Source organism: Miscanthus floridulus, chromosome 17 (genome assembly GCF_019320115.1).
Source record: "Miscanthus floridulus cultivar M001 chromosome 17, ASM1932011v1, whole genome shotgun sequence".
NCBI lineage: Eukaryota > Viridiplantae > Streptophyta > Magnoliopsida > Poales > Poaceae > Miscanthus > Miscanthus floridulus.
In genome coordinates, this window is record NC_089596.1 from 10426079 (window position 1) to 10498167 (window position 72089).

At 43.8% G+C, this 72089-nt stretch overlaps 1 protein-coding gene and 1 pseudogene across 6 annotated transcripts; both read right to left on the reverse strand.

Annotated features, from left to right (window-relative positions):
- Nucleotides 1-17230: 17230 nt before the first annotated feature.
- LOC136518667 (uncharacterized) lies at nt 17231-20868 on the reverse strand. Of its 6 annotated transcripts, XM_066512339.1 has the most exons (4): nt 20809-20861; nt 18482-18586; nt 18203-18379; nt 17231-18046 (listed from the first exon to the last, which is right to left on the reverse strand). In XM_066512339.1, the coding sequence occupies exon 4, from the start codon at nt 17960-17962 to the stop codon at nt 17423-17425; it is 540 nt and encodes a 179-aa protein (XP_066368436.1). In that variant the 5' UTR covers nt 17963-18046; nt 18203-18379; nt 18482-18586; nt 20809-20861; the 3' UTR covers nt 17231-17422. The 6 variants fall into 6 exon arrangements, with proteins under 6 accessions (XP_066368436.1, XP_066368438.1, XP_066368439.1 ...); XM_066512341.1 differs by lacking the exon at nt 18482-18586 and having other exon boundaries at nt 20809-20865; XM_066512342.1 differs by lacking the exons at nt 18203-18379; nt 18482-18586 and adding an exon at nt 20475-20704 and having other exon boundaries at nt 20809-20854.
- A 1902-nt stretch (nt 20869-22770) lies between these two features.
- Nucleotides 22771-36875, reverse strand: LOC136518854 (phospholipase A1-II 7-like; annotated as a pseudogene).
- Nucleotides 36876-72089: the final 35214 nt, after the last annotated feature.

The following is a 72089-nucleotide window of genomic DNA, read 5'->3' on the forward strand; positions in this document are numbered from 1 at the left end:
GACAAGGCGACGGATGGGGAAGCACCCAGGACGTGGCAACGGCAGCTGGGATGCCCCTCCTCCTTCTTCCTCCTTCCTCCTTCTTCCTCCTCCTACTTCTCTTCCTCCTACTTCCTCCTTCTTCCCCCTCGCCTCCTCCTCTCTTTCTCCTCCTCCTCCGGCGGCGTGGCACAGGGGGCGGCGCAGGCGGCGGCGGTGCTGGCGCGGGCACGGGCGGGAGCGGTAGTGGTGTGGGCGTGGGGGGGGGGGCGGCGGCGGTGGCGTGGGCGGCGCTGACGCTGGCGTGCCTACGTGCGTGTGTGCGTGTGCACAGTGTGTGTGGGCAGGCTGGGTCGACGGGTTAAATCCCCCCCTTTACCGAGTGCCCCCGATCTGGCACTCGGCAAAGTATTTTTTTTGTTTTTTATAATTCTTTGCCGAGTGCCACCCGGACTGGCACTCGGCAAAGAGTTTTTTTTAAAAAAATTCTCTTTGCCGAGTGTCTTCTCCTGACACTCGGCAAAGCTCTGATTTGCCGAGTGTCATTTTTTTACACTCGGCAAACCAAATTTTTTTTTTCACTTTGCCGAGTATCAGGAGAAGACACTTGGCAAAGGGTTAACGGCGGCTGCCAGCCGTTAACGGTGGCGGCCCTTTGCCAAGTGTTCTAGTTAGTCGAGTGTCGGGCACTCGGCAAACCTGGTCTTTGCCGAGTGTTATTGTTTGACGAGTGCTCGGCACTCGACAAACTACCTCTTTGCCGAGTGCCAGTTGTTTGCCGAGTGCTTTATCTCTAGCACTCGGCAAATAGCCTCTTTGCTGAGCGCCCGATAAAAAGCACTCGGCAAAGAAGCCGTCTCCGGTAGTGTAATTGTCTAAAGTAGTATACCGAAAGAGATATATATACACTCACGTATTTCATTTTGATAAGCATGCTGTTATATTAATTAAAGTAGTGTACAAACTTATTTCTTTCCGAGTGTATCTCTACAGATAAGTATACATTTAAACATACAATAAATATTTACATGTGTGTATGGATGTCAGTGATAAAGGGATAATGACATATTTGTAAGTACTTAATTATTTATATATTTTGGTACATGACAATAAATATTTGCACTCATGGATGCCTACGCCTAGCCTCGTCGTTGCCTTGTTGTGCGCTGGCCTCGTTGCCAGCCTCGCCTCTATGGCCGCGCTGCCGACGTCGCTTCTCGGTGGGCTGTTCCATTGCCATTACCGCGTCCGTCTCCTCGCCGTGCCCGCCGAGCCGAGTGTCATCAATACGTGTGGCCACTGTGACATAGCGGATGGTGATCGTGGCACGTTCCTCACCTCTTGATCCATCTATCCATCGTGCATCCATGTCGCTTAGCTGTCGTCGCATAGTGGCCGTCTGTTCTGGCTCCTGGGGTGACAAGGCACCTCACTGTCATCCTAACCAATAGACGACATGGTGCGTCCCCCGCTCGAAGTCAGTCATCCAATTTAGTTGCGTCGTGCCGCGTTGTCGAGTCGTGTTTGCTCTTCCTTTTTCTCTGCTTGACTACCTCGGCTTGTCTCTTCTCTGCGTGGTACTACTGTCGTACTGGACGAGCACCGTAGGCCATGTGCGCATGCTCCCTCACGTCCTTGCTGCTACCGCATTGCCGTTGTCTTTTGCCTTAAAGGAAGATGGCCCTGCCTTGCCTTCTTTCCCTAGCCCCACTGCGTCCCTCAGAGCACCAAGCCGCCGTAGCATGGCACTGCCCCTCCCGAGCCCCGCGCCAAGTCCTTTTTTGATTCGTCGACCGGACCACGTGCTCGTGGTCGCTGTCAATCAGACTGTTCCGCCTTTACCTAGCGAGCTCGCTCAAGTCTCCTTGCCCTTTTTTATCTGCGCCGCTCTTCTCTGCCCTCTCTTCCTCTATTTCTGCTTGCTCTTCCAAGTCAAGCCTCGCGCTGCTTTTCCCCCTCTCTTTTCGCCCTAGCTCCTGTCCGCCCATCGCCTGGCCCCCTCGTGAACATGCGCGAGCGCTCGTAAGCCACAGCGTTGCCCTCCCTGCTCCCTACTGCCTCACAGTCCTTCCCCGACCCCATTGCACTCTGCAGCGCTGCCGTGGCCACGCCGTCCGCCTCCCGGCCCTCACGGCCACATGCGAACCGCCCTAGCCTTGCCTTGCCACACCGGCATGTGGAGGACACGCCGGGGGTCGACTCTAGGCCATGCCCTCCTCTCTAGACAAGCTTCTTCTACACAGCCGTCACCACGCCGCGCTTCCCCTACAGTCGCGTCATGGCCCGCTGCTTCGAGCATCGTCCAGCCGGACCACGGCCGCATCCAGCACACAGTCACCATGTGCGCGAGTGCGCCCGAGCCCCATATCGCCCCCACAGCACCACCTCACCATCGGTGCGCCCTCACCGTGGAGCCGCCCTGTCCTAAGCACCGACACACATGGCCAGAGCTCCATGCTCTAGCTCTAGCCGAGCCGTGTCCACCAGCGGGTGCGCTCGTCAGCGGTCAAGCCATGACGCCGCCCCCTCACCGCCATCGATGACCTCACGGCCGGATTTGGCCACCGGCCGGTTCCCCTGGCTGTGCTCTACTTTTGAAGAAGAGAAGGTGAGAATTAGAATAGAATTTTTTTAGGGTTCCAGGTGTAAGCACGACACTCATATAAATACTATTGCATAGTGTTGTTTACCTTGAATTAAATAAGAAAAAGCATAGGGTCCTTTTTGCAAAGTTGCGCGCCCTCTCTGGGTCCTGTCCGCATGGGCCGGCTTGTTGGGCCGTGCTCGTCCACGCATGGGCCGGCCTGCTCGTGCTGGGCTATGGTTCGCCTGCCGCCTAGGCCACGCGCGTGCCTGGGGCCGAGTCACGCCACCGCCCTGCCGCTCACACCCACGCCTGGCCCACGTGCGCGCGTTGTGCGCCCGGGCCGCGCGTCCACTAGGCCGATTTGGTGGCCGCTGGCCCTTTAGTTTTCTAAAGCAATTGATAATTTAGTTTTAGAAATAAACTTGTAAAATCAATATAAATTTGTGTAGTTATCCAAAAATTGTGAAACTAATTTTGTTAGGCTTCTAAAATCATGAGCTATCTAATATTGTATTTTGTTCGCATAGATTCGGTATGTTTGCAGGGTTGCTCTAATTATTTTAACATGCTTAATATTGTTAAAAGGTGAACTTGTAGGAATTTTCGTGAGAAATCGGTGGTAGTGTTGACTCTAGGCAAGTCACAGACTTATTATCTCGAGCACATATTTGGGTATAGACGCAGGGAAGACTTGTTACTCTCTTGTCATAGGTTACGGCTCTTTCCAGACCGACTACTAGGGTGGTTTTTGGGTAGGAGGTCCTTGCACCGCACTGAGTCCGGGACTCAGGGGCGGGGGCTTGGAGTCCTAGTTTGGACGGGGACCAAGACCCCATGATAGGAGGATAGTGGGTTGGTCCTGCTTGTGCCTGTGATACAAGTGGGGCTTGTGTTTTTGGGTACCCAGCTGGGGGCATTGATTCGTGAATTGCCGGGCAATCCAGTACGGCTTGTCTACGGTCTAGCACCGTAGTAAGAACTGGAAGAGAAAAGATGGTAAAAGAAAATCTGATTGCTTACCACCTGCTTGAAAGTAGCACAGGTGCTTACATAGAATGGTTAGTTAATGAACTAATGCACTGCTAATAAAAATCGAATATAAGGACGCACGCTTAGTAATGCTTCCTGCAGATGCAATAACCCACAAGCTAGATAGCCTTGCATATCCTTGGAGTCTTTTCGTTTCTCCTGTTGGGTAAGTCTTGCTGAGTACGATTGAATACTCAGGGTTTTATTTCCCTCTGTTGCAGGTGATAGGTGGATGCTAGAGCTGACTCTTGTATGTGGATTCCTCCTGGTGAGCTCAGAGAGGATTTCCTTTACGCTGCGATCATAGTCTCTATTTATAACTTTTACTAAATGTTTTTATAAATGAAAGTTTTATAATCTGTTGTCATAGTTTATTTATCAATGCTTCATCATGCCATGAATAGCTATTTATTTCCATTGTAATTCTGATCACATGTTTATATTCCACTGTTAATTTAAATTGTTCATAACTCTAATCACATGATCATATTCTGCTATTATAAATAATAAATATTATACTCTGATGTTGCAAAAAAGTGATGTAAGAAATGGTTAAGAATGATGTAAGTTTTATTCTCTCATTTGTGATCCTGATAGAAAAATATGGATTTTCGGGTTCTCCCTTAGGGTGTGCTCGACGGAACCATGTGATTTGGTGTCCTCCCTTGAGTACTTAGTGTCTAATGGAAGACGAGTACTTCTAGGAGGTATTAGATTAGGCGGTTCTGCCACATCATCCCCCGTGCAAGCTTACCGAAGCCACCCACATCAAGTCGGAGGATCCTCGATGTTGTCGGTGAGCCACATAAGACCATAAAGTTCTTGTAGCCAAGATTCCAAAGTGTGCATGTTAGCCAAACATTACAACTAGACATTGGAGCACTATTGAATACTCTAGTCAATGCTCTGGTGACACCATTGGATCATATCTTATGTGTGTATTTCCTGAAGTCAATCTTGAACATCATATCCGCCTGATCCTCCACTTAATACTCTGATCTTCGCATATTTTAAACCAATGGACCATCTGATGCTCGTGTTCCTTCTTCTCCTCTAACCGGCACTATATTCAATCTTTAACTCAACTTTCTACTGTAGCTAGACTCTCTTTCTTCTTCACTATTGCACTCAATAATTTGGTGCACACAATTCTTGACCACTTGATCATTTGGTTATGTAAAAATCCTTTATCCTTCACTATTTCACCAACACTATAGTCTATAGAATAGTTCAGTGCAACCAACCTCAAGATCACCACATCATCCAATGTTGGTATTTTTTCTTTTTATTTTGGTTGGGTTCTGCCTCATTTCTTGCCAGATCTTCATGCTATGTTCTATTCTTGCATGCATAGAACAAGGAGCAGATAGGCAACCAAAGGAGGGTGAATGAGAGCAAAAAAAGTCTCAAATGAATGAAGGAACTTTGGCCTATATCCCAATTTTCACCAAAAGTAGCTCCCTTCTAGCAATTATAAGGCCATAGCGTGACTAATTAACCTTAATTAGAACAATGTATTAATCGAGGCGGTTGTCTAAAGCCGTCCACCTCAGTTAAACGATTAACCGAGGTGGTTGGCCAACCGCCTCGGTTAAGGCCATGATTAACTGTGATTTTTGGACCGAGGTGGTTGGCTTGCCCGCCTCGGTTAAGCCATTTGGTCGCCTGGGTTAAGTTTCCTGTAGTAGTGGAAAGTTCAAAGACAAAGCGGAAGCAAGAACGAGTAAAAACAACACTTAAGGGTCAAAGTTCAAAAGTTCTGGACAAAGGCTCGAAAGTTTGGTTCAAATCCAAAAGTTATGGACAAACGTTAAGGAAGTTTCTCAAGTCTAGAAGTTTGGCTCAAGTCCAGAAGTTAGGTCTTAGTTCCGGACTGCCTAGAAAACATGCTCTGAAACAAGAAGGAAAACCCAAAACTCGATAAAATGAACTCCCAAAAATCATGAAATTTTGCACACAAATTCCCTAACCTCTAAAGAAGTTGTTCTCAATAAGATTGATATTTCTTCATCAATTTCATGGAATTTGGGAAAACCTAATAAAAGGAGGAATTTGAAAGAAACTTAAAAAAAAAATTTGAGCTCAAGTCATGATTTGGTGGGAAAACTCCCTAGGATTCTTCACCCATGTAATAGCACCGATTTACCCCAAAAATCTGACCCAAATCATAGCCAGGCATGAAGAACGAAAGATCATTGTAAAATACCTTCAAAAATCCAGAAAAAGAAAAACACTCAAGACTCAAGAGGGAGAGAGATATTGGAGTACGAAATTGAATCTTAAATTTGATCAGATCTAAATGTTGGGATACAATGACTCCTACCAAACCAAAACTTTAGATGGCAAAAAGCTTAAATGAAATAGCCTCTCCTTTCTCCCTTTCTCAAACCCTAACAAAACTCTCAACTACACAAATGAAAAGCCTAATACCCAAGTTGTGTCCTCCATAACCAACAACCATCTCCCATACATATAGACATTTGGTTATTTGCGATATATATAAGCACTTAATTCCGAGCGGCTCCACCTTTGGTTATCTGTCCAAAAGACGGCAAGAGTAGCGTACCTTCGCAGAAAAACCCAAGGATCCCGGAGATTCGCAAGGGGGAATGGCTTCCTCAAGGTATATATGGACCCCATCACATATGTAATGGCTCGGTTCGGCTTGCTGAATCTTGGCTGAAACTGGCTGAAAAACAAACAAGCCGAATATGAGGTAAGCCGAACGGGGCCAATGTGATTAACCCCACAAGAGCAGGTGTCAGTAGGCATCACAATCACCCTGCAATATGCATGTGAAGAAAATGACTATTTTCTCTTATATGAAATAATGCCGGGGAACTATTTTGTCCGATGACAGTCCAAACTAACAGAGCTTAAAATGGCAATTTGCTATGTAACCCAATTACCCAAAGTAGCACATGCATGGTGCTATCCTGAGAAGGCGCACAAAAACAGTTGTTCTGGTTGCAGGCACAGACAGGCGTGCAAATAGGATCCATCGTCATGTTCATGTGTGTGGACATTCATGCTACTGATGGATCCACCACCATCATATATATATATATATGTCCTGCTTTAAATCATTGTGTTGAACACCGTACCTGCAGTTTGATATGTTGTGCATCATTGAAAAGCGAGATGGAGATGATTGCTTCAAAGGTAAAGAAAAAGGTGTGTAGTGAAGATTGCTTCAAAGGTAAAGAAAGGTGTGCAGTGAATTGCATTGGCGCGAGGCATAGTAGCGATCACCAGTGAATCATCCATCTATATCGTCTATCTATCCATGTATCGATTGGACTGCTGCTGCTGCTGGTTGCGTTTGCGTTGCTTCCCTGGTCCCCTAGCTATACTAGAGGAAAGGAGAAGAGAGCCGCACACTTACTGCTAGCTGCTTTGCTCGGGGTGTTTGGATGCAGGACTAAAGTTTAAGAGGTGTCATATCGGATATTATACGGGGTGTTGCATGGAGTGTTCGGATACTAATAAAAAAACAAATTACAGAATCTGTCAGTAATCCGCGAGACGAATTTATTAAGCCTAATTAATCCATCATTAGCATATGTTTACTGTAGCATCACATTGTTAAATCATTGATTAATTAGACTTAATAAATTCGTCTCGCAAAGTAGTCTCAATCTGTGTATTTAGTTTCGTAATTAGTCTATATTTAATACTCCATGCATATGTCTCAACATCCGATGGGACAACGACTAAAGTTTAGGAGGTGGAACCAAACACCCCATCCCATTACAAATTGAAATTGTAAGTTGTATTTGTTTTGTTCTAATCAAAACTTCTATAGTTTTAAAACCAAGTTTGTTGCTAGGAGAATGCACAAACTTTTATAACATTATAAAACAAGATTCGTTAGATGCCCATAAAATATATTTTGGTAGTGTATTTATTCTGTAGTGTAGATGTTAATAACTTTTAATATAAATTTGATCAAACTAAAATAGTTTGCAATTACTCAATTAGGAATCGAGAATGTAGGTTTTTTTAGAAAAGAGAATATTCTTTATTCCAATCTCTGTACAAGTGTGTGCACTCAACCAAACAGAATTAAAAGTTTCTGAAAACAAAAAATAACAAAAAGCCAAACATTTTTTTGAGCACAAAGCTCAAATTCAAACAGCCGAAGCAAAACACTAAGCCTTTTAGAGGACGACAACCACTCATGATTGCGAAAATTTCCATATATAACCGCTGTTTCCATGATCGAGAGAGTAGCCGGTTGTTAGAGCATTTTTTCAATAGTTTTTCTAAAACTCACTCTATAAATCACTATTTGGAGAGCCATTTGTATAAAAGACATTTTCTATACCTTTTCATTCTCAAAAAAAAATGTATATCTTGTGCATACTCTAGAGAACCATTGCTGCTCTTTATCTTTGGCTAACGAGAAATCTGGAGTAGAGAATGGTTATATTTAGATAACCAATTAAAGAAACTTTTGGAGGGTATTTTAATTTTCTATCAAAATTTATATCCCTTTTCCTATATTTGAAGTGCCTGAATTTTAAGATGATTTCAGGCAACACTCTTATGCTCCCAATTAGTACAAGTAAATTATTACTTTTGTGATTTTTTATTTATCTTTGTGTCATAACTTATCAAATTTTTGTCCTTGTTTGACTATAGAAAATAATTATAAATTGTTAAATTGTCTTTGTGCCAACACATATCGGATTTTGTTAGGTTTGTGGTTTTGTCGAATGGGTTTTTTATTCTCGGATCCAAAAATTACAGACTGTGTCTACAAAAATTACAATGAACTAAAACTGCGATTTTAGTGTAAAATATATGTAATAACCATCGTCTGAAAGAAAATTAAAATTCAGACTCCTAAAATTTAGCAAACCCCAATTTATATTTTGCTCACAATTAGGAAAGAATATAGAAAGTCTCCTGGAGTTGCTCTTACATCGTTAGTGACAGCCACACCTCCTGATGCTGCTGCTTCTAGGTAAGGTGCGAAGCAAAGTACACACGTTGTGCAGAAAAACTAAAGGAGGCCCGGCTCTATATATAATTAGCAGGTGTAGCTAGTGGCCATTAGCCCATTAGTTGGTATAGAGTAGATTGTTAATCGCCAGGAGAATAACAAGGTGCTAGAATAATAACAAGCAAGCTTCGACGAGATGATGCTTTCAAGTTCATGGATCACGTGTTTTTACTTTAGATGGAAGCTTTAGTTTGACATGACACACACACACACACATGGGTCGGGCCGGTCCATGAATCATGAATGAATGGTCTCTGTCGCGAGATGAACTTCCTTCTGTCACCAGTCACTCACCGCACGGTTGTTGTCAGAATCTTGACTTAATTCTACTGTCACTGCTATATACAGTACTTAGAATCGTCGTATATATATAAAATCAGGCCAAAGCATTGCATATATTTAAGAAACAATAGTAAGAATACATAAGTCGAATTTGTAACTTTTGAATCAGTGGACGTACGTTCATGATATGTATAGTCATGCATGCATAATGTGATTTTGAGATCCTTAATGAAAGACTTGTAATCCGAGATTCAGGATTTGCATTGCATTTACATATATACGACTAACCTTTGCATTGTCTATAGGATGCAGCGTACAAAGCATGCTCCCTACCAGCCCATTAGTGTACGTACCACTGGGCTGCCACCGGCCCGGGTCATTTGGGCTCATAACCTAGTGGGCCCCATGGCCCATGACATTATGGTAGTGAAACATTCAGCAAATAAAGTGTTGCTCAAAAAAAAATTAAGCAAATAAAGTATGCACCAAACCGGAGGATCACAAGTTCACATCCATCGTCTCGCTCGTCCCCGGCACCGCACCAGCCGACAGTGCTGACAACACATCTAGTCTAGAACTACATCACACCTCGATCGACCGCTCGTCAAGTTACAACACTGGTAAATTCACAGTGATTGATATTTTGACAAATTTGAGAAGACAAACTCCCCATCAGGCTTTTACGAAACAAAGAGATAGGCTACTTTCTCAGGAGGTGTGACATCCCAGGTGTACGGATGTCTAGTGGAATCTACGTATATATGTCAATGTTTGATGCACCAACCAGCTCACTAAACGATGGATGGAGACGAGTTCCATCGCTCGTGTAAATGTGGCCGGCCAAAATATCATTAGTTGACTGTGTTTGTATTTATTGTGATTCTTTCTCCGCTGTTTTTTGAATTGAAGTATATGTATTTATTGTGATTCTTTCTCCGCTGTTTTTTGAATTGAAGTATTAGTCTTATTATTTCAATGATTTTTTTTATTTCTTTGAAAGAGAATAAAAGACTGTTTTGATTCTTATATAACTCTTATGTATCAGATAGTAAATGAGATCAATTATTAACTATTAAGTAAAGAACACCATGGAGAGTCATGGATTATAATCATCTAGAGTAAGGAATCAATATTTGCCCCCGTCATAATTAGTGGTACTAAAAATATTTCATGGCTAAGTTAAATAGCGGTGTTTAGCGAAGCTAAAGAGTCATTAAAGGCAATAACAGAACAACTGACAATATCGTAGTGGGCAGGGGTGGAGCCAAAATTTAGACATAGGAGGAATATTTAGGCCAACGACAATCATGTATGATGAAATCTATACACGACAAGAGTATATATACTCACTTCGTCCCAAAAAAAATTCTCGCTTTTAGAGGAGCCAATCCATCTGAACTTAGACCAAATCATATAAAAAAATATGAGTTATGATACGTAATAAGTATCAGTAGATAGATAATAAAATATATTTTCATAATAGACCTGTTTGGAGATATAAATATTGATAGTATTTTCTATAAATATAGTCAGCCATAAGAAAGTTTGACTTAGTCTAAACCTATGATGATATTTTTTTTAGAACGGAGGGAGTAAATAACAATCAAATAAATATTTATGTTACAAAACAAAAGAAAGCTAAAAATACTAAATGTTATAGAGAAAAGGGGAACAAAAAATAAGCAGACCTAGGTCTCTAACTTTCACTCGGTCATTCTAATTTTTAGGATAGAAAAAATAGCAGTAAATAACAAGAACAAAGTAGATAAGAAATGTAACATGAAGATTAATCCTAAATGTGCCGCACCAGCCGACAGTGCCAACAACACATCTAGTCTAGTCTAGAACCACATCACACCTCGACCGCTCGTCAAGTTACAACACTGGTAAATTCACAGTGATTGATATTTTGACAAATTTGAGAAGACCAACTCCATCAGGCTTTACGAAACAAAGAGATAGGCTACTTTCTCAGGAGTTGTGACATCCCAGGTGTACAGGTGTACGGGTGTCTATGTGGAATCTTATCTGATGGCCGGGAAAAACAGGCGACGTGGCCATGCTGCCTGGCCTCTTTTGGTAGCAAGATTCATATGGTAAGATGTCAATGTTTGATGCACCAACCAGCTCACCAAACGATGGATTGAGACGAGTTTCATCGCTCGTGTAAATGTGGCCGGCCAAAATATCATTAGTTGACTGTGTTTGCATTTATTGTGATTATTTCTCCGTTGTTTTTTGAATCGAAGTATTAGTCTTATTATTTCAATGATTTTTTTATTTCTTTGAAAGAGAATAAAAGGCTGTTTTGATTCTTATATAACTCTTATGTATCAGATTATGGATTTTTCTTGTTGTGTCTTCGTAAACAATCTTCTTGCTTACGATTAGCATCTTCTTAATTAAACCTTTCAAGAACAAGTCATGTTTTCGGGAAAGATGGACGTTTGGGCGTAATATACCTAGAGGTCTTTTTCAGATAACCATATGGTTCTTTAATCTTTATGTATCCTCTTACACATTAGGGGAACACGATTCTTGCATTGAAAGGCACGCCAACCGTGATTGACACACCATAGGATGATCAGTTTACACACCACAGGATCGCCGATGCCATTCGTTGCTGGGGAGCTGCCCATGCACCAGCATGGTGTTGGAGTTGTTCCAAATTCACTCCAGGATATAGGCCAGGCTTCTGACGGTACGGTATATACACCCTCGCTAGGGTTTCGTGGAGACTTGATTCTCTTGTAAGCCGCCATAGGCGTGTAACCCAAAACTCTTGAGATAGTGAGATTGTTGCTGGCTGGTGCCCGTGGTTTTTCCCCTTCACATCAGAGGGGTTTTCCACGTTAAATCGTGTGTCTCCTCTGTGGCTTGATTCTTTACTTCATATTCCTATACGTCGTTCATAACAAGTGGTATCAGAGCTTTGGTTGCTGTTAGGGTTCATGACGACGTCGATGAAGTTCGATCTTCCGCTGCTGAACTACGACACGCGGTTCTCGCTATGGCAAGTCAAGATGCGGGGGATTCTGGCGCAGACTCATGACTATGATGAGGCGCTGGATAGTTTCGGAAAGAGGAAGGCCGAGTGGACTCTAGAAGAGATCCGCAAGGATCAGAAGGCGCTCGCCCTAATTCAGTTGCATCTTCATAATGATATTTTGCAGGAGTGTCTGAAAGAGAAAACTGCTGCAGAACTATGGCTGAAACTGGAATCGATCTGTATGTCCAAGGATCTAACCAGTAAGATGCAGATGAAGATGAAGCTGTTCACCCTGAAGATGAAGGAGGAGGATTCAGTGATGAGCCACATCGCTGAATTCAAGAAGATCGTCGCCGACCTAGTGTCGATGGAGGTGAAGTATGATGATGAGGACTTAGGTCTTTTACTGCTATATTCTTTGCCAAATTCGTATGCAAATTTTCGTGACACCATACTTTTGAGCCGTGATGAACTAACCCTAAAGGAAGTTTATGAGGCTCTCCAGTCTAGGGAAAAGATGAGAGGCATGGTGTAGAATGACGGGACGTCGTCCTCCAAGGGCGATGCTTTGCATGTGAGAGGCAGAACTGAAAACAGATCCTCCAATGATGGCAATGATGGTAGAAAGAACTACGAAAGGAGAGGCCGTTCAAAGTCCAAGCCGCATGGTAATAAAAAGTTCTGTGTTTATTGCAAGCTGACAAATCATAATGTTGAGGATTGCAGAAAAGTACAGAATAAGGAGAAGGGGAAACAAAAGTCGGCTGGTAAGGTCTCTGTTGCTGCTGCTGCGTCTGATGATGATTCTGGAGATTGTCTGGTAGTATTTGCTGGTTGTGTTGCTGGTCATGATGAATGGATTCTCGATTCCGCATGTTTATTTCATATTTGCACTAACAGAAATTGGTTTAGCTCGTATAAGCCTGTGCAGAAAGGGGATGTTGTGCGGATGGGAGATGATAACCCGTGTGACATTGTGGGGATTGGATCAGTTCAGATCAAGACTGATGATGGCATGACACGCACGCTGAAAAATGTCAGGTATATACCAGGGATGTCCAGAAATCTTATCTCATTGAGCACGCTTGATGCAGAAGGTTACAAATATTCCGGTTCAGATGGCGTTCTGAAGGTATCAAAAGGTTCTCTTGTTTGCTTGAAAGGTGATCTTAATTCTGCAAAGTTATATGTCCTTAGAGGGTGTACTTTACCTGATTCTGATTCCGCTGTTGCTGCTGTTACTAATGATGAACCTAGTAAAACTAACCTTTGGCATATGCGTTTGGGACATATGAGTCACCATGGTATGGCAGAATTGATGAGGAGAAACCTGCTGGATGGCTGCACTTCGAGTAAAATAAAGTTTTGTGAGCATTGTATTTTCGGGAAGCATAAAAGGGTACATTTCAACACTTCTGTTCACACCACTAAAGGTACTCTTGATTATGTTCATGCTGATTTATGGGGTCCTTCCCGTAAGTCCTCACTTGGTGGTGCTCGTTACATGCTTACAATTATTGATGATTACTCTAGAAGGGTTTGGCCTTATTTTCTGAAACAGAAAGATGATACTTTTGCTGCTTTTAAGGACTGAAAAGTAATGATAGAAAGGCAAACTGAAAGGAAGGTAAAATTGCTTCGTACTGATAATGGTGGAGAATTTTGTTCGCGTGAATTTAATGATTATTGCAGATCAGAAGGCATTGTTAGGCATCACACCATACCCCATACTCCACAACAGAATGGTGTGGCCGAACGCATGAACAGAACCATCATATCTAAGGCCCGTTGCTTGCTGTCTAATGCCAGGATGAGCAAGCATTTTTGGGCTGAAGCTGCTAATACTGCCTGTTACTTGATAAACAGGTCGCCTTCTATTCCACTAAATAAAAGAACTCCTATTGAGGTATGGTCTGGTACGCCTGCTGATTATTCACAGTTGAAAGTTTTTGAATGCACTGCTTATGCTCATGTTGATAATGGAAAATTAGAGCCTAGAGCTGTTAAGTGTCTTTTCCTTGGTTATAGTTCGGGAGTCAAAGGCTATAAATTGTGGAATCCTGAAACAGGAAAGACTTTTATGAGCAGGAGTGTTGTATTCAATGAATCTGTGATGTTTACTGACAGTTTGCCCTCAGATCATGTTCCAGAAAAAGAGCTGCAGCGTATGCGCATGCAGGTGGAGCATGTTGATGATGATACAGGTGTGCAGGTGGAGCCTATTGATGAGCATGGTGACCATGATAATGATGTTGCTGAGGATGATGCTCATGATGATGTTCAGCAAACTCCTCCTATTTTGCAGTTAGAGGAGGATTTACCTATTGCTCAACGCAAGTCAAAAAGGACAATTGCACCTCCTAAGCGTCTTATTGAAGAGTGTAATTTGTCTTACTATGCTTTGAGTTGTGCTGAACAGGTGGAGAATGTTCATGAGCCAGCAACCTATAAAGAAGCTATTCGTTGTGGTGATACTGAGAATTGGATTTCTGCTATGCATGAGGAGATGCAGTCTCTTGAGAAGAACAGTACATGGGAGATTGTACCTTTGCCTAAGAATAAGAAGACCATCAGCTGCAAATGGATCTTTAAGAGAAAGGAGGGTTTATCTCCAAGCGAGCCTCCAAAGTATAAGGCAAGGTTAGTTGCTAAAGGCTACAGTCAAATTCCGGGTGTTGACTACAATGATGTGTTCTCTCCAGTGATAAAACACAGTTCAATTTGTACTTTCCTTAGTATTGTTGCTTCACATGATCTTGAGCTTGAGCAGTTAGATGTGAAGACTGCGTTTTTGCATGGAGAGCTTGAGGAGGACATATACATGGACCAACCAGAAGGGTTCATAGTGCCTGGCAAGGAAAAATATGTGTGCAAGTTGAAGAGATCCTTGTATGGTTTGAAACAGTCCCCTCGTCAGTGGAACAAGAGGTTTGATTCATTTATGTTAGCACACAGTTTTAAAAGATCTAAGTATGATAGCTGTGTTTACATCAAGCATGTTAATGGATCACCTATATATTTGCTGTTATATGTTGATGATATGCTGATTGCTGCCAAGAGTAAGATTGAAATCACTAAGTTAAAGAAGCTATTGAGTAGTGGTTTTGATATGAAAGATCTTGGTAGTGCTAAGAAAATTCTTGGTATGGAAATTAGTAGAGACAGAAAATCTGGTTTGCTATTTCTTAGTCAACAAAATTATATCAAGAAAGTTCTTCAGCGTTTCAACATGCAAAATGCTAAGGCTGTTAGTACCCCTATTGCACCTCACTTTAAGTTGTCAGCTGCTCAGTGTCCTAGTACAGATGCAGAGATTGAATACATGTCAAGGGTTCCTTATTCTAGTGCTGTGGGGTCTTTGATGTATGCCATGGTTTGCTCTCGTCCAGATTTGTCATATGCTATGAGTCTTGTTAGTAGATATATGTCTAATCCTGGCAAAGAATATTGGAGGGCAGTTCAGTGGATTTTTAGGTACCTCAGAGGCACAGCAGATTCCTGTTTAAAGTTTGGAAGAACTGATAAGGGTCTTATTGGCTATGTGGATTCTGATTATGCTGCTGATCTGGACAGGCGAAGATCACTTACAGGTTATGTGTTTACTGTTGGCAGTTGTGCTGTGAGTTGGAGGGCTACTTTACAGTCAGTTGTTGCTTTGTCTACTACTGAAGCAGAATATATGGCTATTTGTGAAGCGTGCAAAGAATTAATTTGGCTGAAAGGTTTGTACGCTGAGCTTTGTGGAGTTGAATCTTGCATAAGTTTGCACTGTGACGGTCAAAGTGTAATTTACCTCACTAAAGATCAGATGTTCCATGAGAGAACTAAGCACATAGATATCAAGTATCATTTTGTGCGTGATGTGATTGAAGAAGGTAAGCTGAAGGTATGCAAGATTAGTACTCATGATAATCCTGCTGATATGATGACAAAGCCTGTTCCTGTTGCTAAGTTTGAGCTGTGCTCAAGCTTAGTTGGTTTAATTGGATAGTCCAAGAGACTATTGTTGGCACCAGTGGTTTTCTATCTTTGTTATGTTCAGGATGAAGGGTTGATTTATGATACAAGATGAATTTGTCTCAAGGTGGAGTTTGTTGGAGTTGTTCCAAATTCACTCCAGGATATAGGCCAGGCTTCTGACGGTACGGTATATACACCCTTGCTAGGGTTTCGTGGAGACTTGATTCTCTTGTAAGCCGCCATAGGCGTGTAACCCAAAACTCTTGAGATAGTGAGATTGTTGCTGGCTGGTGCCCGTGGTTTTTCCCCTTCACATCGGAGGGGTTTTCCACGTTAAATCGTGTCTCCTCTGTGGCTTGATTCTTTACTTCATATTCCTATACGTCGTTCATAACACATGGCCTATTGCAGTGACTTAAGATTTTTTTTTCGATGGGTAATACCATAATTGCTAATGTTCCGGAAGCGTGCATAATTTTCAAACAAGACCTTTAAGCCTTCTTTTAACAAACCTAAGCTCAAGCTTTGCTCGTTTGTAATTCGAGCCGATACCCACTGAATCTAAGACTAACCTGAAAGGGAACTGTGACGCCTAAGAGGAGGGTTGAATTAGGCAATTTAAAACTCTAACTGCTAGTAATCGTACCAACCAGAATACCATGTAATGTCCTGTTGAGAGGGAGAGGGAGGCAGATATCCACTCATCTAAGCTTACCTACTAGAGTCTACAGTAATGGGAGACGATTCCTTGTCTTATTTGTAAGCCTTGAGGTATTTTGTATTTTGGATAATGTAGTTGGAACGGAAAATGAGGATGCTTCCTCCAGCACCATAAATCTTGTCGTTATTTACAAGGTTGAGGCCAAACTTTTAGAAGCTTGACTATCAATAACTTATAAAATACTTAGTATGAACACACCAAGATATCATGCATGAATAAATTAATTTTTTTTAAAAGTACTTTAATAAAATTATTTATTTGTATGTATATATTATAATAGAAATTCATACTCGAAACTAGATTTTGGAACCGTAGAGAATACGTACTGAAATATACACATGAAGCCATGAGTTTATTCACGCCTTGTTTAATCCCTTATTATGACGTCCTTTTCTTCTTAATACCTCTGGCCAGTGTACAAGGCAGACGCCAAAGATAAGCAAAACAAGAGAAGCACAAGCAAAAACACGTTCCAATCAGCAAATAGGAACAGGCTGGAGAGCAACGAGGATCACACATCATCAGGCCTTGTTTCGCTTCTCTTATAATCTGTACTTTTCAGCTTCTTTTTTTAGCCAGAACAGTGTTTTTCTCTGACAACAAATCAGTCAGAACAGTGTTTTTGCTTGTTTTTTCATCGAAGCGAACAGGTAAAATAGTTCGGCAGGACCCAGATTGAGAATTGAGATTGGTAGAAATAAATCAGGCAAAACTGGAGATCCTTCTCAAGTACTCCTGCAGTGCCACACCCAACACCAACAGGGTCCGCACTCTACAGTGCTAGCCAAACCATCTTGTTCTACTTTGGGTGGATGAACTGAAATAAGTACTTGATGCCGTCACTTGCAGAACAACACTACCATGATGTCATGGTGCCGGTGGCTTTGATGCCTCATCGCCCAGCTGCTGCTGACGACCACCACCACCTTCTCCACCATCAGCCTTCTCCTGCAGCTGGTCCTTGAGCCCCTCCTGGTACGTCTCTACGAAATTCTTCATCGCGTCGGTGTACGTGGATGCGCGGGTCATGTAGATCCGCCGCAGAGCAGGCTTCAGCGTCTCCGCGCCGCCCCTAGCGGCAACAGCGAGGTCCTCCAGCAAACTTGGCTCGCTGCTCGCTTTCCCCTTCTTGTCGGTGCCAGAGCTGGGGCTGCCATTGGACGACTGCTCCTCGTCCTCGGCTGCCTTCTTGTAGTCGTTGGGCCTGAGGTCGGGGCCGATGTCCCGGACCCATGACGCAGCGTACAGCCTGGTGGCCTCCTTGAGGATGCACCAGTGTTCATGCCATGTGAGCTTGGGCCGCTTCTTGATGTGAGGAGGGTCCGGCAGCGACGACGGGAAGGTGATCTCCTTGAGGTCGTACCGCACGTAGTCATACAGCTTCCTGCACACGACTCTGAACTTCATCTCCCTTTGCTTGCTCCCTTCTGCAGCAACTTGGACTTGAATACTTGATAGCGGCTTCAAGTTGGGACACAGTGCTGAATTAATCTGTCGACAACAAATGAGCAATGGAAATGTGATCAGCAAGTATGCTAGCTACTAAACCTTTTGCACTCAAGATGAAGCTGCTGATAAAAGAGAGAAGATGATGCCAACCGAAAACTGTAAAATGACAGTAAAAATGGGCTGCTAGATAGAACTAACAAGTTTGCAGGCTTCAGACAGCCCACACACTGCTGCTCTGACTGCTAAGTAACATTGCAGGCTTTTGCGGTTGCTGCCTTGCTGGCTGCTGGCTGCTGGCTGCTGGCTGCTTCAGTGCCATGGGCCATGTGTCAATGAGCTAGCAGGCGCCACAGGAGCCCACATGCAAGATAAAAACTGTTGTACATAGGTTAGAACTAGGTCTGGGAAAATTTCCAAAATACTATGAAAGAATAACAGAAAATATGATCTAGCACGTAACATAGTATCTATCCATACATAATGGGCAGACCCATTGGGACGTCTCTTATTACACAAATGGGACGTCCGGACGGCACCAATACGAAATCTGAAACCAAAAGCCTGATCCAGAGGCTACGTGACCTGTTTGCCAGTGGCATGGAATACTTGTCATCATACATGCCATAAAAACAGAGACTTGTAGTACAGTGAAACCTGACAATTGATAACAGCATGGAGTACTGTCTCTGTCTGTGATGGCAACAGGATGTTTCTCTGTTGTTGTAGCAATAGGTTTCAGAAACAAGATTAAAAAACACCAGGAGGTTAAGCATTTCCAGTCAGAAACCACGAATGGAGAGGACTGACATTGTCCAGGAGACCTTTGCTCAGCAGCTAAAGATATAACAGGAAAGATGCAACCTTTGCCTGATGATATTGTTGGGCCCGGGATCTCCCACACGGGTGAGCCGATCGCTCACCGGTGTTCTCACACACACTACGGCTGGAGGTAGAAGAGGGAGGGAGAACAGAGCACGCGCGCGCACACAGCACAAGCACCAGCGTTGGCCGGAGCTCTACAGAGGAGATGGCAAACTAAACTCTCTCCCTTTCACTGAGTTGCAGTGGAAAGCTACATATACAACTCTACCCATATAATCCTAGTACACAGACATGCAAGGATGCTACAGTGACTAGATGTGACAACAGGGCTGACTTTGGCGTCTGCCCCTGCTGTGGGTATAGTGCGGCAGGGGAGCCTTTCGGCGTCTGCCCTGCCGCAACTACAGTGCAGCAGCGGGGGAGCCCTTTCGGTGCCTGCCCCTGCCGCACGTACAGAGGGAGAGCAACATATTACTTTACAGATATCTGATTATATGAACCATTGGGAAGAAATCACATTTTCTTGTCAAAGGTTACTTTGGCTGCCATATGAATACCTCAGATAAAGAAAGCAAGTTGAGAATTGCTCCAACATCCAGAAATGTATAGTGCTAGTATTTGTTTATGAAACAAGAGGTTTGATATCTCTTAGAAATTCCATCCAAGCATTAGACGTGGTCCTAGTTTTATGTAACTTGAGCTGTGCTTTGAAGCATCTACAGAAACCACGTCCTATGTGGAACAGTATTTTCCAGTTTGGGGGAGAATTAGCAATCTTAAAAAAAAATTGGAGGATACAATCACACACAGATCAGATTGCTAGTCACATGTAGTTTGGACAGAACACAAATGACATAATTCTATACTTTCCTGTGGGACGGGGTACCGTTTATAGTCACTAACTATATTCTTGAGCTACAGTTTAAAAGGAAACACACAGCAAAGGTATTGGCAGCAAGTTGCAAAACAAAGTTAGGAAATAAAATACAGAAAAGTGAGGTTTGAAGGTACAATCATCTCTATGCGCTGAACATAAAACGATGGTGTAAGCAACAATATGCATTTTCTATGTTATTAGCAGTTCTTTTTAAAACCCAAGCCTGGTGCTTTTGAGTTTCAGTTGTCATTCTTGACAAGTCCACTACAATACTCCCTCTGTTCCAAATTGTAAATCGTTTTGGCTTTTATAGTTGCTATGTACCTAGATATACACTATGTCTAGATACATAGTAAAAACTATGAATCTAGAAAAACCAAAATAACTTACAATTTGGAACGGATGGAGTATTTTTTTAAGGAATGTTTTGGAACAAGAACTAAAAATAATTGGATTGGGGAAAACATGGCTTCTGCCTATGTGACCTACCACAGGTCTAAATTGCATACTTGAAACCGATGATAGCTATTGGATGAAATGAAGGTGTACCGAGTGACATTGTCTCAAACCTAAAACATTGATCAGAAATTTCTAGCAGGATTCGCGACCTGGAAGAGTATGGCTGCAAATTGATACGAATATAGCAAGCATTTTCAAGTATGGCTGCAAATCAGAAATAGAGCTCAGAGTAGGAGGCATTTTTATGTCAGATGGTGTGATATGTGAAGGGATTAGCATCATTTTTTTAACCAAAACAACGCACTCATTCACCTCAGCGGCATTCCATCGAGCACCTTGACTGCAATAAGATAGGAAGACAACTCCGTCACCTATAACGCGACGCCCCTAGGCTCTAGCATCCAGGAACCTTGAGTTGCGTGGAGATTACGGCGGAAGCGCACAAGCAGTCCCTCGGGACGAAGACAGAGGGAAAGCGGAGCGGACCCAGCCCGACGCGGGGCGGGCGACGTCGACCGGCGGGCTACTCGTATTCCCGCTGCCTGAGCGGCTAGCAGGAGAGTGGAGAGGGATGATGAGTTGGGCCAGAGGACGGGCTGCAGATAGAAAGTCGTACATGTGCGGGGAAGGAGCTGGGGGATCTGACCTTTTCGTCGGTGGTTATCGCCGGCGGCGAGAGGCACGGCTGCCCGCGCAAAGCTGCCTGCTGTCGTTGGAATGGATGCTAACATCAGTATACGAAGGGCTGTTAGATTTTTTGTTGCTGTACGACGGCCCAACAATTTTACTGGGCTTATTTCGGCCCTCGCTAATAATTACAGAACCTTGCTCCTAAAAGAAATGCAATTCTAGATCTTGCTAAAATCCCCTAAAAAATAGATCTTACTAAAAAAATGCAATTCTAGCTCCATCTTCAGCTCAACTATCTGAAGTATTGACTGATTTTTATATAAGTATTGCTATTTATTTATGGCACTGAACAGGTATATTATGAATATATATTCATGATGAATCTAACTATACTTATTTAGTATAAATATCAAAACTTTATATAAATCTGATCAAATTCAAGATAGTTTGATTTTGGTACTATGACAGACTGCAGAGAGTATTACAGAGGCCACTCGTGGAATATAATTCTTTTTGGTAGCATTCCATTTTATTCCTACAAATCGGAGAAAGGGGGTATTACTAGAACTATTTCCCCCTTCTTGTCACTGCTAGAGCTGGGGCTGACATTGGACCAGTGCTCCTTCTTGTCCTCGGCAGGGTCGTCTCAATAATTTAAGGGGCCTTTGAGCAAGCAAAATGATAAGGATGTGACAATCTATTTTTTTTAATATAACAGTTAAAATATATAATACTACTAATAAGAGATAACTTGCAACATATGTTTAGTTCATAAAAGATAATGATAAAACAATAGATAGAAAAACTAAAAGATCAATAAAATAACTTGCAGCATATGGCCCCACTTGCTCGGCTTTACCAGTAAATGCTAAGAATGTATTCAAGTGTTGTCCGTTTTAGATGAAAACTACTATTTCATAGATAATCTGGTTCTTCATTCATGGATTCACATGTTGTATTGCTTCTTGAAAAAACATATGCAACTACTAGCATATCTCCCTATTATTAATTAGTCGGACAAAATAAACCCCCCTACACTAATTGCGTGTTCCAAGTCCTCTTTACTTAAAATTTTAGAACATTTGGACAAAATTCGGAGGAAATACGTGTATGCCAACAAAAGACGGTTACACTTACACACTACTACACATACAATTTTAAAGACGGTCAAAATTGATTTTCTAGGGCGGTTTTTGAAATGCTACTACATCACTGCTTGTCTCCTGAAAAATCGTTTTTAGGGACGTTTTTATCAAGTCAAACCACCCTAAAAATTGTTTGCACTTGAAGTCAACCGCTCATTTTCAAGAGTATGTATATGTCTTATGAAGTTTTTTTATTTGAGAAGTGCAAAGTTTGGATCACAACGTGACCATGTGGCCGGTGTGCACCCCTCCCTGTGACTACTAGTACTAGTTTATAGAAAAAGAAAAAGAGGCTTAATAACAGTTGGAATTCGATCGGCTTGAAAATTATTCAAGCATATACGTGTACTTTGACGTATAATAATGGGACATGCTAAAATTCATGTGCCTGAATTTTAGTGTCCTTTCAGACAACGGTTATTACATATATTTTATACTAAAATTGTATATTTTGTTCATTGCAATTTCATTTTGTAGGCGCAATCTGCAATTTTCGATACCGAGAATAAAAAATCCGTTAGAAAAAATCACAAACCCGACAAAATCTGATTTGTATTGGCACAAAGAAAATTTACAATTTACAATTATTTCTATAGAAAGACAAGGACAAAAATTTAAAATGTTATGACACAAGATAAATAACAAATCATAAAAGTAACAAATTACTTGTACTAGTGGATGGTACAATACTATTATCTGAAATTATCTTAAAATTCAGAGACCTGAAATATAGAAGAAGTGTATAATAATAACACATGACGGCCTGCTACCGGCGTTATTATTTATATATATAGTATGCGTGGATGGTAATAAGCATGCAGCATCAGGGCCCATTAGATTTGCTGGAAGTCGTTGACCTTCAACTGGCCGTCGGCATCATCCTTCACCCTGCCCGGCCTCTTCGTTTGGTTGTGGCTTATCGTAAATTTTCAGTCGAAACAGTATTTTTCTTTCACATAAATCAGCCAACGGTACTTTTTTCACGAACCAGCAACGATACGAACCAGCCAACCGAACAGGTTGTGTTGATCTTTGGCACCCACCAGCTCGCCGGCATCGGGTACTCGTCCTTGAGCGCGTCGGCGCCCTTGTTCACCAGCGCCACGTCGCGCTCCACCTCCAGCTTAAACCCTTCGGCGCTGCCCTACTCGCCGGCGATGCCATGCAGGTAGCACTTGAGGTTGTGGAGCGTCTGCACCGTGCCGGGCCACTTGAGGTACGGCGACCAACCGGTGTTGATGTTCAACGTCACAGCCACGTCCACGTACGCCAGCGGCGGGTACATTGGCACGACGTCGCCGGCGTTCTTCACGTGGAGAGCCTTGAGGTCCTTGAAGGATTGGAAGGCCGCCCTAAAGAAGCGGTCGTCGACGTGTGGGCACGCGAACACGATGGCCGTCACCGGGCACGGCGGCTTATTGGTGGATGATGAGCCGCCGGGCACGTTCACGCCATTGCTGACGATTTCGATGGCATTGAGGATGGAGATGGTCGCGCCGAGGCTGTGTCCGGTGATGGTGATCTGGCCCAGCTCTAGGGGGAGGGCAGCCAGTGCGACCGCCGAGGGCCCAAAGAGCTAGGGGGCCCAAGAGGATATAGGTAATTAGTAGATATCATTTCTTATTTGGCATTAGCTTTCAAAGGCCGAACAAACAACAGCCCATGTCGTACTGAAAGCATCAAGGCTCCTAGTTGGGTTTCGGTGATTAAAGACAATACGTGATTACTATGACTAACGTGTGTTTTGTAGAGGCAATTAAGTTAGGTCATGGTAATGGAGATCGATTGGGCTATCATGGTGGTCATACCCCTACGATGGAAATTGTTTTGGTTTTCAAAGGATGGATGACAAGGTTAAGGATGGACTAGTTCTAAATGTCGTTTGGTGTTGAAGAGACACTTAGAGTAGTTTAGGAATTTGTTTTTCCTTTGGCCGTACTATTAAGGGGGGTATGGACGGGTAGCTTGATCTAGGTGAGTCTAGTGGGTTAGGTGTGGTGCACACTTACTAAACCTAGCACTAGGTAGCTCCTAAAAAGCCCTTAGATCCATTGGAGCAAACTTCATTCACGTACGTTCGAAAATTGAAAGTGAATGGAGGGTCAAATACTGACCGGACGCTGGCTTCGGTGTGACCGAACGCTAGCGCAGAGTCCGATCAGTTCATTTGATCAAGGTGAAGTCATCTGAAAGTGACCGGACGCTGAGAGGTGAAGTGACCGGACGCTGAGGGCCAGCGTCCGATCGACTCCAGTAAGGTTCCAGAGAGGGAAAATCACTACCGGACGCGTCCGGTCAGTGCTGACCGGATGCTGGCCAGCATCCGATCACACTTTAAACACTGGAGTTCGGGGTAAATTGACCGGCGCGTCCGGTCAACATGACCAGAGCGTCCGGTCACCCCACAGAGGCACATAACGGTTCGTTTTTTAGCCCATGTTATAAATACTTTCTCCATTCGTGTGTGGGGGTACTTTTGCTCATTTCAATAGCTAAGAAACACCTTTAAAGGTGCCAAGAAGAGCAAGGTCCTAGTGAGGTGATTGAGATTTGAGAATCCCAAAGAGAGCCCTCATTAGTAAGATTAAGAGTAGCAAAGTATGTATCCACCCTTCTCATTAGGCTTGTTGTGGTCAAGTGAGAGTTCGTGCTTGTTACTCTTGGTGATCGCCATCACCTAGACGGCTTGGTGGTGATTGGGAGCTTGGTGATCATCCGGCGGAGCTTGTGGATGACCCAACTCAAGTTGTGAGTGGTTGTGGGTGATTCACCGCGACGAAGTGTCGAAGAATCAACCTGTAGAGAGTACTTGATCCTTGCGTGGATCAAGGGGGAGCTACACCCTTGCGCGGGTGCTCCAACGAGGACTAGTGGGGAGTAACGACTCTCCGATACCTCGGCAAAACATCATCGCGTTCCTCCTTCTCTATTTACTTTGAGCAATTCAATATTTATCTTTACATTCATAGAATTGCCATGCTAGAGTAGGATTGGAACTTAGGTTGCAAGATTTTTTGTGTGATGGAACATTAGAAACATTTTCTAGGCACAAGGGGTTAATTGGGCTAACAATAGGATTTAATTATTGCAAAAAAATTTAGAATTAGCTTAATTCACCCTCTCTTGGGCATCTTGATCCTTTCACGTACCATACCTACCTATTTCTATTCTGCTGCGTAGGCCGCGGATCAAGCGAGGAGCTAGCGTTCGTTTTCCACCGGTGCCGGCACTTCTTGTTCTTGCTCATTGACGTGGACGCACTATTCTTGTGTGGAGACGCCGACTCACCCGACGTGGCCGCCGACTCGCCGACGCACCGCACATTGGCACACCACCGTGGTGCTGCGACGACGCGAGCTGCATCTGCATGCAAGAACGGCGAATAGCAGATGCGATCACAGCAAGCAACCTCAACATGCCAATACCCATGACCGATTAGTATTTTCCAATTTCCAATTTTTTTACTTGGACCTCTGGAAGCTAGCGTCAGGGACATTACCGTATTGAAGCCTATTTTTTCTTATTTGTTTAATTGTTTTGTGTATGTGCTTTACTTGTCCAGAGGTAGGGTTATAAAGTTCCAATTCAATGTATTTATTTAGATACTTATTAGATGCTACCTAAGAAGCATTTTTTGGGCGCTCAGAAAAGTAAAATATTAGGAAGAATGTTTTGGACCACATTGATCTTTATATTGTTCTTAAAGATTTTGCATTAATAAATGCCTAAAGACGTTTTTTACAAGGCACTGAAGCATTATATTTTTATTTGAGGTAATTATAACAATTATTGTTCTTTTAATTTTCTTGTTGTACTATCGTTATCTTTTATACAAACTAAGTATATGCTGCAAATTATTTTTTATTATTTGGTCTTTACATAGTTCAACGGGTCCTTATCGTCTTGCTTGCCTAAGGGCCTTTAAAATTGTAGAGCCGGCCCTGATGGTGATGCTCATCTCCTCATCCTTGTAGAGCTCCACCAGCCTCCTCACCTCCTCGAAGACCTGGTCCCTGGCGCTAGTCTTGTTGAACTTGGAGCCGGCATGGTTGGACGTGTACATGGAGAGGAAGCCCATGTGCACCATCGCCAAGGGGTTGGCGACAGCCTTGGAGCCGAGGACCGGCACTACCGGAGACGACTTCTTTGCCGAGTGTCCCAAACTTTGCCGAGTGTTTTTTATCGGGCACTCGGTAAAGAGGTTGTTTGCCGAGTGCCAGAGAGAAAGCACTTGGCAAACAAATGGCACTCGACAAAAAGGTGGTTTGCCGAGTGCCGAACACTCGGCAAAGAATAACACTTGGCAAAGACCAGGTTTGTCGAGTGTCAAACAATAACACTCGGTAAAGGGTTGTCACCGTTAACGGCAGGCAGCCGCCGTTAATCCTTTGTCGAGTGTCTTCTCCTAGCACTCGGCAAGGAGACTCCTTTGCCGAGTGTCATTTTTTGACACTCGGCAAACCATATTTTTTTCACTTTTGACCTCTAAACTTTTTCTACAGTCCTCAGACAATACCTGGTACTCCATGTTCTAATGTGGCACATTTCTCGGACTTTTTCTATATTTCTTTAATCTATTTCATTTAATTAAATTTTCTTGGATAATTCAAATTATAACTGCTAGTCATTCGAATAATGAAAAAATGAATGAAAAATGATATTCATGTTATTTAGTATAATGTGAGGCCGTATCTAGGAACATACCACTAATTTCGAACATCTTTTTCACGAAACATGACCACGAACTTGCAGTCGAGTTATTTTTAAATTCTATAAAAAGCAAATGAAGTCCAAAAATTATGAAACTTGTCATGATGTCAAGATATAATATGTGGAGGCTGTGATAAAAAATTAAGGAGGTTTCGCGCAAGTTGTCATGTACGATGCTTGTAAACTCAACCGTAAGTTCATGGTCATGTTTCGTGAACAAGATGTTCGAAATTGGTGATCTGTTCCTGGATACGGTCTCACATTATACTAAACAACATGAATATCATTTTTCCATTCATTTTTTCATTATTCGAATGACTAGCAATTATAATTTGAATTATCCAAGAAAATTCAATTAAATGAAATAAATTAAAGAAATATAGAAAAAGTCCGAGAAATGTGCCACATTGGAATATGGAGTACCAGGTATTGTCTGAGGACTGCAGAAAAAGTTGGAGATCAAAAGTGAAAAAAATATGGTTTGCCGAGTGTCAAAAAATGACACTCGGGAAATGAGCCTCTTTGCCCAGTGTCAGGAGAAGACACTCGACAAAGGAGTCTCTTTGCCGAATGTCAGGACCTATGGCACTCGGTAAAGAATTTTTAAAAAAAATTTAAAAACCCCTCTTTGCCGAGTGCCTGGCCAGGTGGCACTCGGCAAAGAATTAAAAAAAAAACTTTGCCGAGTGCCATATCGGGGCACTCGGCAAAGAGGGGATTTAACCTCTCGGCCCAGCCAGCCCACACACCGCATGCATGCACACATGCACGCCCACCGCCGCCGCCCCTGCCTGCATCGCCCCCGCGCTACGCCGCCGGAGGAGGAGAAAGAGAGGGGGAGGAGGAGAGGAGGAGAGGAGGAAGAAGGAGGAAGGGAAGAAGGAGGAGGAAGAAGGAGGAAGGAGAAGAAGAAGGAGGTGCCCGCCCCATCGCCGCCCCCGCCTGTGCCCACACCGCCGCCGCCCGCGCCGTCCCCGGTGCTTCCCCAGCCGTCGCCTTATCCACCGGTGCCCTGGCCCCTCACCACCGCCGCCCTACGACACCCACTAGGTATGCCCTACCGTCGTCATCGTCATAGTATTACTAGTAGTTGTGGTAGTAGTAGTGGTAGAGTAGCAGTGGTGGTAGTCGTAGGAGTGGTTGTGACATTGTTATATATATGTGGTTGGATATAATCTTGTGCATGTCGGCCATCGTGCCGTTCATATATATGTGTATGTCGGCCATCGTGCCGCTGGTTTTCTTGCAGGTTTTGGAAACCTCACCGTGCAGGGGAGGTGCTGCCGAAATTTTGTATTGACATTTTTATGTTTCTTTTTTTATAGAGAAGAGCCCATCGGAGCAGAGCCGGAGTACCTCGGCGACCCTGATCACCTTCCTCGCCGCTGCGGGTCTGCCTGTACCGCATCGCCTCGCCACTACAGCGACCCGCCACGGCCCCGCTAGCCTGACTCCACCGCCACCCTAGGTATAACCCCTCTTTCCGTGTCATGGTCGTAGATCACGTAACCCAGTTAGGCGTCTCCCGTTTGAAAGAGATACGGTTGGAAATATGTAGATATTTCCATATCTAAAACGGTATATGTTTCGAATTGTCCATGTTTTTTGGATAGCCCGCGGATACGTAGGTGGGGTTAGTTTCCATGGTCTGCTCCGATCCGAGACAGAGTTTCGGCATCATCTCCCTGTTGTTCTCCAGATACACACTCTCCCTGACAGGATGTGTATTTGGAGAACAGCGGGAAGGTGCTGCCAAAATTCTATCTCAGATAGGAGTAGAGCATGGAAACTAACCTCATCTATGGATCTGCGGGTGGAATTAGGACATATCCTCACCTATTAGATAGTAGGAACGTCGTGTAGATGCAATTGATGTTTATATTACTCGCCGCTATATATGTTAGAGGATGGAGGACCGTGAGTGGATGTATACGGGCCGTGCAAGTCAGAGTCAGGTCACCAATGAATGGATCGACAAGACCAATGCTTTCTTAGAATGGGCATTTGGCGTGGCTACTAAAGGAGCGAGCAAAATTTGTTGTCCCTGAAACAAATGTGAAAACAGGAAAAGACAAACAAAGAAGGTCATGGGGGAACATCTTTGGAAGAATGGATTTATGACAGACTATACCCGGTGGGTCTACCATGGTGAAGCCGATTGTATGAGAGAGGAGGTGGTGAGACCACATGTCGAGGATTATGATGCTGATGCTGGGGTAGCAGACATGTTAAATGACTATCATGAGGCACAGTTCGCTGAAGGACGTATGGAGGAGGAGCTGGAGGCAACTACAAAGGGGAAGTTTCCATGTCCAGTATGCAAGGAAGGTCTGAGGTTCATTTGGTTGTAGAAGGGTGGTAAGTATTCATCGTTCGACAAACATCGGCAATTCCTCCCTCTTGACCATGCATTCAGACGAGACATCAAGAACTTTATGAAAGGTGTCATAGTGACAGACCCTGCACCACCGATAATGACTGGTGCCATGGTTCATGAACAGATAGATGGTCTCGTGGTCAATCCAGAAGGTGATTTTGTGGGATATGGTGAGCAACATTTGTGGACTCATAAGTCGGGCTTGACTCAACTCCCCTATTTTGATGACCTTCTCCTTCCACACAACATTGATGTAATACACATTGAAAAGAATGTCGCCGAGGCACTTTGGGCAACAATCATGGACATTCCTGACAAGTCAAAGGACAACATTAAGGCTAGAGTGGATCTAGCAACGTTATGCGATAGACCAAACCAACATATGAAGCCTCCTAGTCGTGGCAAGACATGGAGAAGGCCTAAGGCCGATTTTGTCTTGAGCAAGCCCCAAAGGATCCAGACGTCAATGTTCCCTGATGGGTATGCAGCTAATCTGAGGAGGGGAGTGAACTTATCTACTATGCGAGTCTTAGGGATGAAGAGCCATGACTACCACATATGGATTGAGCGACTTCTTCCGACAATGGTTCGAGGCTATGTCCCTGAGCATGTCTGGCTAGTGCTGGCAGAGTTGAGCTATTTCTTTCACCAGTTTTGTGCCAAGAAGTTATCTCGGACCTTGATTGCTGACTTGGAAAGAATGACACCTGTGTTGCTCTGTAAGTTGGAGAAGATCTTTCCACCCGGCTTCTTCAATCTGATGCAGTATTTGATTTTGCACCTCCCGTTTGAGGCACGAATGGGGGGCCATGTAGGGTCGTTGGTGCTATCCAATCGAGAGATGTCTAAAGGTTCTTCGAAAGAAATATAGAAATAAATGCAAAATCGAGGCTTCCATTGCAGAGGCATACATTCTGGAGGAGGTGGCGAGCTTCACAACAACATACTATGGTGACAACTTCCCTAGCGTGCATAATCCACCCCTCGTTTCAATGCTGGCAAAAATGAATCGAGCCTCAGCCTTTTCCGAGGGCAACTCAGAAGCGCAAGTGCATCAACCCCCAAGACCTTGAATCATGAAGAGTGGTGCCATATCATGCTATACTTGTTGACCAACCTTGACGAAGTGGCGCCGTACATGCAGTAAGTTCTCAATGGACTTGTTAAATATGCCGTCACTATTCGACATCCAACCTCCTTGTTTCTCGTTGGAACAGGGAATTTCTTCATGAATTCTGGCGTCAATCAAGGGATCCTACCCCGCAGCAGGTAGATACCCTTCTTAGACAGGGTGTGGGAAATGGAATGCCTGAATTCATTTCTTGGTTCAAACGGAAGGTACCATCCAATTTAGCTCGTACTTAGTTTGACATTCCAAGTTAATCGTATGTGTGAATAATATAACGAAGTATCCTGCTTGAGCTTGTAGGGCTATAGGGATGCGTTTATGCATGCCGAGTTGAGACAGGTTGCCGATGGCTTTGCCTATAGGGTTAGGTCATTTTTTGGTTATGACATGAATGGATATCGCTTTCGCACAACAAGCTACGAGTAGAGTCGGCCCAATCGAAGAACCACAAGTTCTAGAGTTTTTACGCCCGGTGTTGATGAGGTCGAGTATTATGGAAGAATTGAAGAAATATACAAACTCAAGTTTCATGGTTCCAAACCTTTTAATCCCATCATATTCAAATGCCATTAGTTTGATCCTGAAGTAACGAGACGGGCATATTCTAATCTTGGGCTAGTCAAAATTCGACATGATTCCATCTTACCAGGAGACGATGTCAATATTGTGGCCCAACAGGCCACGCAAGTTTATTATCTCCCATATGCATGTCAAACCATAAAGCATCTTAAGGGTTGGGATATTGTGCACAGGGTATCGCCACACGATAAAGTGCATGTCCCAAACGATGAAGATTACAACTTAGACCCAAACACATATGACAGAGAGTTCTTTGAAGAAGAGAGACTAGAAGGGAGGTTTGAGATAGACTTAACTAAAACGATCAGAATGGAAGTAGACAATGAAACGGTTATTGAAGAGGACGCTGGAGATGAGGTGCAAAATGTGCAGGACTTACAAATGCTTGAGCGATTACATTTAGACAATGACAATGCCAACATTGCTCATTCAGATAGTGTTGATTATTTCAACATGATTGATAGTGATGATGAGACTTATGATCCAGCTAATCCTGATCATGAAGATTATTTCTAATACATGTAATACTATGTTATTTTGTAATTACATTTTGTTTATTTTGCATCTATTTCTAAGTACTTCTTGTTTATCTGTGCTTATTGGTTTACTCTTTTTAATTGCAGGTGATTGAACAAAGATGGTGGGCGGTGGGATGAGGAAGCTAACGTCCTTATACCAAAGGACAAGGACCGTTGCACCGGGGGAGAGTAGGAGGAGGAGCAGCCGTAGAAGGGAGTCATCGCCTACCGCCCCGTCGTGTGAGGAGGAGGATGAGGAGCAGGTGCCCCAGGAGGACGCCAAGGAGGCGTAGGAGGACACGTAGGAGGACAACGAGGACAAGGCGACAACGGGGGGTGCCACTTCCTCTAGTTCATCGAGCGTCTACTTGTGAGGTCCTGCGAGCCTCCCTCAGCGACCGATACCTCATGAGAGACGCCCGCTGATTCGACCCGAGGGGGAAAAGTAAGTAACTTTAGATGTTATCACTACTTTATATGATATGTTGAAAATCAAAATAGAAAATAATAATTTTTCTTAATCACTTGGGTAGGAACTGGACGATTGTGGCGAGTGGAGGTGGTCACACATGCCAAGTCAATGGCATCCTCGGTCTTCTATGCAAGGAGCACTTCCCTGGCCTGGTTGAGTACGCCGGAGTGACGGGGCTGGCCTACTCGTTTGACCACTACGCCGCCGCCCCCGGTGCTGTAGATCGGGCCCGTAGGGTATTCAACAACAAGGCGGAGCGGGTGAAGCAAGAGCTATGGGTAAGTCTTCCTCGCACTACATTGCTCAATACATTCTTGAAATAATGAATGAATACATCGTGTTTGTATGTAGGATTTCTTTAGATGCTAGGACAGACATGAGGCCAGGGCGGATGCGGTGGCTACCAAATGCTGCAAAAAAACTCATCATGGACATGCATTACGAGGCGTGTATCCAGACCGTTGTAACTTACCATGGGACCATCCTTGGAACAAAGGTCACCAAAAGGGACGCAAGATCCATGACGCTGACCCGGGACCAGTACCAGTAGATATATACAGAACATTAATACTAATTCGTCTTGAGATTAAGTAGGCTTAATTTCATCTTCTGATATGTCATGTACTTGATGGCCTATAGATGATTCCTTATTGGTGCGCGCGCGCATCCCCAGTGCTGGGAACAGATGGTGGACAGGTGGTGCTCACGCGAGTGGGAGGAGACGCACAACTTGTGCCGGGAGCGGCATTTGATAATGCCAAGTGTAGCACACCATCAAGGCAGCCGCAACCTTAGCGGATACGCAGAAACATGGGTACGCAAATTCATTTATTTTTTCTAACGCTCAATTTTGCATGATTTCTAATCATCTTGCATTTTTTCTCGCAGTTGGCGTCACATGGTGGCTAGCCTTGCTCCATCTTTAAGGCATTTGCTATGGCCCACAAGGGCAAGGCAACGTTCGACGTCGACTACAACCCAGAGGACGGGCCCAAGGCATACAACAATGCGACCATCCACGGCCGCCTCAGTGAGTACACATCGATGGCAAGGGAGGTCCATGGGTCAGAGTATGATCTAAGCACCGAGGACCTTAATGGAGAAGTCGTCATGAGGGTGGGAGGAGGCAAGAAGCATGGGCGGTACTGGATTGGCGACGACACAATCGACTCAGCTGCTACTCCCAGTCTCTCCTAGATTCGAGCAAGCAGCACGAGCAGGAGCCTGGTCATACGATGTCGGTAGGACACTTCACACCACCGGGTCGAGGCACTCGAGGTTATTCCTGATTTATTCGTCGTTCATTGGTTTTTTCATACCTTTCCTTTGCATTATTGTAACATTGGGGTGAATATATTGTAGGCCCAGCTGGAACAAGAGAGGAGGATACGGGAGTAGATGTAGGCGAAGATGGAGAGGGTGGAGGCTGAGCGGGAGGCCGAGCAGCGGAGGATGGCGGAGATTCTTTAGTACATGCAAAGTCTTAGCACCACTACGGGTGTAGCTCTGCCACCTTCGCCATTCACTCCACCTCCACCTCAACCTCCTCACTATTCTACTCCTGTGAGTATAAATATTTTAGTTTGTATGTTCATGCTTACGGTCAAACCTAGTGGAGTATGAAAGTTTTATTCATGTATGGTATATATTTATCTTGTCTCACACATGCAATCTCTTCTTCTTTGTGCAGAATCAATCGGTGGCATCGAACGATCATCATGCTTCAGCGAAGCCTTCACCAAATCAGTGATGATACTTTGGTTGTTAATGATACTTCTATTTACAATTGTGGTTGACGATGATGGAGCACTTGGATTCCTTGTGAACTTATTTGTGATATATTGTGAGACATGTGACGTTTGTGATATATATGTGATGTTTGTGATATATATGTGGTGTTGGTGATATATATGTGATGTTGACGATATATATGTGATGTTTGTTATATATATCTTCTGTTTGTTTGGATGTGATCTAAAAAACAAATAAAAAGGTTGTTTTCAGTCACTTTGCCAAGTGCAATGGCCATGACACTCGGCAAAGTGACCATCTGGGAACTACCTGGGAACATGCTTTGCCGAATGCAATGGCCATTGCACTCGGCAAACATCACAGATTTGCCGAGTGCCACGGACCAGGCACTCGGCAAAGGTCGCCACTTTGCCGAGTGTCTTGTCGGCGACACTCGGCAAAGTGGCCACCTTTGCCGAGTGTCTAAGTCAATGGCGCTCAGCAAAGCGGGTACCTTTACCGAGTGTTTGACCTTGACACTCGGCAAAGCCGCCGTCACGGTCACTTTTCTTTGCCGAGTGTCGGATTGGCACTTAGCAAAGCCTTTGCCAAGTGCCTGATAAAGTGTACTCGGCAAAGCGATTTTTGCCGATAAACTATTTACCGAGCGCCCTTTGCTTAACACTCGGCAAAGGCTTTGCCGAGTATATAACGGCCTTTGCCGAGTGCCTCAGGCACTCGACAAAAAAGCCGCCTCCGGTAGTGCGGCGTGGCGGGCACGGGCGTGAATCCGAGGTCGTTGACCCACTCCAGGCTCTGCATGGTGCCGCGCCACGCGACGATGATGTCGCGCCTCCCCAGCACGGCGGCGCCCTCGTCGGTGGCCACGGCGACGTAGCCCATGAAGTTGGACTCCCTGGACCACACGTCCTTGAGCGCCCCCAGCGGGCGCAGGAGGAAGGCGTCGGGGAGGGGCTGCCCCAACGTGGTGTAGATGAACCTGGTGACCTCGTAGTGGCCGGTCGCCGGCACGCTCGAGCTGGCCAGCAGGTCGGAGTAGCCGTACATGCAGGCGCCGGCGTGCGACGACCGCCGCTCCGTGTTGAACCCGTCGTAGGTGGCCTCGGCACTACATAAAAAATGTTTTTAGCAACGGGATGAATTTTTTGTAGGGGCGGCTGGTGATAGAGCCGCCCCTACAAATGGTTGCCAAATGAGCTGCCCTTACAAATAAATTTGTAGGGGCAGTCGGTGTTATCAGCCGCCCCTATAAATGGCCCGATTTGTAGGGGCGGCTGGATATCCAGCCACCCCTACAAATTGATTTGTAGGGGCGGCTCAATATCCAGCCGCCCCTATAAATTGATTTATAGGGGCGGCTCAACAATGAAGTGCCTCTACAAATGGACGCCGAATATTAAAAAGTAAGCACTAAAATTCAAATTTTGTAAACGACCTCGGATGAAGAAACAATCAAAATGAAAGTTGTAGATCTCGAAAAGTTATGAAACTTTGTAGTTGATGACTTTTTCAGTTGAGATCATTTATATGGTTGAAAATACTGTTTGAAATTATTGTTCCCATTTTGTCCTCTAATTCGGAGCCAATTCTAAAAACTGGTCTAGTTTTCGCATACGAACTCCGTTTTCGACGTTCCATATATGCAAATCGATCAGAAAAAAATTTCGGATCCGTCCATCCCCCACCTTATCGAGGTTTGAAAATTTTAGATTGGTCAAAAAGTGGTCACAAGATCATGTTTTCGTGGTCACAAGGTTTTTGTTGATTTTGAGCAAGTTTTCTGAAAATTCCACAGGCCACGTCTTTCACTTGTTTCAGCTCATATTTTCTGTGGTTACTTCGTTTGTGCTCCTAAGTAAAGGAAAAAATATAAAAAATAGAAAAGTCAAAATTTCCCAAAAAAACAACGACGGCCAAAAAATAGAAAAAAAGATGGGCAAAAGAGGAACAATATTTAGAGGAGCACATAGAGAAGGCCAAACGTTATTTTGGAACACTAATTGATTTCAGATGAAAAAATCATGAACATAGAAGTTGCAGAACTTATCAAGATCTATAAGTTTTATTTTGGTCATTTCTTCATCCGATAAAGTGGTAATAACATTGTTCACAAAATTTACATATATCTCTTATAGTTTCATAAACAATAAGAGAGATATGTAACATTTATGAACAATGTTACTACCACTATGTCGGATGAATAAATGATCAAAATAGAAGTTGTAGATCTCGGAAAGTTATGAAACTCTATAGTTGACAATGCAACTTTTTAATTTGAAATCATCTTGTCAAGGAAAATTACGTTTGAATTTCTAAAATTTAAAATTTAAATTTTGTAAACGACCTTGGATGGAGAAACAACCAAAATAAAAGTTGTAGATCTCGATAAGTTATGAAACTTTGTAGTTGACAACTTTTTGATTTGAAATCATCTTGTTATGGAAAACTACGTTCGAATTTCTGTTATTTGAAATTCAAATTTCATAAGTGATATCGGATGGAGAAACTACCAAAATGAAAGTTGTAGATCTCGAAAAGTTATAAAACTTTGTAGTTGACAACTTTTTCATTTGAATTAGTTTAGGGCCTCAAACAATCAATTTATGCTCAGTTTTTTATAATACATGGGGAATCAAAATGGATTGTGGACATAAGTGAATGTGAGGTGTAGTGGTAGAGGAGATGGAGCGTGAGAGAGAGGTCGTCGGTTCGAATCCCGGCCGACGCGAAGTGTGCAAAAATCGTGAAAAAAATGCTACAACCATAGAGTGAGGGTGTGGGGACCTCCTCGGTTAAAAAATATTTGCTATTTTTTTGCCCTTTTTTCGTTTCTGGAAATTGATTTATAGATGCGGCTCAATATCCAGCCGCCCCTACAAATCGCCTCCTCGGTTAAAAAAAATTTGCTATTTTTTTGCCCCTTTTTTCGTTTCTGGAAATTGATTTGTAGGGGCGGCTCAATATCCAGCCGCCTCTACAAATCGGATTTGTTGGGACAGCTGATAACATCAGCCGTCCCTACAAATCGATTTATAGGGACGGCCTAGAAACCGCTCCTATAAATCAGTTATTTTTAGCCACCTTTTTATAGAGGCGGTTAGCAAAACCACCTCTACAAAGAGTTACCAGCCATCCCTAAAAAAAAATCTTTTTCTACCCAGTGCGGCGAGCTCGCCGTAGGAAATGATGGACTTGCGGAGGTCCATATCTAGCGGGTCCAGGAGGCCCTTCCAGGAGTTGTCGCCTTGGAGCTCGCGCCACCTCTTGGCGATGCTTCCATTTGCAGAGGATGCCATGGCTACTAGGAGTTGAGTTACCTCCCTCGGCTGCGTTGCGCTGCGCAGGCACCTACACTAGCGAGTCGTCCAACTTGAGTAGCTGATGACGAGCGTGCTAGCTATCGCTTGGCGTGTTGTTTGCGTTGCTTGGTTTGGTGCTTCAGCTTGGAGTGTATTTGTAGCCGCCGAACCGACCCTGGCCATCCTGCACCAATCACCCTCCTCCTCACGTACCGACCCCGGCCAGTACGTGATTCACATGCAACCGACAATCATCTTTTCTTTTTTTTTAAAAAAAAAATAACATGCAACCGACAATCATCCCTGTAGCGAGCAGTACTACTGCTACGTGAGCCCTACCACCACCTGTATAATCCAGTGCATCACCATCAGTCATAGCTATCGCTTGGCGTTGCTTGCTTTGGTGGTGCTTCAGCTTGGAGTGTATTTGTAGCTGCCGAAGCCACGACCATAGTCATCCTGCCACGTGTGAATCTATATCTCTTATAAAGCTAATCTTATCTCAACATACAAGACATACACATCATTTTCCACTAATAGCCATGTCATGCCACTAACTACGAACATGTTAATGCAAGCTATCCACGTCATCTCAAGTACTATCTGAACAAGCTAGACATCCACATAATCTTTCATTAATAGCGTGTCATGCCATTATCTTCCAACCTCTTAGTGCAAGCTATTCACGTCAACTCAAATTCTATCTCAACATACAAGACATCAACGTAATCTTCCACAAATAGTCATGTCAGGGCAGTCCAAATAGAGTATTAATGGTGGTTTCTATTTTTATTAAATGATGAGACGTCAATTAAGCAAAATGCTAATATGGTAGCTCAATTAATGAGGAAGGAAAGAAAAAAACTGAGAAATCGTTTTCTCTGAGAGAAACCACGTCTTCACTTGACCCAATCCACGGAGAAACGACGAAATCTCCGTCGGAAAGAAACCACCGGTTTCTATCATGAACCCGCGCCGGCCGCGCTCTCGCGCGCAGCCCTGGTCCGCGCCGCCACGGAGCTCGCCTGTGCCGCCACGAGAGCTCGCACGCGCAGCTGCGCTCGCCGGAGCCGCCACGGGAGCTCGCCTACGCTGGCTCGCGCCGGGCTAGAGCTCTGCTCGCGCGCCTCCGCGCTAGCCCACGCCCCCGCGATCGCGTGCCGCAGCGAGAGCTCGCACGCACATCCGCGCTCGCCCGAGCCGCAGCGGGATCTCGCGCGCTGCCTTGGCCCGCGCCGCCACGGAGCTCGCCTGCGCTGCCACGCTCGGCCGAGCCGTGCTGGCCCGCGCCGCCACGAGAGCTCGCATGCGCAGCTGCGCTCGCCCGAGCCGCCGTGGGAACTCGCCTGCGCTGCTCGCGCCGGGCTGGAGCTCTGCTTGCGCGCCTCCGCTCTCGCGTGCCGCAGCGAGAGCTCGCACGCGCCCACGCCGCCGCGCTCGCATGCCGACGGGAGAGCTCGCCTGCTGCCGCGCTCTCGTGCCGTGCAGACCGCCGCTGCCGCCGGTGGAGGCCAGCTGAGGCTCCTCCGCTCCGCGTTGGTCGTCCCTGCAGGCTTTGTGAGCACGAGCTCTCACGCCCGATGGCCAGAGCAAGACGATGGACTTAGGAGAGAGGAATGAAAAATAAGTTACGTGAGATGGTTTCTGCATATGATTTCTTGCCGATATGGTTGCTACGCGAACCGTGCGTAGTTTCACCATTGGGACTGCCTCGTTACATTAGCTTTCAACATCTTAATGTAAGCTATCCACATCATTTTAAGTTCTATGTCAACACACAAGACATCCACATCATATTCCACTAACTACCCACGTCATCTTTCACTAATAGACACTAGTATATTACCCGTGCTAACGCTACGGTGGCGTTAGAAAAAATAAATCATAACTAAAAAAATCAAAGGATGAAAGAAACATAGAGTATCATAAAAAAGAATAGCAAAATCCCATTAATATCTTGTTTCATTGCTTCGAAGGCTAATTTTATTATATAAAAAACATGAAACTACATATACATATCAAAAGAAAAGTGTCCCATGAAACTACATTCCTAAAGCTCGTCAAGGGCAAAGCTGTTTCTACATAAGTGCACACACAGTTCAGCACTCAGTACAATTAACCTTGTCCTGAATTCAGTTCCGACTCTAGTAGATTGCCATAAGAACACGCTACAGAAAGAAACAGGCGTATCCGCCATCAGAGCGAGTCTGAAGGTGAAGATGGACAGGGGAGCTGGTCCATCTGTAGGTCACGCTGGACACTTCCACCTCTTGCTCCTTAGCATTCAGCTCTCAACAATACAGATAGGTTGCCAAGTACAAGCCAAAGAAGCTAAAGAAATGAACAGCGGCAGTAACAATTCTCTGGAGTAATACAAGAAATGTTCTGCATGCAGTTAAGATTTCTGGATTGGAATTGGAGTTAACAACCTTTGCACTTAAAGTTTCATGAAAGAAATTTGGCACAGGTTTATCACTTATTTCACACAAAGGAGATCATCAGCTTCAGAAAATTTAGCACAGGATAAAAGAAACAGCGGCGAGGAGAGAAATCAAGAAATGCGGGGTGCATTGTTGGAGGAGTTATTGTCTTCCTTCACCTGCATCGATGAATTTTCTGAACCAAGATACAAACCTCTACCAGGAGATGATGACTTAAAAAGAATCACACAGCATATGCAAAGAATGGATCACAACATATCTTAACAGAATGAACACAATCTGTTTGAGATGCGAGACCAAGGGCAAGGTCCCGAGGAAGCCCAGCAGCAACTCCACCATCAGTCATGGCCTCTATTTTCAGTTTCACATACAAAAAGAGGTGCATACCTCAAGCCAGTTTAGCATCAAAATATTTCTCTTTAGGAGATCAAAACTTTTCCAATGGCACTGAATAATCTTCTTACACAGTTTTCATCATTATGAGTAGTCATATCGCCCAAACACATGACTGAGAAGTAACCACATTGACCAGCAACCAAAGCTTCTTTTGAGAAGTAACCATATGGCAACAGATGATGATTGCAACAGCCAATTAGACGCACGTAAACATTCATCCAAAATGGAAATCAAACCGTTGAAAACTTGAGATGATAATGCATTGAGGATAACTACCTTGAGAAACTCCCCAATCAGTTGAGCAGCACCGTGTCCATGCGCTCGTCGTCCCCCACCAGCGATCACGTACAATCTATTTACTGAACCAAATCTAACATGCAGGGAAGAGATCAAAACAACGACACTATGTTTTGCTAAAGACATATTTTTAATACGTTGGACATGTCACCATAAGATAATTCCAGCAACCTAAGAGACTGAGGATGACTGAATGAGAAATTAAAAGGTTCAGTAAATAGATAGTATAGGATGTACTGTTTGACTTTCCAACTGTATTTTGGTTAGCTAATAAGGGAGCCATTACAATACTTATCACGTCAATGGATATTGTGAGGAAAAATGACAAGTTGTACTGCTATTGAGCCCAATTGATATGTCTTGTTGTCCGGTTACAATCAAAATGTGCTCTCAAACAAGCATATGAATTCAAATTTGAGGAATCAAAATTCTTCCGGAATGTACCAACGCAACGGCTCGTACTCAGCGATGCCTTCCCCAGCCTGCGCTAGTGGAGGCCAAAGCAACAGCAGCATCAATCAACGAGATATAGAGAGAGAAAAAATCAACCTGCAGAAAAGGAGCACACGAACCTTTGGCACGGAGCCGCGACAACCGAATCCAGATGCAGGAGGTCGACCTCCGGGTTGACTGCGCCGCCGGGTGCGGCATCGCCGAGGTCATTCCGCGCTGAGGTCGCCCTGCAGCACGAGACGGGGAAGAGCGGGGCGACGGCAGCGCGGCCACGGCGCCGACGCGGGGTCAGTCGGGACAGGGCAACAAGTCGATTCCACTCCAGATGCGGGAGGTCGACCTCCGCGTCGATTGCGCCGCCGGGTGCACCACCGCTGAGGTCTCCATGCTGCGGCGCCGCGCGTGGGATGATCCGGGGCAGGGCGGGTGCTAGGGCGGCGGGCGGCGGCCAATGCAAGGGCAGGCGCTAGGGCGAGGGCTACGGGATTTGGAGCGGAGAAGGTGGGGATCAAACCCGGGAGGTGCGAATGCAGGATGAGGGCGCGGCGCGTTGGGCGGTGTGGGAGAGGAGCGTTTGTTTCCTTTTTATACGGACGGGAGCGTTGAAGCCTCCGTGATGAGTCTGAAGTTTTCAATTATAGTAGAGATATATGTCACTAGCTTTCAACCTCTTAATTCAAACTATCTTTGTTCTCTCTACTTGATTTCATTTTTATTTTTTCACTATCTCCGCAGCAACTATCTTCTAGTAATCTACTACACTTGATATATATCCAGTATTCAGATCCGAATCTGTGCACTAAAGGAGGTCTGCAATGCATGCAGCTCCTCAGGTACAGTGCGTGATTCACATGCATGACAAATTGGCAATCATGGGGGTCGGCATCCCTGGAGCGAGCAGTACATGACAATCAGGTACGTGATTCACGTGCATGACAATCAGTGCATGTAGCAAAATGGTCCTGGACGTGGACGTCACACAGCCAGACCGATTCATAGAAAGCATGCATGCATAAGGACAGGGAGCAAATATATATGCAGCAGCCAAGAACACAACAATGCAAGGAGGACGACTGCATGCATGTGGTATCCAGCGAGTGTACCAGCGGCCGGCCGGATCTGCTCTCGGCCAATCGTGTACCCTTCGTGCGTGAATCACGTACGCGAGCTGGAAGACTGGATTTGCTGGTTGCCATTTTGGCCCTCGCCTTACCAACCGGCCACCACGTGTGGAACTGTGGATTCAGTTGGAGAGGAAGAATGTGGTAGTATTAGAGCAAGGATAACAATTGGCTTATAGCCAAGCTAATCAATGTTTTTTGCATGTAGAAGAGAGAAGGAAAGAGAGAGAAGAGATCCCAATAAAGATGTATGTGAGGAGAAATAGGAGAGCGAATAGAAACATATAATAATAAAGAAATTTTGTAGGCAAATAGAAGATTAACTATTGTATAACTTGACCTATAGCCAAGCATTTAGCTCTATTATTGACCATGCTCTTATAGCAAGCAAGTGGCTGAGAACGGCAGTGGCAGGTGAGATATCATTGCCGGCTCAGGCCACCATCTAGTAGTAATATATCACTGTCAGTTAGTGGTTTGACCAGGTAGTGACATGAAGGCTTCACTGCCAATTTGTGGTTTGACCTGGCAGTGCTCGGTGTCGTTGTATCCGCCTAATAACCATCGATTACTTACTTCTCTACCGTCGGATCCACTTATCACCATTACTTGTGGTTATAAAACATGCGTCTGGACGCAACCCACAAATAGATGAAGTCCCCTGTATTTGGGCTTGTCACCCAAATAACAAGTAGCCAAGTACAACATGGGTGAGAAGAGCTACTTCATGAAAAGGTGCAAAATGTTGATGCCATGTGCCCAGCTACCTTGCTGCATTGGACTCTTTGACCGGGCCGCCCACACTCCACTGTTATCTTGCCCACCCAGCCATCTCCATTTGTTGGCATGGAAAGGAGTTCCCGGAAATAGTACGTGCCTGTATGAGTGGTTGTATGGATGCGAATGGGCCGACTCGGCTCTGGCCTTGGACCGGGCCCCGTGGCCTCAAAGCCAATTTTAAGGGCCATGGGTCGACCCATTTTGTCAGAAGGCTATGGCCTCCTTGACCCATTGGGTAATATGGGTCAACCTAAATTTTTTTAGTATTATACAACATGAATGCTATTAATACTTTAAAAAAAAAGATGAGATACAAGATTGAAGGTATAACTATTTTTTTAATGTGGCCAGTAATAGAGAGCCCAATTCACTTAACTATCCATTTTGATGGACATGCAAACACGCACCATTTATTGCTCCTTCTACCATGCTGTCATTTGTGCATGCTCTTGCACTGCAGAGCGAGCGTTTGATTGGCCAAGCGCGTACCTGAGTGAGGAGAGATGGCCATGTGTGATTTAAAAGAACAGTTTGCATAACATCAAAACGCATGCACGATAAATAAAATAGTGGAAACAAAAGGAAAGAGCATGGACAAACCTGGAAGTCCCATGCGACAAGACCGATCATGAGCTTTTCAATGCATCAACCGTAGTAAATATTGGCAATGGAAAAACAACTTTGTTCTGGACTTCGTCATGGATTAACAGCGCTTCGGCAAAAACAATCGTGCCTAGCTTGTTTCAGAAGACGCATAGGAAGAAGATTCCAGTGCAAAAGGCTCTAGAAAATAACAGATGGATTGACCACATATATCCTCCGAATTCACATGTAGAGGTCTCTGAATTTGCTGACCTTTGGGAGGCCATCAAGGATACGCAGTTGATCAACAATATGGAAGACGATATAAGATGGCGTTGGACAGAAAGTGGAGAGTACACAACAAAAAGCGTGTATGAAATTCAGTTCCAGGGGACCTTTTCCAAGCTCAGAATTATGCCAATTTGGAAGGCCAAGACAGAACCGAAATGCAGATTCTTTGCATGGACACTAATGCACAAAAAAATTCTAACCGTAAACAACTTGATGAAGCGAGGATGGACGGATGACCCCATATGTAAACTATGTACAAATGATCAAGAGACACCAATGCACCTGTGTAAAGATTGCCCTTTCACTAAGGAAGTGTGGGAGTTGATCAAGATATGGTTTAGTTTAACTGACCTAAGCTCCATAAACACAATTGGGTCGATTTATAATTACTGGCAAAGATGTAGGAGAAAAGTTGACAAAAATCAAAGACGACGCTTCGACGGGATCATAATCTATTTTTGGTGAAACATCTGGAAAGAGGGGTATAGGCGAATTTTCCAACAAAAAAGTTTGAGCCCAAGACAAGTCGCAAGTTTGTGCAAAGATGATATAAGTCAGTTTTCTTTGGCGATGGCTCCAATTCATAATACGACGAACTAGCAGTAGACCTCTTCTTCAGTTGGGTCAGGGTTCTTGTTTTCGGAGTGTCCCTAGTCTCAGTCTTTTTACCTGTTTTCTTTCGTACAATTGTTTTTTTCCTGTCGTTTTACTGGTTTCCATTTTGATTAGCAGGGGACGCTGGGTGTAAATAGGGAGTTGTATTTGCTCTTTTTTTCTTTTTATATCGTCTAATAAAATCCACGGTAAAGCTTTTGGCGCCCTTTCGAAAAAAGATAAAATAGTTGTTACATGGGGTAACATATATTGACGTTATTATTAGCAATGCATTGATCAAACTTAGTAAGTTTCCAAGTGAACCGAGATTTTATTTTTATCCATTTTCACTCTCAAAATATAATATTCATCGATGTACTTCCAAGATTGCTTACAAATATGAACAACAATGTTCATTAAAAATTAAAGAAGACTAGTAAATTAAAGAAAAAAGCTTATTATATGACGGATGGGTCAACCCACAGTACCCACTGGATCAATATAATAGATCTTGGTCCTATCGACCAATTCTAGACTTTGAGGCCGGCCCTTATGACCCATTAGCCTCACTTTCATGGGTCGGGTCATGGAGGTCAGGCCAGTGAGAGCGTGTACGCGTAAAACCCGCCGGCGAAGTCGATGCTCGGGATGGCGCGCGGTCGATGTTGAGCAGCGCGAGCCGCCATGCCAAGATGAACCCAGCATGTGGAAGTGGGGCACACGCCGGCGTGGCGGCGGCCGGCCTCGAACAGCACCGGCGGGGCCACAACCGGCCTCTGGGTAGCACCGGTGGGCGGTGGTTAGCCTCGGGAAACCCTAGCCGCGCGAGCGAGGACAGTCGCGATGCAGACGCTGCATGTCATGAATGGGGATAGAGGGGAAAACAATGAAACGTTATTTTCATAACAAGTGGCAAGTGAGTAATTTTTTCAAAGTTGCCCACCTCCACGACCAGGGAAAGCTGCTGTAAGTTTTGTACTAGATGGAAAGTAGCTTTTGGTCCAAAGCACCTATGAGTTTCCATATCTTTGGTTGGCTTTTGGCTTTTTGGAAGCCAAAGCATGTTGGAAAGCCCAACCAAAGGAGGTCTAAGACTGACCATGCCCAACGATGATGCTCCTTTGTCCGCTGATGTCCCTGTGCCTGCTTGGAGAAGCAGGCGTAGTGGTGGCGTAGAGATTCAGATGCGTCGGTATACGCTGGCATTGGGAGGACATACGACTGGCTTCTTGTCTTCAACACTACTCCTGAGCGACCTCGATGGGTAGGTCATAATTTAGGATAGAGCTAATTCATATCACCTTCTAATCACAGAGATGACCCCATCTTATAGCTTGGTGTGGCCTGGAAACAGGCTCATTAGTTAGTTATCGGGCCCACCAGTCATAGGCCTAGATTAGTAAGCGTTGTTTTTTTTAGGGAAGATTACTAAGCGTTGTTAGGTTCCTTAAGAGTCGGTCGATCATTGACGAGCTCAGATCATTCCTAACTACACCTATTTGATGTGTTCTTGCCTCAGCAGCAGCAGAACATTTTCCCCTCTGGTGGTCAGCGACAACAGCAGGTTTGTTTGCTCTTGGTTCTTTCAGATAGCAGCAGTGCAGCCAACAGGTTAAGACAAGAAAATGATGTCCCGTATGCCTATTAACTTTAGACTATTCCAATATATGATGAATATTTTGTTCTTTGGCTCCTGATCTTCCTGTCCTAGGAATTTATTAGCTTAATTCTTCTTTGCACAGCACTCTGCTTTCCTGTCTGCACGATGCCTTTTTGCTTGGGCCGTTTGTTCAAGGGTGTATGTAAGAAGCATCATATTGTTTACTTACAATTTTATATGCACTAGTAGAGAACAGACTTTTGGTTTTAGGCTTTAGACCTGACCGTTTTTAGGCCCGGGACTAAAGAAAGAATTAGTCCCGGTTGAAGCCACCGGCCGTTCTGGTTGGTGGCTCAAACCGGGACTAAAGGTCATCCTCTAATCCCGGTTGGAGCTATCTGCCGTGACTAAACCTTTAATCCCGGTTGATGGCTCTAATCGAGAATAGAAGTCCACCTGTAGCCCGGATTTGAACCACAAACCGGGACTACAAGTCCCGGGCTATATACTCTACTTCTTCCTCCCCTAGCCCTAGCCATTTCAAGCTCTCTGTTCTTGCTCGTCTCCTCTGTTCTTGCTCGTCGCCGACCGTCATTTCAAGACTTCATTCGATTCCTCCATCCATTCTTCAGTTCCAAAGGTTAGCAACTTTATCCTCTCATATTTCATCACTAGCATGGCTCATTTCGTGGTCTAGAAATAGAGAAATTTGTGATTTTCTAGATTGGGAATAATAGTGGATATTTTTTATTTATATGTCATTTGAGCTAGTGTACTATAATATATATATATAGAAAAATTGTAGAATGTATATATATACAGTAATACAATATAGAAAATTAAACAATATAGTTGTAAAAAATAATATTGAAGAAATATATTTGAATATTCATAGTTAAAAGGATTGATTTTATTAGTGCTATGAATTTTTTGGTATATATATCTGAATTTTGATATATTGACATTATTAGTGAGACATGAATTTTGATATATTTATATACACCAGTGTTGATATATGTAACACTCCGGTGTTATGCCTGCATTTAGGCACTGCAAATCACGCATATCATGCATCATCAAGCATCCAAATCATACATGCCTAATCATGTGAATAACAATTGAAACATTGCTTTGAAACATTTGAAACATGCGTGAAACCTGAATGCTGCATACACCTGTTTAAGAATTGTTTTGTCCTGAATTTTTCTTGCTAGGTTAGTAAAACATGTTTGGCTATTATTGTAAATCATCTAGCAATGTTTAGTTCAATTTTTAGAGCAATGTTTGTATTCAAATTAATTCAAAATTTGGCTTCAAAAATAAATTCCAAAATTTAGGGTTTTGAGCTAAACGTAGACTTTGATCTTACAATTCAAAATCTAGAAAGAATTTGGCTGTGGTCATAAAAACAAAGTTGTAGAGAATTTAATTCTAAGCAACTTTCATTTTTGGTATATTTTCAAAAGATGTCATTTTCTTGCTCAAAATAACATTTGAAAGATGGCATTTAAAAATTCCTTGAAATTATATTTGGAAAAAGGATTTTTTTTTCTCATTCGCGGGCCGCCGCCTCGTTTTCGGTCCACGGCCGAAGCCGGCCTGGCCCGCGTCCCCGCCAGCCGCGCGCCTCGCCTCGCTCGGCCCAGCCCAGCGCCGCGCGCAGCGCTCGTCGCCGCACCACGCCCCGACCGCGTCAGGGCTTGCCCGCCGCGTGGCGCCACCCGTCGACGGCGGCCTAACACCGCGTCCACGCGCCGCGGCAGTCCTGGCACCGCTGGCCACGGCTTAAGCTACCGCAGAGCTCGCCCGGCATCGCATTTCCTGCTCCTCCCTTCGCCTCTCGCTCGGACAGCACCCGCGTACGCACCCGCCACCGGCCGCCACCAGCTCCCTCGCCGGATTTGGCTCGCCCAGCCGTCCTAGCTCGCCATTGAACCCTCCATCTCGCCCGCATCTCCGACTCATCATCGCGCACCTTGTGCTCGCCTTGGTAAGCCGTGAGAAGCTCCCTCTCCCTGGGAATCTCTCGCCGGAGTTGTGGCCGAGCTCACCGGAGCGCTCCGCTCCGTGGACCTCGCCCTCCGTCCTTCTTCTAGCTACCTTTTCGCGCGCACGACCACCGCACGAGCTCGGTGAAGCTCCCGCACCACCTTTCGCGCCCCTTCCCGGCCGGAGATGGTCGGCCGTCAGGAGCAGCGCCGCCGCTCCGCCATGCGCGTCGTCGAGCCCTATCCCGAGCTCCTCCTGTGCCTTCTCTTGGTGCACCATGTTCGCCTCGTCGCGGGTGAGCTACTGGTGGTGACCACACCGCCGGCTGGCTCGCCGTCGGCGAGAGCTGGCCGGTCAACGCTGCCCCTGTCTCGGTCTGACCGACAGGTGGGGGCCGTTGACCGTGGGGGCCCGCTCGTCAGCGCCCTGGATCGGATCCGGGTGCACAACACCGGGTGCACCCAGTATTTTGTCGTCTGACTTTTAAAAGGGATTTCAAAAATGATTTTTCAGAATTCAATTTAAATGCTTTAGAAAATGTTTGTGTACTCCTATTAGCTCCAAATCTGTTGGAACAAATTTTGCTAGGTTCCTTATCATCAGATCTACTTGAGAAAATTATTGCATGACATTTTTGAGAGACTTTGCTGTAGAATTTTATTTAATCATGAATATTGCTGATAACTTGAAAAATATGTAGAAAAATCTATAGTCTTCAGAAAAATATGATTCTAAGTTTGTTAATCTTCTTAAATCATGTATTTCCTAGAAAAAAAATATATGTTTCATGCATGTGCTATGGAAAAATTTTTAGGTGTAGTTCAAGTACCTTTAATAGCTGATTTTTGTTATTTTTGCTAGAGAGCAAACTTTGTATAAAACATGCATGTGATAATTTTTGTACAGTCATTGTATGCTATGAAGAACATAGGAAAAATACTAACTCTGTTGTTTGACACTTTTCACAGTACAAAGTATTTTCATGTATAAAATCATGCCATAGCTTGTTATTTTTGTGTAGGCTAATCCACTCACTCAAATATCATGAAAATCTGATGGTACACTTCTTAGGGTAATACTATGCTGTAGTAATTTTCTAAGATTTTTCTAAGCAAGAAAAATAGAGGTTGCTATTCAAACCTATTATTAATTAGGGTTTAATTAAGTGTTGCTTCATGTGTGTGTTTAAGAAATTAGTAAAGCTTTGGTGTATCTTTGAAGCATTTAATAAAATGTGTTAAATTAACATATTAGTAGTAGAAGAGAATGCAGTAGATGACATGTGCTTGTAGTATATTTTCTTGGATGATGTTGACTACCTTGCATTCAAACATATCCATTGTATTCATCTCATCCGATGCACCGATTGCATAAGCACTTACGCATATTGCATCATACAGGATCGCAAACCGAGAACCCAGTCGTCATACCCGAGGAGCCCGAGGAGCAGTTCGAGGTGCAGCCGCAGGAAGTGCCAGAAGCCGACGAGGAGGACGTTGAGGAACTTCCGGAGTGCTCCGATCACCGTCTGAGCTCCTTCGAGAGAGGCAAGCCCCGGAGCATTTTTCTCCCGGTTTACAATTATTAATTAAATGCTTTACATTAATTGATGCATTACGTTTAGGAGTTGTTTGCAACCGTTGCTGCATTATACCTTGTTTACCTTTGTTATACTATATCCTTGTTACCCTGGTATCCGCAGTCGAGTCAATGCTTAGCTGGCTTAGACCGGTAGAAGTCAGGTGATTTCCTGTCACCTGCGAGCTATAGGTGGTTACCTGGATCTGTTTGGATGACTATGAAGTCATGGTATAACTAAGTGTTAAATGAAGTTGAGACCGGACGGAGACTTGCAGAGTTTTGGACTGTAGTGCTTTCCGTCTGTGTCGATTAAGGACCGACCGTTGTTGGGCCTCGAGTCATGTTGAACGCATGCCTTACATTTAGCTGGCCAGATAAAGTACCTTCCAACCGCGAAGCTGGGAGATTTTTCGGGCTGAGTAGATTGCCCGCAACGCACTGTGCCGGAGCAGGTGTGGTAGGACACGGGGGCGGGATGATAAGACCAAAGTGCAGTCGGTCGGCCCCCGGGTACATGTGGTTCCTGGCAAACTCAAGATTCCTGAAAAGTTGACTCGGTGATCAATATCTCACTTTAGCGGGTGAGTGAGGTTTGTGTAAGGAATAAATCACCAGCTGGTTAGGAATCGATTCGAATCGCCATCGCTCCTGGATAGTGAGCACTTGACTTGAGTGACTTCATCGTAGTAAATGTTATGGAACACTTGGACAATTATAATGAATATGACAGTATGGAAGTTGTTTAATGATCATTGGTTATCATTATCTGCTTAATCACATGTTTACTCTAGTATAGGTGCAAATCTAGTCGATAGGTTAATAATAATTAACTTGGCAATAATGCTCTTTGAAAGGTTCTTGAAATGCTAAAAATGCTTCTTTTTGCAAATGAGTCAGCTACCCTACTATAAAGCCCTTCATAATCCTTGGTGTCATTTATTTTTGGTTATGTCGGGTAAGTCTAGCTGAGTACCTTCTCGTACTCAGGGTTTTATTCCCACTTGTTGCAGATGGACAGATGTATTACGGCTACTGTATCAACTGCCTTTATCCTGCGATGGGTGATGCTTAGGACCATGGGCATGGTCATTCCTTACTTCTCATCTGATGCTTTTGTTGGAGATGATCATTCGCTGGCACTATATTTAAACTCCGCGTGAGTGTGTGTGGTTTGAACAAATGACTTCCGCTACTTTTATTCGAACTGGTTTTATAATAACTATGTTGAAACTCTGATGTACCTGTGATTGTGAACTTTTATGTAATATGTGATGGTGACCGCTAAACTTATTACGATCTTGGCTGGAATGGAAGTTGGTTTGAAATCCTTTGTGATTTCACGGACTACCGGGTTATACGGGCTTAAGTTTGCTAAATCGTCTGCTCTGGCGGATGATTTTCTTACTTAATTTCGTATAATTGGTCGGTTCTGTTACAGCCGGTATCAGAGCATGGTTTAGCGTGTTACTGTTCACATGTGTATTTAAAACAAAAAGGCATTTGGAAAATGTGATTTTAAAACTATAAAGTGTGCCAGTGATCATATCCTTTATGCCCAGTTAAGGACTTTAGGTGGCTTAATTAAGTACTGACTGGGATTCTTGCATCATATTTCTCTTTCGTCACTCATATGGCGTGCTATTGTATGAGTGCCACTTGTTGAGTGGTAATGAATAGATCATTTGCCTCTACGCCTCGGTAAGTGTGAGTTGTGAGAGCATGATCGGATACACCGCCGATCTAGGGTGAATGCTTATATGATGCTGGAGTAATTACATGTTCTACGCATGTTTTACAAAGGTATCTCATGTATGGGTCTTCCGTCTGTTGAGGCGATGCCGTCAATAGGACGATGGTTCGGGTAGTTACTACCGTTGTACACGTATCCGGGGATTCGTGTACAGCGTGTAGATAAAAGTTACTGCTTTTTATGCATTCATTGGGAATTGGGCTGAAATGGATCTTCTGCAGGTACATAACAACGCTATCGTGTAGAACGTATTAGCTACGTATTTGAGAGATCGTTGTATGCCACCGAATTAGTCGTTAGAAATTATTTATTTCCTAAGTTTGTGAGAACGTACGGCACGTACATACATCATGTTACTTGTGCATTTCATTCATCTCATGCATTCCTCCCCTTATAAATTGATTATCTCATTTTGATAAAAGTTGTATCACCTAAAATATGTTTCCCCGAGGTAATAAAAGAACTTTTGCTATAGATGGCCCGCACGAAGCAGACCGCCCGTAAGTCCACCGGAGGAAGAGCACCTCGACGTCCTTTGGCCCTAAGGGAGCACCGCACCATGGACATCTTCTTAAGTGAGTTTGGCATGCCAACTTTGCTTTGGAGAGTGCTCCATGATGTGGGGTACCCAGAGGGTCAAGAGCCGGTGTACTCTTGGAATGAGAGCCAGTTAGCAGAGGATGGACTCGCAGTGGTGGAGATCACGGTTCCTGCTCTCGGTGATGCTCTAGATTGGGATGGTTGGCATTTAGAGTTTGAGGGTCGCACTCCAGCGGAGGGTGCAGAGGGAGCAGCCTTCCGTGTCATCAGGGACATTATGAGCAGATTTCCTAGTGAGCTTGCAGCAGCTCTAGCTAGTACTTTTCCTAGGGATGATCCTCGTGATGCCATTTGGGTTCAGCCTCAGGGAAGTGCATTGGTCAGAGGTCCAGCTAAAGGACAGGCTAGTGACAACCAGGCAATGAGTGCTATGTTCGCCGCCATCAGAGCGTATGAGGGTCTTGAGAGTACCTACTGGACTTTGACTGGCTTGCGTAGTGAGGATAAGCTAAAAGGGAAAAAGCAGAAGAAGAGACAGGCACGTGTTATAGCTAGCTTGTAGGAGCAGTTGGCTGATATGAGCTTACAGCGAGATCAGGCGGTTGAGAGAGATGATAGAGCTATGCAGCGAATGCATACATTGACTCAAGCCAACCACAATGCAGACCGCATGATTGGACAGTTGGTTTAGGAAAGGAATGAAGCCTGGAGCGCAAGAAACCTTCTGCTGCAGAGGGTTGATGAGCTAGAGGAATACAACGGCAACCTGCACGAGGAGTTTCACGCGCTCTACAATGGGGTTGGCCCATATGCTCCACCAGACGCCGCTGGCATGGACGTCGACAACGATAATGGGGACGAGCCTGCAGTTTCACCTGGGGGCGATGGTGACGTCTCCGATCCCGATGATGGCCCCGAGGAGTAGGCTAGTTGCCTTGCGCTAGTATCTAGGTCCTGCCGCGATGACCTTTCTTTTGTTGGCATGTAACCTATTGTATGTTGCTTCGAACGTATGAGACTTGGCATATGGGTGGAACTTGATTTTCGAGTGCGATATCTGAACGCACAAAAGTCCAGTGTATGTATGCTGGCAATTTGATTATATGGACACGATGTTTGCAGTTGAAGTAATTCGATTAAGTGCTGTTGTTTTAATTGGGATGCGATTGTTGTGCCTCTGTTTTATTGCATGAATTTATTCTCTCCAGTAAATTCAGTACGGCATAATTTTTCCTTCACTCGCAATTATTACAGCTTCACTCAATCGTTACTTGTTGCTAAAATATGCAGATGACAAACACTCGCCGAACCACGTATGAGGCCGCTGAGCCCGGTGCTAACGGTGCGGGGACTGGTGGTGGTGGAAACCACGACAACAACAATGAACCTCCCCATGAACCACATTTGCCACCTCCTCCCCCGTTTACCCTCGAGATGTTCCTCGCACAGCTGCTCGAGAGTCAGCGCAACGCGGAACAATCCCAGAAGAACATGGAGGATCTTCTTCAAACCATCGCCAACAATGTTCAATGTGGTAACAATCAAGGTGGTGGCATGGGAGTGAACCAATATAGCAGCTTCAAAGATTTCATGGACACCAGGCCGCCAGTATTCAAGAAAGCAACAGAGCCACTCGATGCTGAGGAATGGATCAACATGATGGAAGATAAATTCCGTGTGTTGAGAATGACTGAGGTTCTAAAAACGGAGTATGCTGCACTTCAATTGCAAGGACTGGCGGGAATGTGGTGGAAGCACCATCGCACCACCTTCCCTCCAAATGCTCAGATTTCTTGGAGAGAGTTTGCTGAGGCCTTCCGTGGAGTCTATATTCCACCAGGGCTGACCGAAATGAAGTTGGGAGAGTTTCTGGCATTGAACCAGGGCACCAAGACCGTGACGCAATACCTGCATGCCTTCAACAACTTGTGTCGCTCTGCTCCCGACATGGTTGACACAGATGCTAAAAGAATAGCCAATTTTAAGAGGGGTCTCAATCCAAAAATGATGAAGCATGTTGGTACCAACAACCGCGTCAGATTCAATGACTTCATCAGCGACTATCTGAAGCAGGAGAAGAATAACAACGCCAGCACCGCAGCCAAGACACGCAAGAGAACCTTTGAAGGTGGGTCGTCTCAAGCTAGAGCCCCTATGGGAGGTCATCCCCCATATCGCCCATCGGCACCTGGCGCTAGGTTCTGGCCACCTCAGCAAAGAAGTCAAAATTTCCGTGGACCTCAAAAGCCATACAAGATGGCAGTACAGCCCAATAAAGCAGCCGCAGCTACGGTACAAGGCAGTTCCAAGGGAGCTATGGGATCTGCCAGGACAGTGAGAGGACCCTGCTATAACTGTGATCAACCTGGCCATTTCTCAAGGTTTTGTCCGTACCCGCCCAAGAAGCAGCAGCAGACTTATAATGCTAGAGTGCACAGTACAATAGTGGATGAAATTCCTGAGGGAGAGCCCGTCACTGCTGGTAAGTTTCCTGTCAACGAAAACCCTGCAGTTGTTCTATTTGATTCTAGATCATCGCATTCTTTTATGAGTCAAGCATTTGCACAGAAACATGGACAACTATGCACAGAATTGGGTTATGGGTACCGTATAAGTTCAGCAGGGGCTGATGTTTTGACCAACCGGATGGTTCGAGGGGCAACCCTTGAATTAGGTAGCAGGAAGTTTCGAGTGAACTTGATAGTTATGTCTGGGTTAGTCTTGGATGTCATTATAGGGATGAATTGGATGAAGGATTGGGGAGCAGTCATAGATACTGGAAGTCGAGTACTTACCCTTAAGGATCCCCTGGGTGAGGGTACTTTCTGAGTACCATTGCCTCAGAGAACAGACCTGATAAGTGTTACGTGTGCTACGACAGTCATTCCTATTCATCAAATTCTGGTAGTGTGTGAATTCCTGGATGTATTCCCAGATGAGCTACCTGGTCTTCCACCAGATAGGGAGATTGAGTTTGGAATTGAGCTAGTCCCCGGAATAGCTCCGATTTCAAGGAGACCCTATCGGATGCCTCTAGATGAGTTAGCTGAGCTGAAGAAGCAATTAGAAGATTTGTCAAAAAAGGGGTTTATTCGGCCAAACAAGTCTGAATGGGGATGTCCCACTTTGTTTGTGAAGAAAAAGAAAGAGGGCACATTGAGAATGTGCGTAGATTACAGGCCACTCAACGCTGTGACCATCAAGAATAAGTATCCCTTGCCACATATTGATGTTCTGTTTGACCAATTATCCAAGGCCAAGGTGTTCTCAAAAATAGATTTGAGATCCGGTTATCATCAGATCAAGATTAGGCCACAGGATATACCGAAAACTGCATTTTCCACCAGATACGGGTTGTATGAGTATCTTGTCATGTCCTTTGGCTTGATAAATACTTCTGCATACTTTATGTTTTTGATGAATATAGTTTTCATGCCGGAATTGGATAAGTTTGTGGTAGTGTTCATCGATGACATTCTGGTGTATTCCGAGAACGAGAAAGATCACGAAGAGCATCTGAGAACTGTCTTGACCAGACTTAGAGATCATCAATTGTATGCTAAGTTTAGCAAATGCGAATTCTGGTTGAAGGAAGTTCCTTTCCTTGGTCACATTCTGTCAGAGAATGGAGTTTCAGTTGATCCAAGTAAGGTGCAAGAAGTTATGAATTGGAAAGCACCGACCATAGTTCCTGAGATTAGAAGTTTCTTAGGACTAGCCGGTTATTACCATCGCTTTATACCAGATTTCTCGAAGATCGCCAAACCGATGACAAGCCTCCTACAGAAGGATCACAAGTTTGTGTGGACAGAGGAGTGTGAAGTAGCTTTTCACACTTTGCGGAAACTGTTGACCACTGCTCCTGTTCTAGCACAACCAGATATCGAGAAACCATTTGATGTGTTTTGCGACGCATCGAAGACTGGATTGGGCTATGTTCTTATGCAAGAAAGGAGAGTCATTGCTTATGCATCACGACAATTGAGAAAGCACGAGGTCAACTATCCAACACATGATCTTGAACTTGCTGCAGTTGTGCACGCCCTAAAAATTTGGAGACATTATCTACTTGGTAATGTGTGCAATATTTTCACGGATCACAAGAGTCTTAAGTATATTTTTACCCAACCAGAGCTAAACATGAGACAGCACAGATGGTTGTTATTGATAAAGGATTACAACTTGAATGTGCAATATCATCCTGGAAAAGCCAATGTAGTGGCAGATGCTTTGAGTAGAAAGTCACATTACTTGAATGTGCAGCCATTACTTGAAGATGGGTTTGATCTAATGCATCCTACTGTGTTACATAGTATTCAGATTAGTTGCTCTTTGGAGAGTAAGATAATAGAAGGTTAGAAAACCAACAAGGGGATATTCCACATCAAAGAGAAAATAAAAGAAAAGCCGTCTCAACACTTTGAAGTGGATGAACAGGGCATGTTGTGGTTTGACAACCGTCTTGTGGTTCCCAAGGATCGAGAGCTTAAGAATAAACTCATGGATGAAGCTCACCTTTCTAAGCTATCTATCCATCCTGGAAGTAGTAAGATGTATCAAGAATTAAGATCTCGCTATTGGTGGACCAAAATGAAGAAAGAAATTACAGCATATGTTGCCAGATGTGACACATGTTGTCGAGTGAAAGCCATTCACATGAAACCTGCCAGTATGTTGCAACTCTTATCAGTCCCTAGTTGGAAGTGGGACGATATCAGTATGGATTTTATCACGGGTTTGCCCACTACCCCAAAAGGACATGATTCGATTTGGGTAATTGTGGATCGTCTTACCAAGACCGCTCATTTCCTACCTGTCAAAACAACATATCGACCACCTCAATATGCCGAGAAGTATATCTCAGAAATTGTGAGGTTGCATGGTATACCAAAGACCATAGTATCTGATCGAGGCTCACAGTTCACGGCTCACTTTTGGGAACATTTACACAAAGGCTTAGGAACTAGTTTGATTCGTAGTACCGCTTATCATCCTCAGACAGATGGTCAGACTGAACGAGTAAATGCTGTTTTGGAGGATATGTTAAGAGCCTGTGTATTGTCTTCTAAGGGATCATGGGAGTCATGGTTACCGTTAGCTGAGTTTTCTTATAATAATAGTTATCAAGAAAGCATCAAGATGGCCCCATTCGAAGCTTTATATGGTAGAAAATGTAGAACACCATTAAATTGGGTCGAGCCTGGTGATAGAAGGTATTATGGCATTGACTTTGTAGAAGAAGCTGAGAAAAAAGTTCATATCATTCAGCTGAATATGAAAGCGGCCCAATCACGTCAGAAAAACTATGCAGACAGAAGAAGGAGACCCCTTGTGTTTGAAGTTGGTGACTATGTTTATCTGAAAGTCATGCCAATGAAGAAGAAAAGGTTCGGAGTCCGAAGAAAGCTTGCTACGAGATTCGTAGGACCGTACAAGATCTTGGAACGAAGAGGTCCGGTAGCCTACAAGTTAGAGTTACCTGAGACAATGAGTACCGTCTTCCCAGTTTTCCATGTATCACATCTCAAGAAATGTTTGTGTGTTCCGGAGGAAAGAATAGAACCTCGAGGTATTCAACTCAAATCAGATTTGGTGTATCGTGAACAACCAGTCCGGGTGTTAGACACTAAGTAACGTGCTACTCGGAATAGTGTGGTGAAAACATACAAGATACAGTGGGATCATCATGATGAGGGAGATGCAACTTGGGAAATAGGAGAGTATCTACAAAAAGCTTATGAAGAATTTTATAACAAATGGTTCGTAACCCAAATCTCGGGACGAGATTTTTATAAGGGGGGAGGGCTGTAACACTCCGGTGTTATGCCTGCATTTAGGCACTGCAAATCACGCATATCATGCATCATCAAGCATCCAAATCATACATGCCTAATCATGTGAATAACAATTGAAACATTGCTTTGAAACATCTGAAACATGCATGAAACCTGAATGCTGCATACACCTGTTTAAGAATTATTTTGCCCTGAATTTTTCTTGCTAGGTTAGTAAAACATGTTTTGCTACTATTGTAAATCATCTAGCAATGTTTAGTTCAATTTTTGGAGCAATGTTTGTATTCAAATTAATTCAAAATTTGGCTTCAAAAATAAATTCCAAAATTTAGGGTTTTGAGCTAAACGTGGACTTTGATCATACAATTCAAAATCTAGAAAGAATTTGGCTATGGTCTTAAAAACAAAGTTGTAGAGAATTTAATTCTAAGCAACTTTCATTTTTGGTACATTTTCAAAAGATGTCATTTTCTTGCTCAAAATAACATTTGAAAGATGGCATTTAAAAATTCCTTGAAATTATATTTGGAAAAAGGATTTTTTTTCTCATTCGCGGGCCACCGCCTCGTTTCCGGCCCACGGCCGAAGCCGGCCTGGCCCGCGTCCCCGCCAGCCGCGTGCCTCACCTCGCTCGGCCCAGCCCAGCGCCACGCGCAGCGCCCGTCGTCGCGCCATGCCCCGACCGCGTCAGGGCTTGCCCGCCGCGTGGCGCCACCCGTCGACGGCGGCCTGACACCGCGTCCACGCGCCGCGGCAGTCCTGGCACCGATGGCCACGGCTTAAGCTACCGCAGAGCTCGCCCAGCATCGCATTTCCTGCTCCTCCCTTCGCCTCTCGCTCGGACAGCACCCGCGTACGCACCCGCCACCGGCTGCCACCAGCTCCCTCGCCGGATTTGGCTCGCCCAGCCGTCCTAGCTCGCCATTGAACCCTCCATCTCGCCCGCATCTCCGACTCATCATCGCGCACCTCGTGCTCGCCTCGGTAAGCCATGAGAAGCTCCCTCTCCCTGGGAATCTCTCGCCGGAGTTGTGGCCGAGCTCACCGGAGCGCTCCGCTCCGTGGACCTCGCCCTCCGTCCTTCTTCTAGCTACCTTTTCGCGCGCACGACCACCGCATGAGCTCGGTGAAGCTCCCGCACCACCTTTCGCGCCCCTTCCTGGCCGGAGATGGCCGGCTATCGGGAGCAGCGCCGCCGCTCTACCATGCGCGTCGTCGAGCCCTATCCCGAGCTCCTCCTGTGCCTTCTCTTGGTGCACCGTGTTCGCCTCGTCGCGGGTGAGCTACTGGTGGTGACCACACCACCGGCTGGCTCACCGTCGGCGAGAGCTGGCCGATCAGCGCCGCCCCTGTCTCGGTCTGATCGACAGGTGGGGGCCGTTGACCGTGGGGCCCCGCTCGTCAGCGCCCTAAATCAGATCCGGGTGCACAGCACCGGGTGCACCCAGTATTTTGTTGTCTGACTTTTAAAAGGGATTTCGAAAATGATTTTTTAGAATTCTATTTAAATGCTTTGGAAAATGTTTGTGTACTCCTATTAGCTCCAAATTTGTTGGAACAAATTTTGCTAGGTTCCTTATCATCAGATCTACTTGGGAAAATTATTGCATGACATTTTTGAGAGACTTTGCTGTAGAATTTTATTTAATCATGAATATTGCTGATAACTTGAAAAATATGTAGAAAAATCTATAGTCTTTAGAAAAATATGATTCCAAGTTTGTTAATCTTCTTATGTCATGTATTTCCTAGAAAAAAATATATGTTTCATGCATGTGCTATGGAAAAATTTTTAGGTGTAGTTCAAGTACCTTTAATAGCTGATTTTTGTTATTTTTGCTAGAGAGCAAACTTTGTATAAAACATGCATGTGATAATTTTTGTACAGTCATTGTATGCTATGAAGAACATAGGAAAAATACTAACTCTGTTGTTTGACACTTTTCACAGTACAAAGTATTTTCATGTACAAAATCATGCCATAGCTTGTTATTTTTGTGTAGGCTAATCCACTCACTCAAATATCATGAAAATCTGATGGTACACTTCTTAGGGTAATACTATACTGTAGTAATTTTCTAAGATTTTTCTAAGCAAGAAAAATAGAGGTTGCTATTCAAACCTATTATTAATTAGGGTTTAATTAAGTGTTGCTTCATGTGTGTGTTTAAGAAATTAGTAAAGCTTTGGTGTATCTTTGAAGCATTTAATAAAATGTGTTGAATTAACATATTAGTAGTAGAAGAGAATGCAGTAGATGACATGTGCTTGTAGTATATTTTCTTGGATGATGTTGACTACCTTGCATTCAAACATATCCATTGTATTCATCTCATCCGATGCACCGATTGCATAAGCACTTACGCACATTGCATCATACAGGATCGCAAACCGAGAACCCAGTCGTCATACCCGAGGAGCCCGAGGAGCAGTTCGAGGTGCAGCTGCAGGAAGTGCCAGAAGCCGACGAGGAGGACGTTGAGGAACTTCCGGAGTGCCCCAATCATCGTCCGAGCTCCTTCGAGAGAGGCAAGCCCCGGAGCATTTTTCTCCCAGTTTGCAATTATTAATTAAATGCTTTACATTAATTGATGCATTACGTTTAGGAGTTGTTTGCAACCGTTGCTGCATTATACCTTGTTTACCTTTGTTATACTATATCCTTGTTACCCTGGTATCCGCAGTCGAGTCAATGCTTAGCTGGCTTAGACCGGTAGAAGTCAGGTGATTTTCTGTCACCTGCGAGCTATAGGTGGTTACCTGGATCTGTTTGGATGACTATGAAGTCATGGTATAACTAAGTGTTAAATGAAGTTGAGACCGGACGGAGACTTGCAGAGTTTTGGACTGTAGTGCTTTCTGTCTGTGTCGATTAAGGACCGACCGTTGTTGGGCCTCGAGTCATGTTGAACGCATGCCTTACATTTAGCTGGCCGGATAAAGTACCTTCCGACCACGAAGCTGGGAGATTTTTCGGGCCGAGTAGATTGCCCGCAAGGCACTGTGCCGGAGCAGGTGTGGTAGGACACGGGGGCGGGATGATAAGACCAAAGTGCAGTCGGTCGGCCCTCGGGTACATGTGGTTCCTGGCAAACTCGAGATTCCTAGAAAGTTGACTCGGTGATCAATATCTCACTTTAGCGGGTGAGTGAGGTTTGTGTAAGGAATAAATCACCAGCTGGTTAGGAATCGATTCGAATCGCCATCGCTCCTGGATAGTGAGCACTTGACTTGAGTGACTTCATCGTAGTAAATGTTATGGAACACTTGGACAGTTATAATGAATATGATAGTATGGAAGTTGTTTAATGATCATTGGTTATCATTATCTGCTTAATCACATGTTTACTCTAGTATAGGTGCAAATCTAGTCGACAGGTTAATAATAATTAACTTGGCAATAATGCTCTTTGAAAGGTTCTTGAAATGCTAAAATGCTTCTTTTTGCAAATGAGTCAGCTACCCTACTATAAAGCCCTTCAAAATCCTTGGTGTCATTTATTTTTGGTTATGTCGGGTAAGTCTAGCTGAGTATCTTCTCGTACTCAGGGTTTTATTCCCACTTGTTGCAGATGGGCAGATGTATTACGGCTACTGTATCAACTGCCTTTATCCTGCGATGGGTGATGCTTAGGACCATGGGCATGGTCATTCCTTACTTCTCATCTGATGCTTTTGTTGGAGATGATCATTCGCTGGCACTATATTTAAACTCCGCGTGAGTGTGTGTGGTTTGAACAAATGACTTCCGCTACTTTTATTCGAACTGGTTTTGTAATAACTATGTTGAAACTCTGATGTACGTGTGATTGTGAACTTTTATGTAATATGTGATGGTGACCGCTAAACTTATTACGATCTTGGCTGGAATGGAAGTTGGTTTGAAATCCTTTGTGATTTCACGGACTACCGGGTTATACGGGCTTAAGTTTGCTAAATCGTCTGCTCTAGCGGATGATTTTCTTACTTAATTTTATATAATTGGTCGGTTCTGTTACAATATATACCCTAATATCTTGAGCTCCGCTCCAAACCCTAACCCAGTCGAGCTCCGCTCCAAACCCTAACCAAAGCTCGGCGTTAATAATAACCCTGAATTCTATAGTTATTTAAGTTTAAGCCCCTGGCTCGATCCATTAGCATATGCATGACTATCCGCAAGACGACTACCAGAATGAGGCCATGATGGACATTATCAATGCCGGCACTCAATATGACCCCAACGAGGACGATAACAACGCGGCAGATTTCGATGACGACACTCAATACTTAATAAATTTTGATGATGAGCAAGAAAATCTTGTACAAGAAAATCCTGCGCAAGAAAGTGCTGGCGAGGTATATTTGTTAATAATTTTGCATCTCTAATTATATATATATATATATATATATATATATATATATATATATATATATATATATATATATATATATATATATATGAAATTAAACATAATTCCATTCGCGCGCGCGCGTGTGTATATATATATATATTACTGAATCTCTGTGTTTCTACATACATAGCCCTCTAGATCGACGTCGACAAAAAGTAAAAATGTATGAGTTATGCCTACATATAAACATGCAGCTTGCACTGGATACTGCTGGTCATCGATATGCCCAGGAGTCGTGTAAAAATCTTTGACTGCGAGAAAACCCCGAGAAGATTACCAAGATATGATAAATATTCTCTGGTAGTAATTTTGGTCTCGCACATTGTATACCCTCTTATGCCATTTTATTGATATAACTCTATTTATTTATTTTCTTGGACAGTGCTTGGGCTACGTTCGCTAAGAAACACCATAATGGTAATTGGATCGTGCCTCTGGATATAGTTCAATACCTAGTAAGTACTAGCTAGGCCACCGCATCTTTATTTAGTTCAATTCATTATTACCATGCTTCATTGGTTGATGATGAATCTTTTTCTCATAAAATGGTGTCTGAGGCAGGAATCGGGGAACAACTTATGTGGATACTACGTTTGCGAGTTCCTCCTGCAGTACTCAATAAAAACAAGTGAAGAGATCCTCGAAGTATATAAAAAATATACATAATTTATTTATTACCATTGTCTTGATATATATAATCATATATTCATATTTTTTCCTTTCATTCGAATTGAAGGCTAAATGGAGGAAGCAAAAGTTCATGCGAACTGACCAGATCAAAGCAATTCAAGAGGGATTATCAGGATTTCTTATGGATGAGGTCATAGATCCCAAAGGCGAGTACTACTATGACAAAAAAGAAATATTACCTAGTAGCCATACGACTGAAGATTAGAGTTGAATGAAATCCTAAGGACATGAGTACAAGCTTTTTGTGACTTTATTATGTACATATTCTATGCATGTACAACCTTTTAAAATATTTGTATATATATAGTTTCATACATTTTAGTGTGTTATTTATATATAATGTTTGAATGGAACCTTATACGTATATATATGAATGTATATTAGCAGTGTAGAATTCGTATACGAAAAGCTAATTGGAATAAAAAAGAATTGAATTGAAAAGAAAGCATAAAAGGAAAAGGAAAGAAATGAAAAAAAAAACCTTTAGTACTGGTTGGAAACACCAACCAGGACTAAACGTGACAGCTCCGGAGCAAGATCTGGGGGGTCATTTTGTCCCAGTTGACCGGGACTAAAGGTCCACTTTCAGTCCGGGTTCCCAAAACCGGCAGTAAAGGGAATGGGGTTTCCAAACCGAGAGTGATGCTCAGTCCTGCTCTAGTGACGCTGCTTGCAGGCTCATCTTTGTGTGTCCAGTTTAGCTTCTCATATTTGTAGGAAATAATGTTGGTCTCACCATATCTGAATCAAATATTAGTTTTACTCCATTCAAAGAATGTTTGATTATTGAAACTTATGTTCGATGGCTAACTAGTGAGTTGCTTTTAATCTGTGCTTTATCGCTTTGCTTCCACGACGGGTTGATAAATGCTTAATCGTTTCTAATGTTAGCACGTTGCTAGATTGGGTTCACTTAGGTGTACAACGGTGCCAATTAGAAACAACTATATTGGGTTGTAACATGTCTTCAGAAATGTCTTCGGCTTAGTTATGCTTCGTGCGAAGAAGTACTTCCCTAGAATCAGTTCATGGCTAGATCAGATTGTGTAATTAAGCTTATTTTTTCATTTCCATTTATGTCTCCTGAACTGCTTGAGAGCCCTGAGCCTTGAGCGTCGAGTTCTGTAACTTTTGTTTTGTTTCGGTTCTTTTTTCAATAAAATTCGGTAGGGGCGGCGTAAGCCCCTCCTGTCCCTTAAAAAAAACTAGGATATAGGCGATAAGCATTTTCTCACAAGAATTTTTTTGGCGGCTTCTATTCACCATCTCTTCTTGTTGCCATTTTGGTCCTCTACAGGAAGTACATTACTTCAATAAAGTTTTTTAAACATAAAAAAAAACTTTGCTATGATAATTGATAAGGATGAAATGTGTGTACATATTAGTGGTCAATGCAATGCCCTAAAAGATTTGACCCGGGTCCACTTTGTAAAGCGACCGATCGATGTGGTTGGATAACGGCCGGGCGCATTGGGCGTCCATGTTGTAAAAGGTTTGACCAGCAGCAAACTATACATCTCCATCTCCTCACTTCGATCGTGCCAATACTCATGGTCAACAGTAATTACCACTTTGCACACGATGACAAGATACACTTCGTGCGGCACTGGAAAATTCTTGCTTATTAAATTTCTGCAACAATTTCCGTCATCTAAATATCATTCATTAAAAAGATGACGTACATCATTCATTTGTTCTAGCTATATATAGGAGTATACATATTGTATTAGTATAGTTTGTGTTGTGCATGCAATGCAACAAGCAAGTATCCATATTATTTACTATCAGTGCATCAAGAACAAGTGATATATTTGTGCTATATATAGCGCACGATATTGATTTACCGCGCGCAATTAACAAACAGAAATAAGCGTGTGGACAGTTAATCCTTAACTTATATTCTAGTATTCTAGTCCGTAGACATGGTGAAAGTGTGAACCGTGAACTGCAACCTATTTTCACTTGCGTCTGAATCTCTGAATTCATGCTTTACCTGTTTTTCGTTGCCAAAGATGTGTGTGATTGTGATTGTGATTGTGATTGTGAGTATAAAGATGTGCGGTATTCCCGCTTAAGTTCCTGGCTTCTAACCATTTCTGTTGAATTTCCGGCCGTATTGGTTCGTTTTCGTGCACCCGCATATCCCGATTCCGTTTCCGAACCCGCATTTTCCGAACTCAATCTCGTTTCGCCAAAAGATATAGAAACAGAAGTAGAAATATGTTTTTCTATCTGTTTTCATCCGTTTTCATCCCTATGCATGACCACTAAGCAAATGCACGAGAGGCTCTCCAGTCAGACTCAAATGAAGAATCAAAGGATGCAAGTGAATGGAGTATGGTTCTCAGCCCTCAAGAGGTGTGCACAATTGTATGGGGTGTCAAAAGAGTGGCCAAGGCCGACCACATGATCTATTTATAGCCCACACAAGAAATCTAATAACCGTTACCTCTTGATGCAGCTACTACTAGGGCACCGGACGTGTCCGGTGCAATTCTGGTGCCCACACCGGACACGTCCGGTCCGGCTCCAATGGCTCTTTTCTAATGGCTGAAAAACAAGCTGAAACAAGTACTTGATGTCACCACTTGCAGAAGACTATCACGATGTCATGGTAGAGGTGGCTTTGATGCCTCATCGCCCTGCTTCTGCTGCTGCTGCTGCTACTGCTGACGACCATCACCACCATTTCCACCATCAGCCTTCTCCTGCAGCTGGTCTTTGAGCCCCTCCTGGTACGTTTCCATGAAATTTTTCATCGCGTCGTTGTACGTGGACACATGGGCCCCCTGCACTGTGTCTGGTGCACCCATATGGTGCCCCACGGGACGTTCGGTGCATGCCCGACAGCAGCACTGAGAGCACATGACCATCTCCTCACAAGCATGCTACACCCTCCGTTTAATTATAAGTCGATTTAATTTTTGTTACATCTATTTTGCTATGTATCTAGATACAGAGCAAAATGGATGTACCAAAAGAGTCAAAGTAACTTATAATTTGGAATGGAGGGAGTAATTCTCAAATGTTTTGCCAACCATATTAGAGCCAAGTTAGTATTTTTAAAGTTTTTCCCAAAATATATTTTCGCTTGCTCTCCGAAATGTCACTTATACCTAAATGCAAATGCATGTAGTTCCAACACCTAGTGGCACTAAATGACCGAATTGTCTAATTATAGCTCCCCTTTTAATAGTACGACCATCTATTATAAATTCGATCACGCACTCTATTGTGTCTTAACCGGCAAAACAAAATGCCCTAGCTTATACCTTTGCCTTGAGCCCATGCATTTTGTTTCTCTTTCTTCATTCCAAGAATTTTAGCACTTGATCACCATTTGGCCACCACAATTCCTCCATGTGTGCCATCCTTGCTCAACCTTGGTGTGGACCTAACCTTTATCAGTGACAACACTAGAGTCGATGTTAATCCACTAGTTGTCTCAATTACCGAAACCAAACATAGGGCTTTCAGAAGTGCAAAATCAACACAATCCACAGACATTGGAAGGAAAAGGGCTGAAGTGTTGAACACATTAAGGAGAGTGGATGAGTACATAGATGCTCACGAAGGTAACCCAGCCAACCGATCGTCACCTACCGGACAACCAAGACCCACTCCCAATCCGCCAACTTCAAAGATGTCTATCTGCTAATGCTCCATCGTATGTATCTGTTCAGCTACTACCAAAATTGGAAAAGAATCCTTGCAAGACTATTGACGAAGGTTCATCTAGCTAAAAGCTAGAACACTAAACATCTAGGAGCGCCGTCCAAAGCTTGGGTACACTAGGAGCGCTGCCCAGGCACCTTCGTTGTTGTAGGCTAGGGCTGCCTAGATGGTTCTTGTGGTAGAACCGTCTAATCTAATGTCTCCCAGAAGTACTTGTCCTCCATTAGACACTAAGTACTCAAAGGAAGACACTAAATTACGTAGTTCCGTCGAGCACACCCCAAGAGAGAACCCGAAAATCCATATTTTTCCATCAGGATCACAAATAAGAGAATAAAGCTTACAACATTCTTAAGTCATTTCTTGTATCACTTTCTATACAACATCAGAGGATAATATTTATTGATTATAACAACAGAATATAAACATGTTATCAGAGTTTCAGCGGAAATGAAATCATTTAATGATAAGTTAAACATTATCATGATGATCCGTCATATACATCATAACAGTTTATAAATTTTTCCAATGTAAAACATTTTGGGTGAAAGTTTCAAATAAACTGTATGTCCGTAACGTTAAGGAAATCCTCGCTGAGCCCACCAGGAGGTTTCCACACACAAGTGTCAGCTCCACATGTTCCTGTCACCTGCAACAGGGTAGAACAAACCCTGAGTACTCAATTGTACTCCGCAAGACTTACCCATCAAGAAGAAAGAAAAGACTCCAAGGATATGCAAGGCTATCTGGCTTGTGGGTTATTGCATCTGCATGAAGCATTACTAAACGTGCGTCCTTATATTCAATTTCATTAGCAGTCATCATTAGTTCATTAACTAACCAATCTATGTAAGCACATATGCTACTTTCAAGCAGGTGGTAGCAATCAGAATCATTTTACCATCTTTCATATTCTAGTTCTTACTATGGTGCTAGACTGTAGATAAGTCATATCGGGTTACCCGACGATTCATGAATCAATGTGCCTAGCTAGGTACCTCGAAACGCACGCCCCACTTATACCCCAGGCACAAGCAGGACCAACCCACCACTCTCCTGTCAAGGGGTCCAGGTCCCCGTCCAAACTTGGACACCAAGCCCCCACACCTGAGTCCTAGACTCAGTGTGGTGCTTAAACCTCCACCATCTCTGCCTCCAATCAGTCGGTCTAGAAAGAGCTGGAACCCACGACAAGAGAGTAACGAGCCTTCCCTGCTCCCATAAACAAGTATGTGCTCAGGATAATAAGTCTGTGACCTGACTAGAATCCAATGTAACGGCTGGTCCGTAACCGACACAGGCGGAACAAGTGCAATCCGAGCCTCGCTCGAATGCCAAACCAAGTCCAGATCTAAAGTACCATTCCGTCCGATCTCCAATTATCATTTATATATATTTTTTCAGGTGATAATAATATAATAGCAATAAGAATATCTTTTCTATCTCTCGCGAGTGACAGGCAATCACTCGACTTCTACCGAAGTCCTATACATAGCAATCTACATGATCCTGTCATACTAGTAAGACTCATAGGATAAAGATATATATATGCAAGTGGGTTTCATTCAACTCCTTAAAACTTAATGCACAAACATAATATAAAGTACATAAAAGTAAGGGTTATGCACCGGGGTTTGCTTGGGAAAAATATAACCAAGTTAACTTTCCATCATGGCGACATAATCATCAAGGCACCATCTTTTCCGCTACTTTGGTCATCTCCACGATCCATTGTTGTTCCTATTATGATATACATGGATGCAACATATAGATGTAAAGAATCAACGACAACCGAAACTCTTAGAAATTCGATTACGCCTCACAAGCTAACGAGACAACTCTAACGTGCTAGTCTACATATCCACGTCGTCAAGTAAGACTCGTTTCCGGAAAATATTTTTATTCTACAAACCCCCGATTATTTTTGACATTTGATTGATTAAATATATATTTTCATATTAGGGCTCATTTAGTTACCTTAACAAACTAATTCCTATGGAGCTATACAAATTACAGTGAGCATCTAATATTGTTAGGAATCTACTGTAAAAATTTTAGAGCCAACACTACTACCAAGTCATCACAACAATTCCCACAAGTTCATGTTTGGACAATATTAAGTACCTCAAATTAATTATATAGTTCCTAAGCATATTATAAAACTATGTGAACATAATATACTAGCAGATAGCTCATGATTTTAGGAACCTAACAAAATTACTTTCATAATTTTTGGACATCTACACAAATTTATATTAAATTTACAATTTTTGTCCTTGAAACTAAATTAGAAAACATTTTAGAAAAAGAAAGGGGCCGGTGCCAAGTACTTCGGCTTGGCGGCCCAATGGCCCAGCGCGGGGCGTGGCCGAGTGCAGCAGGCCGGCCACCAGTGGCCCACGGCGGAAAAATGCCCCGCACGTGCTGTGCTTATGCAAAGAAGACCCTGTATTGCTAGTAATTCCACCTGAAGTCCAAACCCTATTTATACGTCTATCTAGATTTCACTCTTAACCCCTTCGGTTTCTCCCAATTTCCCGATTCATGCCCTCGAAGCAGGACATACGGCGGCGCGGCGAGCACAGTCACCGAGCGGTCCCTCCGACCACCTAGAGTCAGCGCGAGCTTACCTAAGGGTCGATCACAATCTACGGCTACACCCGCAGAGATAGGTGGCAGTTAGAGACTTGGCGATGCACTACCGTGAGCTGCCGCAGTGAGCGGCGATTCACGGTGGCGGCGGACCTGTTCCGACGAGGCTACGAGCTGACGATATGATAGAGCTTGCAAGTGAGCAACAAGGACTTACCCTGAAGCTAGCTAAGCAACCAGTTGTGAAGGGGAAAGTCAGAAAAACCCTAGCCATGTGCGCCCGTACCCCATGACAGCGCTCCGAGCGCAGCACCTACGCGTCACCGCACCAACGATGAGCACCCTGTCCAAAACAGCGTAGCACCGGGTTAAGGGAGTCAAGATAAGCACAAGGCCACTAGCAATTTAACTATCACCCTTCCTACTAGACTCACCTCCCAAACTACCGGTTCGGCGGCGTCCATGACCGGTGGTGAGAAGAAATCAAAATTCGACTGCGACAGGCGACGACTGGACCTGGTGCGAATGAGGCGCCTAGCTAACTACCTCTACTACACGTCGATGCCAGGAATTGGACTGGAAAACCTTGAGCCGGTGAATAAAAAAGGGGAAAGGAGCAAGCTGTGCATTGCCATCACCACGGCACGGGGAGTGGCCTAGGCCGAGGCGACCCGATGAAGACCGACAAGACATGGCGGCACATGGCATAGTTGCATATGGGAGGACAAGGATCGCGCTGCATAATGCTCGCGGGGAGCCTTTAGAGAGTACTTGCTCGGCCATGTGCACGCGGTAGCGCGGCCCCGCGATGCAGCAAGGCGTGTCACGACGCAAGAGTAAGGCGGGGTAGGTGGATTACGTGGTGCAGCGGGCGCCATGTCGGTCCAGTGGCTGAGCGGCCACTACTTGGCATGTGCGTAGCTTGGCCAGCAGCGCGCACGCGACGACCACACCACGACAGCCCGGCAGCGCAGTTGGCCCACGGTGGCAGCCAAGGCCACCCCATCCCGATGTGTGGCCGGCAGCCCGCAAGGCCAACCACGGCATGACCACGGCCAAAAAAGGGCTGGAACGGCAGTGCGCGTGGTGACCACGGACATGGGCTGCGCCACAACGAGCGGTGATGTGCACGGTTTTTAAAGCGATACAAAAGCTGCTGATCAACTCAACTCGGGTTCAACTGGTTCCACTAACCTAAAGTCGGTACTAATACCTAGCTGGCGAAAGAAACCTCACGTCTAGAGAGCGACTAGAGAGCGAGATAGGGAGGTGCCAACATGAGTTCGTCACACGGGATGGCGGTTCGTGAACCGGGCACCGAACCATAGTTTGCAACACGTTCCAACGTAGTTTGGAGAATTTTTGCGCGAGCAACGCACCACCCAACACCACAACTATTTATACCAAGCCCTTGCACTCACTTTGGTGCGACCAACGATGTCAAAATATGAAGCCATCGCTTAAGCATTTTTGTCAAAATTTAAATGACAACATAGCATTGTCCATTATTATTTCGGACTTAACGAATTTGATGTTCGATTAGAACTAACCTTCCCCAACACTTTTGGTTGAATTTTTAAATGGTCTAAGCCTCGTCAATTTCAACTAGATAACATGTCATGACCTAGCTCATACTTCATGCTAACTCATAGAAACAAAACATCTAAGAATTATTTAACCCGTTTGTTCAATATAATTCGCCAAAGAATGATACTTTTAACATAAACTCAAGTATTAGTTAACAACGAAAATGACCCTCCTTAATTCCAAGTTTGATTTCTGAACTCCCAAAATACTAACTAATAGTATTTATTCTCCCAAAATGAATGTTACATTTCCACCTACTTCACTTGCACTCTAAACTTTATTTAAGAGCTACACACAAGTGATATTTGATTTTTGTTTATAAAAATAGTTTTTCATGCCCAATAATTAAAGCTATGTATCATATTTTTCTTATTAGGATTTTCACTAACAGTTTTATGCACTAAATGAATTACTTAGGTTTTTATTTGATTCCTCTCAACTAGAAGGTAAATCACATAAGAGTTGTTCATCATTTCGTGAGAGTTTAAATCTTAAAAACCAAGGAACTTGTTTCAGTAATTTGTCTTAGGTCCAATTCTCGGTGCTTAGCGAGTTCGTAACACCAGAGGTGTTATAGTTCTTGGGCTGCTTCGGTGTTTGGGGTAGCTGCTGGGTTTGTCCTTGACTCAGCAAAAAAATTGTTTTAATCCTTATTTCTGGTGAGGTGTATCTTAAGAAAAATGTTATGAATTTGTTGTATGGATTTTTCTTTGGTTGTATGTTATATACCTATGTTTGTGACCCTTGTTACATGAGATGTATCCATTTTCTGAATGATGCATATGGCCAATTTATTAAAATCATTTGAAAATTTTATGGCAGGCATATACATATAATATATATGCTTTCATTGAGATTTCTAAATTTTTTGGACCACTTTTATGTATTATTAGAATTAATTAGTGGTAATATGGAAATAGAACATTGAATTATCCTTGCAAAATAATTGAATTTGTTATTGATCTCTGTAACATGAATCATGATTGAATGGACCATATCAGACCAAAAATAGTTTTTACGTATTTTTGAATCTTATTAGGGGTATACGTAGTTCAATTTTGAATTTCATTTGATAGATACGCAAAAATTCATTTAAACTATAAAAAATAATGAATCATTTCGAAAATCCATGGAACTCGACCCCCACAACAACATATATGACATATGTTGCATGTGAACAAAGTTTTAAGGTGCAAAAGACAAATATTTTATATGATAACAATTACCTTAAAAAAGTTACGTATACGATAACAAAAATATTCCCTCAATCCCAAATTATAAGTCATTCCAAGAATCTTAGAGAGTCAAAGCATATCAAGTTTGACCAAAATTATAGAAAGAATTACAAAGATTTATGACATTAAATAGATATACTATGAAAATATAATTAATGAAGAACCTAATGATACTTAGTTGGTATCATAAATGTTGTTATCTTATCATATAAATTTGGTCAAACTTGAGATGCTTTGACTCTCCAAGATTCTTGTAATGCCTTATAATTTGGGATGGAGGGTATTTTTTCAATTAGACCAATGTTAGCGTCAAAGTCTACAAACACATTCTAACACCTCCAATGAGAATGGCTTGTGTACCGTTAAGGTGACATTCGAATAACCACCTCATAAAACTTCTAGCACCCTGAGTGGGAACTCCAAGGTGCCAAAGCCTTACAGAGTGGGGGTTGGGTTATATTAGGGCTATGAACTGTGATGAGCCAATGTTGCTCGCATGAATTAATGGCACGATGTGCCGAGCGCAGTGCAGATCCAGCCGGCCGCAGGTACACTCTCGCTGGCTACACGATCTTCAGATGCATGCAGTCCTTGCATTATAGTCGTCTTGACCTGCATATTAAGGGCCTCTTTGGCATGGATTATGCCGGCTTCGGCTTCATTTATTTTGCGCAAATCGATGCACTGTAGCGTGAAGCCGTTTTGTAAGCGGGGTTAAAATAAACTAGAAACCGAAAAAGCCAGTTTTTCTAGCTTTACCGGCTTTGTCTTCACCGATAAAACCGTTTTGGATGAGCCGTGCCAAAAGGGCTTAAATTTGCTCCTGTCCTGATGCATGCATGCTCTTCCTCCGGAATGGGCCATTCCACGTTCGGAATTATTCCGGTGTTATACAGATTATTATTGAAGGAATGGTCCGGCCGGGAACGGTTT

What these genes read in the sequence shown, in the direction of transcription:
- LOC136518667 (XM_066512338.1), bottom strand. Translation starts at nt 17,962, where the DNA reads ATGAAGTTCAGAGTCGTGTGCAGGAAGCTGTATGACTACGTGCGGTAC.